The sequence below is a fragment of the Capra hircus genome, chromosome 6 (genome assembly GCF_001704415.2).
Source record: "Capra hircus breed San Clemente chromosome 6, ASM170441v1, whole genome shotgun sequence".
Classification (NCBI taxonomy): Eukaryota; Metazoa; Chordata; class Mammalia; order Artiodactyla; family Bovidae; genus Capra; species Capra hircus.
The window spans coordinates 25,543,802-25,615,890 of NC_030813.1; the positions used below are offsets into that span (position 1 = coordinate 25,543,802).

Below are 72,089 nucleotides of genomic sequence, written 5' to 3' on the forward strand. Positions count from 1 at the left end.
AACAAAATATTAGCAGCCAAATCCAATGACACATAAGTAAGGTCATACACCATGACCAAGTTGAATTAATCCCAGGGTCACAAAAATGGCTCAACATATGCAAATCAATTAATGTGATATACTACATAAATAAAAAAAGGACAAAAACCACATGATCATCTCAATAGATACAGAAAAAAGCATTTGACCAAACTAAACATCCATTCATGATAAAAACCATTATGAAAGTGGGTAGAAGGAACATATCTCAACATAATAAAATTCATTTATGACAAACCCACAGCCAAAACAATACTCAACGGTGAAAAGCTGAAAGCCTTCCTGCTAAAATCTGGAACAAGACAAGGATGCCTACTTTCAACACTTCTCTTCAACATAGTATTGGAAGTCCTAGCCACAGCAATCAGACAAGAAAAAGATCTAAAAGGTATTCAAATTAGTAGAGAAGAGGTAAAATTGTTATCATCAGCAGATGACATGATAATATATGTAGAAAACCCTAAAGACTCCACACAAAACTACTAGAACTGATAAACTCAGAAAGGTAACCGGATACACAATTAACATACAGAAATCAGTTGTATTTTTTATGCTAATGATGAAATATCAGAAAGGAATGTAAGCAGTGTTTTAAAATTGCACCCCCCAAAATAAAATATTTAGGAATAAACCTCACCAAGGGAGATGAAAGAATTATATGCTGAGAACTACAAAATATCAATAAAGGAAATTAAAGATGTCAAAGAAATGGAAAACTATCCTATGCTCTTGGATTCGAAGAATTAATGTTGTTAAAATGGCCATACTTCCCAAAGCAATCTACAAATTAAATGTGATCTCTATTAAATTACTTATGACATTTTTCACAGAAATAGAACAAATAATACTAAAATTTATTTGGACCCATAAAAACAGCCAGAATTACCAAAGCAGTTCTGAGGAAAAAGAGCAAAGCAGAAGGTATAACCCTTCCAGACTTCAGACAATACCACAAGGCTACAGTAATCAAAATAGCATGGTATTGGTACAAAATTAGACATACAGATCAATGGAACAGAACAGAGAGCCCAGAGATAAACCCACACACCTATGGACAATTAATTTTTGACAAAGGAGGCAAGAATATACAGAAAGAAAGAAGGTGTTGGCAAAGCTGGACAGCTGCATGCACTTCTTCACACCATACACAAAATTAAACTCAAAATGGCTCAAAGGACATCTAAATATAAGACAAGATCCCACAAACTCCTAAAATAGAATGTAGGTGAAACATTCTCTGACACAAATCATACCAATGTTTCCTTTCTTCAGCCTCCCAAGACAAAAACCAAAAATAAACAAATGGGACCTAATCAAACTTACAGTCTTTTGGACAGCAAAGGAAACCATAACAAGACAAAAAGACAGCCCACTGACTGGGAGAAAATATGTGCAAATGATACAGCCAAGAAGGGCTTATTCCAAAATATACAAAGAGCTCATACAACTTAAAAAAAAAAACTTACCCAATCCAAAAATGGGCAGACGAGTTTTATAGAAGGATAACTGGACTTCCTAAACAGAGGGTTCAGCATTAAAGAGCAGAATGTAAGCATTTTCAGTCATGTAAGCATTTAATAGTATTGCTAACCTACAAACGTAACACTGGGAAATGTCCAAGGCCAGGTAGTAGTGACTTCCTTGGATATCTCATGGTTAGCACAAGCTTGCTCTAAGGTAACTAAGCACAAGAACTCAATAATTATTTATTAAATATCTATTGCATACATGCTACTAAATGTCATTGAGAACATAAATGAAATTTAAGAAGGTCCCAGACCAGAAATTTCCAGTAGAATAAGTAATTGATCTCTTTATCAAATATAGAAAGCAATAGGAAAAAAAAAAAAAAAAAAGATCCCCTGTATAGCACAGGAGCTCTGCTCTTATGTGGCATCCTGGATAGGAGCAGGGTTTGGGGGAGAATGGATATATGCAAATGCATGGCTGAGTCCCTTAGATGTTCACCTAAAATTATGACAACATTGTTAATTGGCTATGCGTGCTAAGTCACTTAAATCTCTTTGACTGACTCTCTGTGACCCTGTGGATTATAGCCTGCCCGGCCCCACTGTCCATGGGATTCTCCAGGCAAGAATATAGGCACAAGTTGCTATTTCCTTCTCTAGGGGATCTTCCTGAACCGGGGATCGAACCTATGTTTATCAGCTATACCCCAACACAAAATTAAAAGTTCAAAACAAAAAATGTTTCTCATATGACACAAGAGTATTGCTGGTGCTGACAAGATGACTATGAAACAGAGCTAGCAAATTTACATAGAAGGCCCCTTTGACCTCAGTCTCAAGATTTGGGTAGGATTTGAATGGTTTTCATGGTGGCTCAGTTGGTAAAGAATCCACCTGCAATGCAGGAGACCTGGATTCAATCCCTAAGTTGGGAAGATCCTCTAGAGGAGGGCATGGCAACCCATTCCAGTATCCTTGCCTGGAGAATCCCCATGGACAGAGGAGCCTGGGGGGTGGGGGTAAGATATAGTCCATGGGGATGCAAAGAGTTGGACACAACTGAGTGACTTTCACTTTGAATAGACCAAGAGGACAGAAAAGAGAATAAGGAAAATGATGGGTAAGGGTTAAATGAGGAATGGGTTTCTGTTTGGGGTATAATAATAAAAGCTTTATAAAGAACATAGGTGCTGTATTGGAGAGTAGGAAGGGGTAAGGTGGATGAGAAGGTTAGCATCAGATTATGAAGAACCTTGTACACCGAACACAAGATCTGGACTTTCTTCTTTCCTTCAGACCCTTCCAAACTGGAAGCAATTTGAAATTGTACAACCACCCTTGCCTCTCTGGTGCATGAATGTTCCTCGGTTCTCAGTCTTTTCTCAGCAACTACACAATTAAAGCTTATTTACATGGCAAATAACTAGTTATGAAATTATTCCCTTAGTGATTCTAGGGAAATGTGTTCTTTTCATTGATTTATCCACATTGACAGAATGTGCTGTGCTGAGTCGCTCAGCCGTGTCCGAATCTTTGCGATTCCATGGACTGTAGCCCGCCAGGCTCCTCTGTCCATGTGGATTCTCCAGGCAAGAATACTGGAGTGGGATGCCATGCCCTCCTCCAGGGGATCTTCCCAACCCAGGGGTTGAACCCAGGTCTCCTGTATTGCAGACGATTCTTTACTGTCTGAGCCAGCAAGGAAGTTTCCTCAACAATTCTAGGGAAATATGTCCTTTTTGTTGATTTATTCACATTGACAGACAACTTCGAATTAAATAGCTGACTGTATGATGGATTGTATGAGGCTTCCAAACGTGGACAAAAGAAAAATCAAAGTCCTATTCTTTGGAAGCCATACACATACTGCTTACACTGAACAAAGGGCAATAGAAATGACCCAGTGAGCATTCTTCTCTGTTCTCCAAGATTATTTAAAGTCTACCTCAAACATCAGCTCCTCTACCAAGCTTCCTGAGCCCTCCACTCAGAATGCCACCTCTTTTTCTGCTTCCAAAGCACTAGTTTATACCCATGATACAGCACTTCCCAGACAGGCTGATACATACAAGACTTGATTGTCTGCCTGTCTTTCCTCCCATAGATTATAAGCTTGTTTTTATCACTGTGGCTAATGTTTATTGAGGGTTCTCCTATCCGTCAGCCTCCTGGATAAGTGCTTTAAAAGGATTACCTCATTTGTTCACCCCTCTTTTTGTAGATTAAAAACAGACAAAGATAGTTAATACTTCCAAGTTCACATAGATAGTAAGGATAAGATCTTCCCCAATCTATAACTGTGTTATAACTGCTGCCCCATACTGCCTCCTGGCATAGGTAGAGGCCAACTCTTATCCATCATTGTCACTCTGCTGAACCCACCTGAGTGCCTGGAATGAGGAGGTGCTCAGTCGATGCTGATTGGTATTGAGTGGAGGAGAAATGCCAGGGATGGTGGGACCTCCCTGGTGGTTCAATGGTTAAGAATACAACTTGCAATGCAGGGGACATGGGTTCAATTGCTGGTCTAAGATCCCACATGCTCCAGAGCAACTACGAAGCTCAGATACCACAACTAGAGAGTGCACGCTGCAACAAAAGATCTCGCATGACACAGTGAAGATCCCCAGTGCCACAACTAAGACCCGATGCAGCCTAATTAATTAATTAATATTTTAAAAAATGAAAGAGATACTGGGGAAGGTGAGCATCTTTGCTGACTGATTGGTGTCTGACTGCTGTGCTGTGAAGAGGAGGAGAGTGCTGGAACAAGTGCCAGTCTCTCTACAGATATATTTTGACAGATAACAGCTCTACAAGGTGAAATAGAGATTGATATGAAAGAAAGATCGATAATGATTGAATTGAATAGAAATCAACTTAACTTAATACTGATATTCAAGATTAAAAATATCTAAGCAAATTTAATCCCTAAAAATAACCACCATTAAACAGTCGTGGGTAAAGATTCAAATCCAGTTCTCCTAACAGAAGAGGAAGAGGAGGAAGAAAAGGGAAGAAGAAGAAAAGTTTTACTCTACAGTTTTGACTTCTGAATTTCTTGACTCAAATCTAATCCAGAGAGTAGTCTCCACCCATAAAACAGACAACAAAAAAGAGTGTATGTGCTAAATTCCAAATGAATTATACAAACAAAATCCTTGTTAGTGAAAGGTTGTTGTTGAACCACAAAAGACGCCAGGGTTCTTGGCCTCTGGAGGAGAAGAATTCAATCTGGGGCCAAAGACAAGGCTTGATTGCTCAGAGCTTTGTGTAATAAAGTTTTATTAAAGTATAAAAGAGATAAAGCTTCTGACACAGACATCAGAAGGGGGCAGAAAGAATACCTGCCTGCTAGTTTTTAGCTGGATGTTATATAGTTACTAGTAGTCTGTTAATGAAAGAAAGGAATATCTTAAAACTCAGAGAATGGCACCAGGCCCCTCACGCTAAGACATATTTTGGGATAATCTTGGCACCAGATGAGTCATCCTGGGTCCTGAAACAATTGACTTGAATCTTGTAGAAAGGCAGATTACCAAATAGTAATTACAGATTACAAATAGTTTCGTTTATGTAGATTGGGGGAACAATGTCTGAGTATAACATACTGGTTTCTCAAGTCGGTTCTGAGCCATTAGGTAGAACCGACTTGAAGACAGAGCCTGGGGTAAATGCATAGTACATTAACATGGCTTAAGATAAACATTTCCATAAGAAAAATGCATTGGTTAGCTCAAGGTTTGAGATTAGTTAAGTTCAAGTGGAACCAGGTGTCATGGCAACACAGTATTTTAAGAGAAACCTCTTTTTAAATTTGTATAGAGAAGGGGGGGGAAATATATCACCAGTTTGTTACTTCCTGCTGCTTAAGAGAGAAATAAAATATGTCTGACACTTGCAGCCTATTTTCTCCATTTGGAAACTACTGGCCTTCCTGCCTGTTACCCTCTCATTAGTTATGTGGATAGAGAGAGAAACAAGGATGAAGTACAAATGGTGACTTCCCTAGTGGTCCAATAGTTAAGAATCCTCCTGCCAATGCATGGAACACAGGTTCAGTTCCTGGTACTGGAAGATCCCACATGGTGAGGGGCAACTAAGTTTGTGCACCACAAGTACTGAAGCCCACACACTCTAGAGCCCATGCGATGAAATAAGAGAAGCCACCACAATGCAAAGCCTGAGCACTGCAGCCAGACAGCAGCTCCTACTCGCCACAATGAAAGAAATTGCAGAAGAAAGATAACTGTGGATGAAACACAATAAAGCCACTAAAAGTTAAGCTTTGGAAGAATACTTAAAAACATGGGAAGGAGTCATAATGTAATTGTAGATTTTTAAGATGCAGAACACAAATATATATATATATATATATATATTTTTATATATGGGCTTCCCTGATGATTCAGACTGTAATAAATCCACCTGCAATGCGGGAGACCTGGGTTTGATCACTGGGTCAGGAAGATCCCCTGGAGAAAGGAATGGCAACCACTCCACTATTCTTGCCTGGAGAATCTCATGGACAGAGGAGCCTGGAGGGCTACAATATATGGGGTCACTCAGAGTTGGACACGACTGAGTGACTAACACTTTCACTTTCATATATATATATATATATATATATGGAGAGAGAGTCAACTATAGGACTCCCCAGGTTGTGGAAGAGGTAAAAACCTGCCTGCCAATGCAGGAGAGGTAGGAGACTTGGGTTCGATCCCTGGATTGGGAAGATCTCCTGGAGGAGGGTATGGCAACTCACTCAAGTGTTCTTGCCTGGAGAATCTCATGGACAGAGGAGATTGGTGGGCTACAATCCATGGGGTTGCAAAGAGTCAAACATGACTGAAGCAATGTACCACACAGTCAACTATATATATAAGATAGCCAACTTTGAAAAAATAAAATGTATATATGTGTAGAAAAATTTCTAAAATATTTATAGTGATTAATAATTGATGAGATTATAAGAATTATTTTTCTCTTTATGCTTCCTATATTTTATAAATATTCTAAAGTATACATATATCACTTATAATAAGAAAAAGTATTACTTTAATAAAGAAAAATAATAAGCATCTTGTTTAAAAGTTATTTACATACACAAAAGATAATGGTTTAGAAAGAGAAAGTATGAAAAAACAATCCCAAGGGAAACATTTCATATTCAATCTCCTTAAGTTGGAGGGCAGACCATAGCTGAGATTCAGGTCTAAAACTTAGTAACAGAGGTACTGGAGCTCCAGGGAAGGATGAATTCTCAACCTTAGCAAGGCTGCTCTGCCAAGTCAGAAAACTCTATGGTAACACTTAATGGCTAAGAAGAGAAGGATGAAACATTTAAAAAAATCAGAAAAGAGATAGTTAAATATGATAGAAAAAATTCAGGAGAGTGTTGAGGCAAGAATTCAAAGGAAGAGTTTCAAGGAGTGATTGTTAGGACCACGCTGAAGCCAGGACAGGCTCTAAGGGGCAGGCTAGGCCTGAGGTTTAGTCTCTAGGAAAGCTGAGGCACTGGGAACTCCCGCAGGCAGTGTAGCTAGACCAATCAGAAAAAAATCCCCGTAGCCCCCTGCCCGTGCCAGACCTGAGCGAATCCAGATAGGGATGCGAGGTTTTAAAGTCCCACGCACGCATATGGTTTAACCATTCAGCTATGCTGTTACAGGAAGAAAGAACCGTCTGTATAAAAGTAGATGTGATTCAGAGCTCGGGGCTCTCGTCAAGACTCCACTGCGCTGGATGAGACTTGAGCCCTAGCTCGAGCTAGCAATAAACCCCTTTATGCTTTTGCATTGCTGTGGATGTCTTATTCTCTCAGTTTTGGGGACTTGAACACTGGGCATAACATTTGGGGGCTCGTCCGGGATCCCTTCAACTGGGAAGAACAACACTCTCCCGGCAGAAGGGGTTTCCTCACTAGGAGGAGAGATCTCTGAACACCGGTGTTAATTCTGGTAAAGTCCAGCATAAGGCCAAGGCCCAGTATTGTGCTGGGGAGGCTGCTTGCTCTGTTTTCTGGTAAAGTCCAGCGTAAGGCCGAGGTCTGGCATCGTGCCAGGGAGGCGGCTGGCTCTGTGGACGTCCTGCCGGTAAGATACTCTCAGGAGGGAAAGTGTTAAAAAGGGGGGCCCAGGAAGACCTAGTGCTGTGTTCTCGGCCGACATGTATCTGTTATCTGTTTGTCGTGTCTGTGTGAGTGCCGGCATTGTCTCTGCTCTTTGTGTGTTCATTTTGTCTCCTGTGTTCTTCTCTGTAATCATGGGGCAAGCGACTTCTACTCCTTTGTCCCTTATGACTGACCATTTTTCTGATTTCAAATCTAGGGCGCAAATTCTATCATTATTGGTGAAAAAGCCGAGACTGACATTCTGACCACTCGGGGTACTCAGGGGCCAGCTTGCCTGCCAATGGACCAGACCCAGCGGCTGCAACCGGGACCCTTTTGTCCCTGGTCTCCTCCTGATGCAGACAACTGGCCAGAGTGCCCCGACTGGTAAGGAACAAGAGACTTTATTGACCTCTCTCCCCTCCCCTCTCTCTTTCCTCTCCTTAACCCTTCCTATCCTTCCCTGTTTTTCTAGTCCCTCCCCCGGTCCTGGACGCAGAAATCTGGTCGAAGGGCCCTCAGCCTGAGCTGAGGATTGGAGACTGATCACCTCCTCTTGGCAGAGAACTCGAATTCTGGTTCTGATTTCTGGTAGGGCCGAGTTCCAGTCCTCCCTTCTCTGGAGGCCCAGGGAAAAGTCCTGTAACGCCTGGGTATCTGTAGGTGGCAGGAGACGTTTGTAAGGCCACCCCTTTTGTCCCCCTCTCCTGCCTCCTCCCCCTTCTTCTTTCAACCTGGCTTCCTTTCCTCCCTTGAAATCTTTGATGTTAGTACTTAGATCTGAAGTTTTGTGTCTCTATAGGAGGTTTCCTGAGAGACTCTATTTTTGCATTTAAGGGCTTACATGGTGGAGCCGAGGTTAAAGCATCTACCTGCAATATGGGAGACCTGGTTCGATCCCTGGGTCGAGAAGATCCCCTGGAGAAAGAAATTTTGCTTTGTCTGGCCACCATGTGGTTTAGACCTGCCGCCATTTTGTTAAAACTTGATTTTCTTTCCCTGTGCCTTGAGACCAGGGCTCTCAAGAACACTTATCTAGACCATCTCTAACTCCTGACACTGGGAAAAAAAAAAAAAAAAAGGCTTAAAGCTAGATCTTGCACTGTGTCTGTCTAAATATGTCTTGGTAATATTTTTGTGGTTAATATGTATATGAGCTCTATTTATTTGGCTTAAAAAAAGGGGGGGTAAGCTCTTACAAATCAAGTAATTCTAAATTAAACAATAAATTCCAGGTTCATGTGAACTAGGAAATATTCAACGTTAAATACCTGATATTAATGTTTGTTTGTTGATGTATCTAATATAGACATGTCTTAAAATAATTAACTTTAAGTAAAATATTTTCATTGTACCTAGGATTAATATAAGTTAAATATTATATCTGTTACAAGTTTGTCAACAAGGAAATTACTTCAAGTGAAAAAACTTCTAAAAATGTAAATGAGATATGAGATTTTATATCTCTAGCTAACTTTGGGGTGCTTCAGAGGGCCCCTGGAACATCCCAAGGAGAGATATTAAACTGTGTTTATTTGGTTGGTTAAATTGCATGGAAAAGATTATCAAATGAATAATACATCTGCTCATGTCATAATGTATGGTAAATTAACTAATACAGATATCCTAAAAATTATATGGAGTTTTTAACATTCTGATATGCCCTGGTATTTTAATGGAAAACCTGATGACTTCACAAAAGTTAACAAAAGGACTGAATGAACCAGTAAATATGATTATAACTTTTATGGTTTCTATCTAAAAAATTATGGGTTTGAATCTTATGTTTTCAGGGAGTAGGGAAAATCTTCCTCTGAAACTAATTATGACAATACTTTGGTAAAATTAAACATTATAAGCAAAACAATTATATTTTCTGACTCCTCTAAAAATTGGGAGTTCTTAGGTTTCCAGTAAGTTTATCAAATGAGTTAGGAAGGTTATCTCATTGGTACAAAAATCTCAATAAAGTTTTGAGACCTTAAAAGGGAAAAATTCACCTAGATTTGTTAGGCAGAATCTGTGATAAGCCTTTGGTGTGAGTTTCCCAGCCCTGTTTTATTTTAAAAGTTCAGTCTGAGACTCTATAAATGTTTCAGCAAAATAAAAAGCCTATAATCAATTATGGTTATAAAAAATCATCAGACCAAAATCAGAGAGAACAGACCTATTTTGCAAATAAACTAGCCTTAATTTGGTTATATTTAATAAAAATAAGAGTAACTATAAGAAAAAAAAATTCAAAACGCTAAATCCCAGTTTGTTAATGGAGGTCTGCATCTAGTAAGACTCATCTCTTAGATAGTTCTTTGCTGTTATGTGATATTGATGTAAAATTTGATTAAATTCTTAAAAAACACCATAAGTTTGTTTCTGAAGCTTATCTCAGTAATCTGTCTTTGGATGAAGATCAGATGCCTCATGACCTGCAACTAGGATTAAAAAAAGACATAATTTAAGGGACTGTCTCCAACATGGATGGAAGGACTTTTTTATCAGGAGAAACTACACTACACCAGGATGAGAAGATGACAACATCAGAGGTAGACAGCTTCCCCAAGATGCTGGACCTGATTTGTATGATCATTTATGTTTTCTTGACTTCTTAGACCTTTGCATATAAGTCAAATGCTTTTCTATCATAGGCCTGATCCTATACTAGTTTTAAAAATCAATCCAATTGTTGGGTTTGTGGCCAATTACCTGTGTCTAGTTCTGGGTTACCTTGGTAAATTTCTCTACTACCAGACTCTAACTGGTTGGCCCTGATAAAATTTACTTAAAAATTATTGTCATATTCGGTCACTATGGTATTACTAGATAGGATCCCCTCACCGGGCCAATTAATATTGCCTGCTCTGACTCTGCCTATAAATTTGAGCTTTTTTCTACTACCCAAGCTCAGTCAGAACAAAAAAGTTTCCACAAAGGAGGGAAAAAATCTCCCACAATTATGGGATGGATTTATATAAATAATACCAGGCTACAATAATTTAGGTTTAAAGTCTCCTCTGTTAAAAAAATAAATAAATAAGTAAATCATACTAAAGATAATAGGTCTAGTAACACTAAAAAACTGGGCTATGTGCCTTATAGATGGTGCCAATATATAATTTCCCTGGAAGATAAAGATTCTACAGGACAGACTGAGTCAGATGACCTGAAGATATACTGGGCTACATCTAATGGAAGTTCTTAACATAAGTCTTACTTGTGACTTTACTAATACTGCTGGCTATGTTATTTGTATTTCCCCTGTCTTACAAAATTGCTGTTTCTTACACTGTCAAATGTGTGTATGAGGCCTCTAATAGAATAACATATAGTCCCATATAAAATTGATGATGGTAACAGTGTAACTCTAGATATGACAAGAAGCAACAAGAGGGAATATTTTCCTGGACCAAGAAGCTAATAAGACAGGTGGTCCAGAGAATTTTAGATACTGTTTTATGGCCTAATCCAGTAACAGCACATTGAGTGGCCTGTCAACAAAATCTTTGCCAAACCTGAGAATGGACATTCTCAGCACCATGAGATAAAATGGTCATGAAGTGCCCCCCCCCCCCCCATAATCATGGTCAAGTTTATGAGCAAAAAGGGTCTCTGCCAACTGAAGACTGACAATCACCATCTGCATCTACAAAGATTAAATCATGGCTGCTGCAACTGCTGACTTTCAACGCCCCTGAAAAGAGTCCAGGGTAAAAATCAAGAATGAGGCACTCTGTGCTCTGGGAAAAACTGGCAGAACAGGACTTCAGATAGTTAGATCTTTTCAGGAAAAGATTTTATGAGTCCCAATTCTTGCATCTTCTCATATCTAGAGAAACACTGACGTCATTAACGGTGAAATCTGCTTTGGCTATTAAAAAATAGTTTACAATTAAAAGTCAAAATAAAGTAGCTATGGTTCAGATATCCTAGAAAATAACTAGGTGATGCTATGGGTGTACTTCCAGATTAGAGCTTGTATTGCTCCAAGCTGGGGCAGTCCTATGCCCCATTTTGACAGGAAGTTATCATAGTCATTGTTGCCTAGTTCCCTAAAATTAAAACTGAGCGGGACTCTGTGGGGCTCTGGAGTACAGATCTGCTCTGTGTTCTCCATTTCTTATCTGTAGGATATAGACTTTGTTCAGCCTCCTTGGCCTTCCCTGAATTCCAAAGCATAGATTCAAACAATTGCTAATCAGGGAAGGGAGGAGATACAAAAACAGAAACAATTAAAGGTTGGTACATCCTCCAGACAGAGTCCTGGTTCCTACTCAAAAAAATATGCATAACAATGTCTTCGAGCCCCCACCCAGGTGGAAGATGGTAACTTCAGACTGAACACAAGATTCTTGGAGCACTGCTCTGTTGCCTCACCACCAACCAATCAGAAGGGGTCACACCCCCTGTAACCCTCACCCCAAATGTTGCCTTCTGTTTCCAGGGACCAGAGATGACCATCCTGTTAAGTCTCTTGTTTGGCCCTTGTCTATTTCATCTCTGAGAGGGGCCAACTAAATTGCTGCAACTACAAGGGTAGAAGCTGGTTTCAGATGTAGAAAACCCCAACTTAGATCAGGTACAGAGACTTCTGCTCTGCTAGGCAGGCCTACGCCCATGCACAGCAGGAAGAAGTTACAGAAAAAAGAGACCTCCGCCCCAATTCCCAAAAAGTATCTTGAGTATGAAGTCTCTCAGGGGGCCTATGTGCTGTGTTAGGGGAAGAACGTTGTTTTTATGTAAATCATTCAGGGATAATCAGGGAGTCCCTGGCCAAGATAAGAGAAGGGCTAAATCAAAAAGAAAAAAAATGTCTCAAAATTGATTTGAGTCCTGGTTCCAACAGTCCCTGTGGTTAACAACGCTAATTTCCACCCTGGTGAGCCCTCTAATAGTGCTACTATTAATACTTACTTTTGGTCCATGCATAATAACTAAGCTTGTTGCCTTTGTAAAGACTGTGTCAATACCGTCCAACTGATGGTACTGAGGCAACAGTATCAGGCCCTGCCCCAAAATAAAGAGGAAGATTCCTCTATGTAGCTGAAGACAGGGGAAAATGTTAGGACCAAACTGAAGCCAGGACAGACTCTAAGGGGCAGGCTAGGCCTGAGGTTTAGTCTCTAGGAAAGCTGAGGCACTGGGAACTCCCGCAGGCAGTGTAGCTCGATCAATCAGAAAAAATACCCGTAGCCCCGCTCCTGCACCAGACCTGAGCCAATCCGGATAGGGATGCAAGGTTTAAAAGTCCCACGCATGCATACGGTTTAACCATTCAGCTATGCTGTTACAGGAAGAAAGAACCGTCTGTATAAAAGTAGATGTGATTCAGAGCTCTGGGCTCTCGTCAAGACTCCACTGCGCTGGATGAGACTTGAGCCCTAGCTCGAGCTAGCAATAAACCTCTTTATGCTTTTGCATTGCTGTGGATGTCTTATTCTCTCAGTTTTGGGGACTCGGACACTGGGCATAACATGATCAGTCGTACTGAACTGTCAGGATGACTGCTGAAAATGTTCCTTGGCTTTATTAAAATGGACAGCAGTAATAAGATTAAATAATGGCTTTTTCCGGGGAGTGTTAGGGATATAAAACAAAAAAGCATGTTTGAAGGACTGAGAGGAGGTGAGGAAAAAGACACAATGAATGCAAAGGGTCTTTTTCTTAAATTGTGTCTTTTCTTAGACAATATGACCCTGGTATATTGCTGGCTATAAAGTAACTGCCTGACACCACTATAGAAACTCCCCAAAGCTGCAAAGTCCAAATTACAAAGTCAAGTTATACATGGGCATCCTTTTATAAATCAAATTCAAGTTATTCAAATTGAAAAGTCAATCCACTATTTAGTCAGATTGAGAAGTTCCAATTACTTCACTACAATTGTTCTTTCTCATGGCCGGTCAACAGAAGCCCAGATTAGTAGTGTTTGGCATGGAATTCTTCACCCTCGCTTCAGACAGCCACATGCATCTCCATCTTGATTCCCCGTGGCAGCTGGAAAGAGATTCGGGGCAATGAAAGCTTGTTTCTGCCTTCCTTTTCAGTGGTAGAGTGTGTTAAAAAGCTGACAAACCACATCGAGAGAAGACATCGATAACATCACGCTTCACAAGTGGAGACAGGCGATGAGGAAGGAGAACAGGATGAGCGCAGATGCAGACACATGACTAGCAACAGGCCTAAAGGGGGGCCCCTCTGATAACATCCACTCTAAATCATGTAATCAATACTTCTGTATCAGGCACCTTTCCAGATACTTGGAGTAGAGAAAAATAGCAAGAGATTCAAAGCCTTTGTTCTTCTAGGAACTGTAGGGATACAGACATTAAACACTAACAAATTAGGGAAATACATCAGAGACAGAGCTGGCAGAGCTTTTAGTAGATTGGGTATAAAGAGGGAAAGGTTTTTGCCTGAAGCAACTGGGTGACTTTTCAGGATGTGTTGTAAGCTTTCTCACGAGAGGAATGGGGATGGAGGAAAATGGGCAGGGATGGAGGCATGATGGTCAGATGTTTGGTACAAGTATTGCAAGAGGGACAGTTATCTCAGGAAACTGAACAACAAGTTGGTTAGGGAAAACTGGATTGCCACACAAAGCTGACATCTCATTTGTCTTGGTGATCATACTTCACAGTGGAACCAATCTGCCCTGTGATTTTCCCTGTTGATCTTCCCTGTTCACCCTCAGCTGCTCAGGGATGTCAGCCTGGCTGTGATCATAGCTAACAAGTTCTTTTCCAACTACAAATCTGGCCAGTTTTCCTTGGTCCAGGAGTGAACACCCGACCCAAGCTAAGCAAAAAGAACCTTTCTTTCATTTTTGGACTTGAGAGAAATCTGAACTCTCTCATTGCAGCTGTTAGATTTCATAACCATGGGTGGCTTTTTTTGTGGCATATTCCCCAAAAGCAAGGCCATGCTGAGAAAATGAAATAATATCCTGGGAGACACTGTATTATTTTAATGGATAACACTTACAGAAAGGCAGTGCTATGTGCCCACCACAGTTCCAAGCATTTGCCGCATGTTGGCTCTCTTAATGTTTAAAGCAAACCTATGAAGTAGGAACTCTATGATCATTTTCATTTTATTTATGGGGAAACTGAAGGACAGAGAAGTTGGATTTCTTACTGACATAAGGCATGTAGGACATGGAACTAAGATTGGAATGTAAGTCTGTTAGTGTTAGTATCCATGCTTTTTACCACTGCACTGTACTGCCTCATGTAACAGAGAGGGAAAATCCTACTGAGGTGGAATTGATCCGAGTTTCTGCTCCCAGGTGGAGTCCTACCCTTGACCTTGTTTGGCTGTTTGCTTAGGGCTCAGAATATACACCCAATAAAGGTCTAGATTTAGGCAACAGGGTAGGAAACAAATGACTATTGTTTTGGTCTTTAGCAAGATCCTATGGAAGAGAAAAGCCCAAGCTGGACCTTCTGATTGTTCATGCCAGACTTCATTTCAAGTCAGTCAGCCCAAGCCTTGCTGAATAGGAATAATGTATACATTCTAAGAGTAGATGCATTGGTGCAGAAAGCTTAGAGATCAGGGTATTATTCAAAAAGAGAGAAATGAACAAGACTAAGTCCCTTCAATCCCGTTCAGACACCTCCACTCTCATACCTTCTTGCCTATATGAGTGATAACTCCCTAAATAAAGCATAGGCACTTGGAATGCCTCCTAAGAGCATTCTCCTGAGCTTGTAAGCCAGCCCTCTCTGCCGAGCCCAGTTTCTCACTCAAGTCTTGAGATTCGAGCTTCAATAATTACTAGGGAGAACAAGAGAGAAGCAGTATTAGGGCAAGACCCTGAGACAATGAAATAGCAGTTATGAAACCCTTACGAAAGAAAACAAAAAGTAATGAACATGTGATTAGGGGGTTAGGAGAGTTCTTTTGCTAGAAACGCTCCAAGCGTAGAGACATGCAATTATTGAATGTAGTTTCAAACTGTTCTCTCACACCTACTGATACCTAAATTACTCACACCTCATGGCGTCTGGTAACTATAAAAGTTTTCATCAAAGAAGCTGTTTCACTGACTTCCTCGAGGGAAGCTTTGAAGGACAGTGAATCAATCGTGTCTAAGGGATGTGAATCAGGGGCTGCCAGAGTGACCAGCCGAGAACTCACCTTCCTACTCTGCAAGTTAATAAACAGTGCCCTTGGTGTTTTCTGATCTAATATTTGCCTTAGTATCTATCTCTAGCAGAAGCCAACTATCAAGCCAAATATCATCCATATTAACAGGAGCAGAAGCTTCACCATCATCAGCAGCGTTACTCCAAGCCCACATTACACAGTTTCACTTTACCTTGATTGAGCTGAACCCCCTATTAGTGGCTCAGTATGTCCAACTCTGTGCGACCCCACACAGGCTCCTCTGTCCATGGAATTCTCTAGGCAAGAATACTGGAGTGGGGTGCCATGCCCTCCTCCAGGGGATCTTCCCAATCCAGGTATCGAAGTCAGGTCTCCTGCATTGCACGTGGACTCTTTACCATCTGAGCCACCAGGGAAGCCCCAAAGAGCCTGTTGCCTCCCCACCAGGGAACTTCAGTCTCCCAAGTGACAGACAGGGATATTCACCACGATAGAAACAAGGATGGCAAGTCTCATCTGAATCTCATCTCTCATCATTCATAATGACCTCACATTGTCATCTTTTTGTCATCTATTTGTCTTTGTCATGTCCTTGTCATCACTTATCTCTCAGCTTTTAAATAGTATTTTGTAATATTACTTGTGCTTTTCCATCTCTTTGACCCTTGGAGACCCAGTGTTATACTGGTATCACCTGTGTCTAGCAATGCCTGGCATTAATTGATACTCCAGAAATTCTTATGAACTAATTATGAGCTGATCTTTCTCTTAGTTCATTCACTTTTTTAATACTCACTTCATGCCTTTTCATCTATTGCTTCTCTGCAAACTGCTTCTTCCCAATAGAGCTTCCTTGTTGTTGACACACTCCTGAATCATTCTCATATTCCTTGCTGTCCTTCACTTTCACATATTTGCCAACCATTCACCTCTCTGGTTTCCCCATGTTGTTGTGTCATTCAGTTCAGTTCAGTCACTCAGTCGTGTCCGACTCTTTGCGACCCCATGAATCACAGCACGCCAGGACTCCCTCTCCATCACCAACTCCTGAAGTTCACTCAGACTCAAGTCCATCGAGTCAGTGATGCCATCCAGCCATCTCATCCTCTGTCAACCCCTTCTCCCCCTGCCCCCAATCCCTCCCAGCATCGAAGTCTTTTCCAATGAGTCAACTCTTCGCATGAGGTGGTCAAAGTACTGGAGTTTCAGCTTTAGCATCATTCCTTCCAAAGAAATCCTAGGGCTGAACTCCTTCAGAATGGACTGGTTGGATTTCCTTGCAGTCCAAGGGACACTCAAGAGTCTTCTCCAAAACCACAGTTCAAAAACATCAATTCTTCAGTGCTCAACCTTCTTCACAGTCCAACTCTCGCATCCATACATGACCACTGGAAAAACCATAGCCTTGACTAGACAGACCTTTGTTGGCAAAGTAATGACTCTGCTTTTGAATATGCTGTCTAGGTTGGTCATAACTTTCCTTCCAAGGAGTAAGTGTCTTTTAATTTCATGGCTGCGGTCACCATTGGCAGCGATTTTGAAGCCCCCAAAAATAAAGTCTGACACTGTTTCCACTGTTTCCCCATCTATTTCCCATGAAGTGATGGGACCAGATGCCATGATCTTCGTTTTCTGAATGTTGAGCTATAAGCCACCTTTTTCACTCTCCTCTTTCACTTTCATCAAGAGGCCTTTTAGTTCCTCTTCACTTCTGCCATAAGGGGTGTGTCATCTGCATATCTGAGGTTATTGATATTTCTCCCAGCAAACTTGATTCCAGCTTGTGTTTCTTCCAGTCCAGCGTTTCTCATGATGTACTCTGCATAGAAGTTAAATAACAGGGTGACAATATACAGCCTTGACGTACTCCTTTTCCTATTTGGAACCAGTCTGTTGTTCCATGTCCAGTTCTAACTGTTGCTTCCTGACCTGCATACAGATTTCTCAAGAGGCAGGTCAGGTGGTCTGGTATTCCCATCTCTTTCAGAATTTTCCAGTTTATTGTGATCCACACAGTCAAAGGCTTTGGCATAGTCAATAAAGCAGAAATAGATGTTTTTCTGGAACTCTCTAGCTTTTTCCATGATCCAGCGGATGTTGGCAATTTGATCTCTGGTTCCTCTGCCTTTTCGAAAACCAGCTTGAACATCAGGGAGTTCACGGTTCACGTATTGCTGAAGCCTGGCTTGGAGAATTTTGAGCATTACTTTACTAGCATGAGAGATGAGTGCAATTGTGCGGTAGTTTGAGCATTTTTTGGCATTGCCTTTCTTTGGAATTGGAATGAAAACTGACCTTTTCCAGTCCTGTGGCCACTGCTGAGTTTTCCAAATTTGCTGGCATATTGAGTGCAGCACTTTCATAGCATCATCTTTCAGGATTTGAAATAGCTCTACTGGAATGCCATCACCTCCACTAGGTTTGTTCGTAGTGATGCTTTCTAAGGCCCACTTGACTTCACACTCCAGGATGTCTGGCTCAAGGTGAGTGATCACACCATTGTAATTATCCAGGTCATGAAGATCTTTTTTGTACAGTTCTTCTGTGTATTCCTGCCACCTCTTCTTAATATCTTCTGCTTCTGTTAGGTCCATACTATTTCTGTTCTTTGTCAAGCCCATCTTTGCGTGAAATGTTCCTTGGTATCTCTAATTTTCTTGAAGAGATCTCTAGTCTTTCCCCTTCTGTTCTTTTCCTCTATTTCTTTGCACTGATCGCTGAAGAAGGCTTTCTTATCTCTTGTTATTCTTTGGAACTCTGCATTCACATGCTTATATCTTTCTTTTTCTCCTTTGCTTTTTGCTTCTCTTCTTGTCACAGCTATTTGTAAGGCCTCCCCAGACAGCCATTTTGCTTTTTTGCATTTCTTTTCCATGGGGATGGTCTTGATCCCTGTCCCCTGTACAATGTCACAAACCTCATTCCATAGTTCATCAGGCACTCTATCTATCAGATCTAGGCCCTTAAATATATTTCTCACTTCCACTGTATAATCATAAGGGATTTGATTTAGGTTATACCTGAATGGTCTAGTGGTTTTCCCTACTTTCTTCAGTTTCAGTCTGAATTTGGCAATAAGGAGTTCATGATCTGAGCCACAGTCAGGTCCCGGTCTTGTTTTTGTTGACTGTATAGAGCTTCTCCATCTTTGGCTGCAAAGAATATAATCAATCTGGTTTCGGTGTTGATCATCTGGTGATGTCCACGTGTAGAGTCTTCTCTTGTGTTGTTGGAAGAGGATGTTTGCTATGACCAGTGCATTTTCTTGGCAAAACTCTATTAGTCTTTGCCCTGCTTCATTCCACATTCGAAGGCCAAATGTGCCTGTTACTCCAGGTGTTTCTTGACTTCCTACTTTTGCATTCCAGTCCCCTGTAATGAAAAGGACATCTTTTGGGGGTGTTAATTCTAAAAGGTCTTGTAGGTCTTCATAGAACCATTCAACTTCAGCTTCTTCAGCGTTACTGGTTGGGGCATAGACTTGGATTACTGTGATATTGAATGGTTTGCTTTGGAGACGAACAGAGATCATTCTGTCGTTTTTGAGATTGCATCCATGTACTGCATTTCAGACTCTTTTGTTGACCGTGATGGCCACTCCATTTCTTCTGAGAGATTCCTGCCCTCAGTAGTAGATATAATGGTCATCTGAGTTAAATTCACCCATTCCAGTCCATTTTAGTTCACTGATTCCTAGAATGTTGACCTTCACTCTTGACATCTCCTGTTTGACCACTTCCAATTTGCCTTGATTTATGGACCTGACATTCCAGGTTCCTATGCAATATTGCTCTTTACAGCATCGGACCTTGCTTCTATCACCAGTCACATCCACAGCTGGGTATTGTTTTTCCTTTGGCTCCATCCCTTCATTCTTTCTGGAGTTATTTCTCCACTGATCTCCAGTAGCATATTGGGCACCTACTGACCTGAAGAGTTCCTCTTTCAGTATCCTATCATTTTGTCTTTTCATACTGTTCATGGGGTTCTCAAGGCAAGAATACTGAAGTGGTTTGCCATTCCCTTCTCCAGTGGACCACATTTTGTTAGACCTCTCCATCATGACCCGCCCGTCTTGGGTTGCCCTGCGGGCATGGCTTAGTTTCATTGAGTTAGACAAGGCTGTGGTCCTAGTATGATTAGACTGACTAGTTTTCTGTGAGTATGGTTTCAGTGTGTATGCCCTCTGATGCCCTCTTGCAACACCTACCATCTTACTTGGGTTTCTCTTATCCTGGGCGTGGGGTATCTCTTCACGGCTGCTCCAGTATGTCATTATTTTTAATTACTCTTAGCACATAAATAGTCCAGTTTTCCCAGAAGCAAATTTGAAGAAGTGATATTGTTTGGGACATTATAAGACACCGAGGAAAACAGAAGACTCACCATGGACACTATGGGAAAGGTAAGTGCTACTGTTCAAATAGGTCTATATCATCTTTATTAGTTTTCCAAAAAGTGCACTTTGAAACAAAATTAAGACACTTTCTCCAAACAGCTTATCAAAGATTTCTGTATATAACACTCAATGTTTTCCTACTGATGGAAATTCATGCATCACTGTTAGGAAAGTAAACTGATGGAAACTTGCTGGGTGATAGTTTGACACTGTGGTACTAAATGCCTTAAAAATGTGCCTATCATTTAACAAAGAAATTCATTCCAAGGAAATAATTATGCTGTTTTTATTTATTTATTTATTCAGTTTCCTAGTATTAGACGTTATGTTCCTTCCAGTATCATACTCTTAAAAACAATGCTTCATTTTCTCCACATCCTTAACAGTATTTATTGTTTGTTGATTTCTTAATGATGGCCATCCTGACTGGTGTGAGATGGGGTGGGAGATGGAGGGAAGCTCAAGAGGGAAGGGACATATGTATACTTCTGGTTGATACATGTTGATGTTTGACAGAAACCAGCACAATATTGTAAAGCAATTATTCTCCAATAAAAATTTGTTAAAAATGCTTTGGTTAATCTGTTTATAAAAATCTTAAAAATGCTGATTGCTGGGTACTAGATTTGAAGTTTTCCCTCCTTTACCCTTATCTGAGTTTTTCAAATTTTTGCCTTGAGTATGTATCACTTCTGAAGTACGAGAAGTTTTCCATAAAGCATATAATTTTATTTTTTTATTTGAACTTCTCTTGTGGCATTTTCCCCTTTTCTTTGTGTTATAGAACATGTACTATCTCCTTGATTGATTTCTAAGTTTCTTTAAGACATAGTTTACTCCACTCATAATGTCTTACAGTTACTAGTGCAGTAAACTTGCAAATGAAACACCAACAAAATTATGAAGGGCTCTAGTACTACCAGATGTTTAAAAATATCAAAAAGTTATTCACTGAAATGTCAGTGCAAGAATAGACAGTAAGATAAATTTATGTTTACAAAAGGAAACTTGTAAATTGAAGAACTTATATAGTAAAGGTTCTGCTGCTGCTGCTGCTGCTGCTAAGTCACTTTAGTCGTGTCTGACTCTGTGGGACCCCAGAGACAGCAGCCCACCAGGCTCCCCCATCCCTGGGAATCTCCAGGCAAGAACACTGCCTGGGAGTGGGTTGCCATTTCCTTCTCCAATGCATGAAACTGAAAAGTGAAAGTGAAGTCCTTCAGTCATGTCTGACTCCTCACGACCCCATGGACTGCAGCCTACCAGGCTCCATGGGATTTTCCAGGCAAGAGCACTGGAGTGGGGTGCCATTGCCTTCTCCAAGTAAAGGTGCTAATTTAAGTATAAATGAAAGAAAAATTCATCAAGAGCTCATGCTGAGCCAATTCATTTAGATTCTATAAATTTATACTACACAAAATAATTTGAAGTAGATTTAAGAGTTAAGTATTTAAAAATCAAACTATAAAAATCTAGAAAGAGGGTAACAAATATTTATTTGGTCTCTATATGGAGAGAAAGTGAAGGACAGGAATGCCTGGTGCACTGCCGTTCACATGGTCGCAAAGAGCCAGACAAGACTGAGCGACTGAGCAACATCAACAGTGGAGAGCATTTTCAAACCACGGAAATGGAAGAAATTATAAAGGAAAACGTATTTTTACAAATCAAAATTTTAATATGTGTGTTATGCGAGTATATATGCACATATAGATTCACAAAAAATTAAAGGTCAAAAATCAAGAAGGAAAAATCATTTATGACGAGATAGTAGACAACCAGTCACTCATTTCATGCACAAATAGGTTAAATGATAGTAAAAAAATATCAAGATGCCAGTGGATACTTACGTAAAATATAGGACCAAACATTTCACAAAAAGAAGAAAATATGTATGACTCACATAAACATAAAAATTTCAACATTCTTAATATTAAAAAATGCTAATAAAAAGAAATAGCTAGCTTTTTCTGACAGTCACTTTGTTTTTAATGACTACAGTAAATGCTAATGAGAGTGGGAAAAATGATGACAGATACTGTTTTACAGTTCTAGGAGTTGTGCCAAATCATTCAAACTTTCTGTAGAGTTATTTAGAAACCAGTTTCACTCTAACCATGTCTCTATCCTTCCTCTAGTAATTCTTACTTAAGGAAACCAGGCAAGTCAAAATTATATACAATGTAAATTATAATAGTCAAAACAATGGAAATGATTGTTTTGATTAAGATAGTTGCTGAATAAGAATGTTTGGATATACTCAAATGATGAAATATAAAACAGCTATTTAAAGTTATAAAGCATTTTGAAATCATGAGAAAACATTTTAGAACAAGCAAACAGTAGTTCAGTGTATGGTGGCTTTCACTGGCAAAAAAAAAAAAAAAACCCTAAAATGCGAAACTGCTTATATGACATGATCTCTACTGTATAAAAATTATTTTAAGAGACTCAAAAGAAATATGCTAAAGTTTTACCAGCTTATGTCTGAAATTGAATGATCTCTTTTCTTTTTTTGTGTGATTTTCTTATTGCTACAAATTATAGCAAGTGAGTGTCATTTGTATGATCAGAAGTTAAATGTTATCGCTAAATGATGTCATCTTATTGTCCTTGGGTCAACAGACAATCACATGCCTGGCAGCCATTGCCTGGAAAACAAACTCTTCTCTTTCACTTGAGAAAGTGCAGGTTGAGCCACCAAAGGTTGGGGAAGTTCGTATTAAGGTAAATTTAAATCTTTGAACTTGTGCTTGTGAAGGCAAGTGTAGGGAAATCTTATTTCATGTATCAAGTTGTTCCCAGTGTTCCAGCGCTCCCACTACTGATACTGAAACAGCTAGTCCGTATCCCTGCCTGTATGCTTTCTGGCTGAATTCCAGGCAGAGCAGTAATACAGTGGCTATGGTACCGGAAATGTTTCATTTCTATGATCAGTATAAGTGGATTGAGTCTATCCACAGACAAGAAAACTTGGTCTATTAACGGAGAAGTTTTAAAACTTTCAATGCCAATTAAATTTTGCAACAGTTAAACTCAAACACATTTTACATTATTAACTTAATGTTTTCAATATGCTGGTTTAAAATCGATTTTCCCAGAGGACTGGGAAAACATTCCACAAAACTGGGCTTAAAATTTTTGATTTCTCAATGGTGATGCTATGGATACCTGGTCAAAATTCCTTCATTGGATAGAATAGACTCTCATATTGCAAAACTAGTTGATGACACAGAGTGTACAGAGTAGATTTCAAAAAGCCTAGTTTATTTCCGTATCTGATCATCCACCATGAGAGTGCGTGAGTCATTTTAAGTCTTTTAGTCTTCCTTTTCTGCATCTTTAAATTAGGGGTAATTAGACCTGTCCCGTGTTTCTCTGAATATTATTATAGGGATCAAATGAGGTCATTCATGTAAAAAAAAATTATTCATAATAAGTTTCAGACAAAAGAAAAATTCCAAACTAATTTATCCTTGGCCACTTAATTCCTACCCAGATCATATCTACAGGGATCTGTGGTTCTGATGATCATGCTGTAAAAGGAATAATCCCACTGAAGTGTCCCTTCATCCCAGGCCATGAAGGAGCTGGAATTGTGGAGAGTATTGGCGAAGGAGTGAGCTCAGTGAAACCAGGTAGGAAATGGGCCACAAAAACCTCTGCACAAACAACGCACCACTAAAATACATTAGCATATTTACAGGAGAAATAAGTTGGTTTGCCTCTAAATTGTTTTACCTAATCACATATCATGGTAGTAAATATATCCAGTGATTCCAAGGGTCGCACAGTTTCTCTGCTGTCAGTGCTAGCAATCCAGAGAGGCAGTGGCTGAGCCAAGTGACTAGTCACAGCGGAACAAGAGTTGAGATAGGACCAGTGTACTTCTAAACAGATTAAAATCCCCTTAGGAGCAGGGGCTGCTTCTTTTTTTTTCAAATAGATAATAAAACTATATTATAAACATTAAACTTTCTAAGTGACTAGATTTTAATTGTTACTGAAACTAAAAGAAATTATAATTACATGACACAATAGAAGTGTTAGCTAATATGAAAATGGCAGTCATATTGCAATGTAAATGTATCAAATCAATATAAACTTACAATTTTGTTTATCAAATATATGTCAGTGAAAACTTTTTTCTAATGAATTATTTGTCAGCAGAAAGGGAAATTTTATAATCTGGCAAGTTCATTTATTCTGACATAGCTGCAGAAGAATTCACTGTTTCCTTTTTTATTGAAATACAGTTGACACATACACAATACTATGCTACAGGAGTTCCCTAGCAGTCCAGTGGCTAGGACTCCATGCTGTCCTGCCAACAGCCTGGGTTCAATGCCTGACTGGGGAATTAAGATCCTATAAGTCTACACAAATACATATATGTGTGTGTGTATCAGTTCAGTTCAATTCAGTCACTCAGTCGTGTCCAATATTTTGGACTCCATGGACTACAGCACGCCAGGCTTCCCTGTCCATGTCCAACTCCCAGAGCTTTCTCAAATTCATGTCTATTGAATTCATGCCATCCAACCATTTCATCCTCTGTCGTTCAACCATGTCATCTTCTGTTGTCCCCTTCTCCTCCTGCCTTCAATCTTTCCCATCATCAGGGTCTTTTCCAATGAGTTTCTTTGCATCAGGTGACCAAAGTATTGGCCACAGCTTCAGCACCACTTTTCCAATGAATATTCAGGACTGATTTCCTTTAGGATTGACTGGTTTGATCTCCTTGCAGTCCAAGGAACTCTCAAGAGTCTTCTCCAACACCATAGTTCAAAAGCATCAATTCTTTGGCACTCGATTTTCTTTATAGCCCAACTATCACATCCATATGTGACTACTGGAAAAACCACAGCTTTGACCGGATGGACCTCTGTTGACAAAGTAATGTCTCTGCTTTTTAATATGCTGTTGAGGTGGGTCATAGCTTTTCTTCCAAGGAGCAAGCATCTTTTAATTTTATGGCTGCAGTCACCATCTGCAGTGATTTTGGAGCCCAAGGAAATAAAGTCTGTCACTATTTCCATTGTTTCTCCACCTATTTGTCATGAAATGATGGAACCGGATGCCATGTCTGAGTTTTTGAATGCTGAGCTTTAAGTCAGCTTTTTTCACTTTTCTTTTTCTCTGTCATCAAAAGACTCTTTAGTTCCTCTTCACTTTCTGCCATAAGGGCCGTGTCATCTTCATATCTGAGGTTATTGATATTTCTCCCAGCAATCCTGATTTCAGCTTGTGCTTCATGCAACATGGCATTTCATGTGATGTACTCTGCATTTAAATTAAATAAGCAGGGTGACAATATACAGCCTTGACGTACTTCTTTCCCGATTTGGAACCAGTCTGTTATTCCATGTTCATTTCTAACTGTTGCTTCCTGACCTGCATACAGATTTCTCAGGAAGCAGATAAGGTAGTCTGGTTTCCCATCTCTTTAAGACTTTCCCACAGTTTGTTGCGATCTACATAGTCAAAGGTTTTAGCATAATCAATAAAGCAGAAGTAGATGATTTTCTGGAATTCTCTTGCTTTTTCTATGATCCAGTGCATTTTGATCTCTGGTTCCTCAGCCTTTTCTAAATCCAGCTTGAACATCTGGAAGTTCATGGTTCATGCACTGTTGAAGCCTGGCTTGGAGAATTTTGAACATTACTTTGCTAGTGTGTGAGATGAGTGCAACTATACGGTAGTTTAAGCATTCTTTGTGTGTGTGTGTGTGTGTGTGTGTGTGTATACACACACATATAATGCTAGTTTCAGGTGTGTTGCAGAGTGGTTAGATATTTGTAGACATTACGAAATGATTGCCATGATAAGCCTTAACCATCTATCCCCAAAAAAGTTATTTTAATATTATTGATCATATTCCTTTGCTGGTATATTACAACCCTACACCTTATTTATTTCATAACTTGAGATTTGTACTTAATCCTCATCACCTCTTTTGTCCTCTCATTCCCTCCCCTCTGGCAACCTCTCTGCATCTATGGATCTGTTTCATTTCATTTTGTTTTGTGTTTTAGATTGCACATATATGTGAGATGATATGGTATTTGCTTTTCTCTGTCAGACTTCTTTCACTTAGCCTGCATGTGTGTGCTCATTCGCTCAGCAGTGTCTGACTCTTTGTGACCCTGTGGACTGTAGCCTGCCAGACTCCTCTGTCCATGGAGTTTTCCAGGCAAGAATACTGGAGCGGGTTGCCATTTCCTCCTCCAGAGAATCTTCCCGACCCAGGGATCAAACCTGTGTCTCTTCGACCTCTTAAATTAGCAGGCACATTCTTTACCACTGCACCACCTGGGACAACAGCATTTAGCATGCTGCTGCTGCTGCTGCTAAGTTGCTTCAGTCGTGTCTGACTCTGTGCAACCCCATAGACGGCAGCCCACCAGGCTCCCCCCGTCCCTGGGATTCTCCAGGCAAGAACACTGGAGTAGGTTGCCACTTCTTTCTCCAATGCATGAAAGCATAACACTCTCTAAATTTATCCATGTTATTACACAAGACAAGTTTTCATTTTTTATGGCTGAATAATATTCCCCTGGGTGTATGTATATGTGTGTGTATATATACACACACACACACACACACACACACATATGTATAGTATATATACACACCACATCTTTATCCATTTGTCGATCAGTCGTGTCCGACTCTTTGTGACCCCATGGACTGTAGTCTACCAGACTCCTCCCTCCATGGGATTCTCCAGGCAAGAGTCCTGGAGTGGGTTGCCATTTCCTTCTCCAGGGGATCTTCCCAACCCAGGGATCGAACCCGGGTCTCCCGCATTCCAGGCAGACGCTTTAACTTCTGAGCCACCAGAGGCCCCAGGTATATACACACACACACACACACACACACACACACACACATACACATGCATATTATACATACGCACCACATCTTTATCCATTTGTCAATCAGTGGGCACTTAAGTTGCTTCCATACCTTGGTGATTACAAATAATGCTACAATAAGTCTTGGTGTTCGTGTATCTTTTTGAATTAATTGTTTTCTTTGAGTAAATACCCAGAAGTGAAATTGCTGGATCACATAGAAGTTCTATTTTTAATTTTCTGAGGAACGTCCATATTGTTTTCCATAGTTACTGCACCAATTTGCATTCCTACTAACAGTGCATGAGGACTCCCTTTTCTCCACATTCTCATCAACACTTATTTGTTGTCTTTTTGATAGTAGTCATTCTGACAGGTGTGAAGTGATATCTCATTGTGGTTTTAATCGTCTGTCTGTTGGCCATCTGTATATGCCTTCTCTGGGAAAATGTCCGTTCAGGTTCTCTGTCCATTTTTTAAATCAGGTTGCTTGTTTTCCTGATGTTAAGTTCATTGTTGTATAAGCTCATTGTATATATTGCGTGTGTGTGTTATTATGTTGTCATGTCCAACTCTTTTCAACCCCTTTGACGATAGCCCTCCAGGCTCCTCTGTCCATGGAATTCTCCAGGCAAGAATACTGGAGTGGATAGCCATTCTCTTCTTCAGGGGATCTTCTCAACCCAGGGATGGAACTTGTGTCTCCTGCATTGCAAGCAGATTCTTTACCATCTGAGCCATCAGGGAAGCCCAAATGTTGTATACAAGCCCCTTATCAGATAGTGAAGTCACTCAGTCGTGTCTGACTCTTTGTGACCCCATGGACTGTAGCCCACCAGCCTCCTCTGTCCATGAGATTTTCCAGGCAAGAGTACTGGAGGGGTTTGCCACTTCCTTCTCCAGGGGATTGGATATTCCCGACCCAGGTATCGAACCCAGGTCTCCCGCACTGTAGGCAGATGTTTTATTGTCTCAGCCACCAAGGAAGTCCCTTATCAGATATATTGCTTGCAAATATCTTCTCCCATTCAGTAGGCATGCCTTTCATTTTGTTTATATAGCTTCCTTAGCTGTGCCTGAATCTTTTAGTCCAATGTAGTCCCACTGGCTTGTTTTTTGAGGGACAGCTCTCTCTCTCTCACTCTCACTCTCTCTTTCTCTGCTGCTGCTGCTATATATATAGTGTCCCCCACATACTTAGCATAGTGCCTGCTCAGGTTTGGAATGCATTGAATGATTGACGAATGAGTGTTCGACGAATGAATGTTCTTATCAAGTAGAATATATTAGTAGAACTTTGTTGACAGGATAATGATATTTCAAAGAATCAAAAAAAGTAAACACTCTTCCCCAGGCATATCAGAAAGGACCTTGACACAGCCATTCTTAGCACATCTGAAATGGTCAGAATAAATAAGAGCAATCACACATGTGAAGAGTCCATGTGTGAGCTTCATGTGAAGGGCATGTGGACAGGACATTCACAAAGCTATCGTCAGGGTATTCATTTTGCAAACAATGATCGAGGACCTGCCATGCCTCTGACACTAGGCCTAGTGGGAGGGACAAAAGCGAAAAGACACGGCCTTCTCCACAACTCCAAGAAGATAATGCCAATCGTTAGGGAGCTAACTCCTCTTTAACTGAACAAATCTCAGTGAAAGTTTTGTGGAAAATGATGACTATTTGAGAGAAAAGATAAGGCAGCAGAATCTGAGCTTCTCCTGATTTTGAGATCCAGTATCCTTGGAATTTTTTAGGGCCAGTGAAGTTAAGATGTTCCTTATCTAAACTTACAAGAGACTTTTTAAAATAATTATTTATTTGGCTCACCGGGTCTTAGTTGTGGTATGCAGGATCTTTATTGGGATCAAATCTGACCCACGGGATCAGGGGATTCCCTGACCAGGGATCAAATCTGACCACGACTCCCCTCATTGAAAATGTGGAGTCTTAGCCACTGGACCACCAGGGAAGTTTCATAAACTCAAAGAGATTTTTAATGCTATCTGAACTCTGCAAGAGGCCAAAGGAGATTATAAATACATGTAAGAACCGTACACACGTTTAGGGACGAGGTTATAGACCTTTGACAAGGCTTTGTACAGTTTTATAAGTCTGTGATGACTGTGTTCATTAATTCTCTTCACCTTCCCAGCCTGTAACCCTAGGTCCCAGGAGGGTTAATTATTGGACCCATACATAATCAGTATGCACTCTAAAACTGTGCAACCGAAAAACCACCCTCTGTAGTAAGCGCTCCAGAAGCAGCCTCTCTCTGCAGAAAGAAAGCTATTCCTTTTACTCTCAGAACTGAGAATATCTTGAGCCACAGCCCCCTAAAGAAAACATGTCAGAGACCTGCTGTGGGTCCATGTGCCATTGTGGGGCAGGTAGGCTCAATAGAAAGGTCTCTGCTGTTACCCAGCTTCAGGCAGGTAACGACCACTGGGGACTTAAATCTCTCAAAGGAAAGCCAAAAGGTTAGAGTAGATGACATCTCTAAGGGTCATTCCCAGTTTTATTAGTTTATTTCCAGAGTAAAAGCAGACCTACAATTATCTATCCAGCAAGGAATATCCCCATATTTCCATCATTTGCCCAAAATAATAATGGGATTTCTGAAACCAGGTTATGGGATATGTTATACTTGTCATAATCTGTCCGCAGCAAGTTATCAGATCATTCAATAAAGTTTTTATCCCCACACTATTGTGTTTCAATAATATTTTAAACTAATGATTTTTTTTTCCTATATATAGGAGACAAAGTCCTCACACTTGCTATTCCACAGTGTAGAGAATGCAGTGCCTGCTTGAATCCCAAGGGAAACTTCTGTGAGAAGCAAGAGTTAGTAGATTTGCCCATCTTTTGTTTATCTTGTCACTTTTTATTAAATCGTTTTTATTGTGCAAGCACTGACCTGGAGCTAAAGGTGTTCATTTCTCTCTTTACAACTCTATGTGTCTGGGTTGATGCTGTGCCTGTCTGTGTCACTGCTGAACAGCTTTCTACCCCCTTCTGGATTAATGCTGGATGGCACCAGCAGGTTTACCTGCAAAGGAGAAAAGATCTATCATTCTTTCCGCACAAGTACATTCACCGAATATACTGTTGTACCTGAGATTTCAATGGTGAAAATTGATGCTGCTGCTCCCATGGATAAGATTTGTGTCATAAGCTGTGAGGTGGCTACAGGATATGGGGCTGCTGTTCACTCTGCCAAGGTGAGGAAAACAGCTGTGTGTTAGTATGTTATAGGGATCTGCCAAGAAAACATAAAAACAAGACCAAAACAGTCCAAATGTTTCAACTGGGGTCAATGGTTCCAAAAGCCTCAATGGTTGTTTTTGTTTGTTTTCTTAATTATACAAGTGTCCAGATTTGATTCCTAACACAAACATGACTTGCGAATTTGTAGGTCACTCCTGGTTCTACCTGTGTGGTCTTTGGACTTGGAGGAATCGGCTCAGCTGTTGTCATGGGCTGTAAAGCCTCTGGTGCTTCTAGAATCATTGGAGTTGATATCAATGAGGAAAAATTTCCTCGGGCAAGAGCATTAGGGGTCACAGATTGTCTCAACCCTTCGAATCTCAAGAAGCCCGTCCAGGAGGTGGTCAAGGAAATGACAGGCACCGGTGTTGATTTTGCCTTTGAGGCCATCGGACTCGCAGAAACCATGGTGTGTGGGTTTGGGTCACAGTGAGTAGAAGCAGACCAGCACAATTAAGTGAATATTGTAATAAAGTGAGCTAAGTAATTTTTTGGTTTTCCGCCACATATAAAAATTGCATTTATACTATAGTCTATTAGTATGCAATAGCATTTTGTCTAAGAAAAAACAATGTACACATCTTAATTTTAAAATACTTTATTGTTAAAATATGCTAATCATCTGAGCCTTCAGTGAGAGACATTATCTTTTTTTATCTGTTTTATTTATTTATTTATTGTTTTACTTTACAATATATCTTTTTGTAATAGTAACAAAGATCACTGATTACATATCACAATAAGAAATTTAATGATAGTGAAAATGTTTGAGATACTGTGAGAATTACCAAATGTGACACAGACAAAAAGGAAGCAAATGCTGTTGGAAAAAAAAAAATGTGCTGATAGACTTACTCAACACGGGGTTGCCACAAACCTTCAATCCATAAAAAATGCAATATCTGAAAAATGCAAAGCACAGTAAAACGAATTGTGTCTATAGATGCTTGCTTAGTGGGTGGGGACACACTAAGTATAAAACTCCCCTGAACATATGTTTTGGACCTGTGGACCCCAGACCTAAAAATGGAATGTATAGTCACTCTAAAATATCCATCTTAAAAATCAAAGCAATATATACTTTAAAGATATGACACTACAATATATGAAGTTTAAACAAGCATTATTTCCTTTCCTGTAGTCCTAGCTCTTTATCCACGAACATGTTTTTACATTTAAGTATCAACATTATGTAATTCACATATGATATTCATGTGTGTTCTGTGTCAGAACCATTTATTATTTGAAAAATGAGCCTATGCACCAGTATGTTAAGTTCAGGGAGAATAAAGTAGACCCTAGACTCGGAACTGGAGAAGGCAATGGCACCCCACTCCAGTACCTTGCCTGGAAAATCCCACCGACGGAGGAGCCTGGTGGGCTGCAGTCCATGGGGTCGCTAAGAGTCGGACACGACGGAGCGACTTCATTTTCACTTTTCACTTTCATGCATTGGAGAAGGAAATGGCAACCCACTCCAGTGTTCTTGCCTGGAGAATCCCAGGGATGGGGGAACCTGGTGGGCTGCCGTCTGTGGAGTCGCACAGAGTCGGACACGACTGAAGCGACTTAGCAGCAGCAGCAGCAGACTCGGAACTGACAGGGTAGAGGAAAGAATTAGGCATTTGATTCACTTCAGCGTGTATCTAATGTACGTGGTTAAAGGGTGAAGGAAGTAGATGCAGTGATGCAACAGGAAAGAGACATAGGCAAAATGCAGGAAGAGGAGAGATAGAAGGTTAAGAACCAGAAAAGGAAGCAAAATAGATTGACATGAAGTATACTCTACACCCTTAAAAAACTTTTTTTTTTTAATGAAGCTTCACACACACATATGTATATATATTTGTTTTTATTAAATATAAATGAACTGAACAGAGTTATACAAGTGAGAAGGTCAGGCAAAGAATAATAGTATGTGTGGTTTTTGAGGTGGTGGGTAATTTTATTAAATAAACACACAGTACTTACTCTGTGCCAGATAACATTCTAAATGTTTTAATCACTTAAGCCTTGTAACAGATCTATGACATAGGTGATATTACTCTTCCTTTTACAAATAGACATAGGGAGCTTAAGTAACTTGCCTAAAGTCACACCGTGGCAGGGTCTGTGCTCTTTACCACTAAACTCTGCTGCTGCTGCTGCTAAGTCGCTTCAGTCGTGTCCAACTCTGTGCGACCCCATAGACGGCAGCCCACCAGGCTCCGCAGCCCCTGGGATTCTCCAGGCAAGAACACTGGAGCGTGTTGCCATTTCTGGTTCTCTATTGAGATTCCATCACTGGCAATGTTGAAGCTGAGCTCAAAGTAAGTAGCATCTGCCCAGGAAAAGGTCTGAAATCTAGGAACTCCACAATTCCTTCCAACACTACAGATAGTTTTTACTTATGTATGGGCATCTACTTATGGTCATTTTTCTCATTATCAGGTTGCTGCTTGGGACTCCTGCCACCTGAGCCACGGTGTCTGTATAATCATTGGAGTGTCTGCACCAGGTTCAAAGTTTTCCCTTTCTGCTCAATCAGTTTCCACTGGACGGACACTGAAGGGTACATGTTTAGGAGGTAAGTCAGTTGTTTTTGCTTTCACAAAATCTCTTTCAACTTGGTAGAAACATGTAATTCAAAAATGTTCTCTTTGGGGAAACAAAACTATAATGGTATAAGTTTTCAAAGACTTCTCCTCCAATGAATTGGTATATTTTGCAGATTAGTTAATTTAATTAAATAGGTTATTTTTTTTACATTTAAATAAAAATTTTTAAATAGTTTCTGGGTTTTCCTACAAAATAGTTTCTGGGTTTCCCCAGTGTTTGGAATAATCCAGCTAAGTTCAGTTCTGCACTGGTGGACTCAAAGTTTGTTGTGCTATTTTAACAGCAAGGCTTTCTGGATAATTACAGGCACCAACTTGGTATTTGGCACTGATATTTGTCTTCCCATAGGAGCCCTTATTTCTGAGCAGTACTGACCAATAGCTTTACTAAATTAATATTCCCATCTCCATCCATTGCTCTGATCAAAAGTTCCCATGCCATCTCATTGTGTGTGAATAGAGAGATGAGGAAACAGTTGTATAATGTTAAACCCAGGAGGTGGGCTGGAGACTCTACTTTATTTTTAATTAGTTTTTAACCCAATAATGTGTGAATATTGACCCAATTTTTTTCCAAAGATGTTCTAGGTAACAGAACTGTCTACAGCCGCCACACTTAGCAACAAAAGCCAACAGCTTCTGATGTACAAATGAACTCATCAATGGCAAATTTTCAGAATACTTTACCCACAACTTACTTATTTTTCTAATACTCCACAACTTACTTATTTTTCTTTTGGTTAATTTGATATTTCTCAAATCTTATTACAATAGCCTTTTTATTTTGCAGATTATAAAACCAGAGACTGTTTTCCCCAACTAGTGACTGCTTACCTACAAAATAAAATTAATATAGATCCATTAATAACCCATCAGTTGCCTTTTGACCAACTCCACAAAGCTTTCGAGTTGTATCATGCTGGAAAAACGTGAGTGTTTTCTTTGATGAACTTCTGTACCCTGAACTCACAGAAAAAAATGACTTTTCAAACATTCCTAAGTGGTTTTGTGAAAAAAAGATGGCTACTTGAAGACCTTCTTTCGTATACTCTATCCTATTTCCTGTTGTCACAAGGATAAGAAAAGGTTTCATCTGCAAGTTCCTCTTTGGGAAAGACCTGTATTAACCTATCTCAAAGAAATGTTTGAGGAGTCGGTATAACACTAAGCACCAGTCTATTCCACATTGGTCAATTATGCATTATTTTTCTGGTTAGAGAAATGATCTAGAATAAATGAGTTGACATTACCACCATCATAAAATCTTACAAGGATCTTCAAGGCAAAGGTTCAGACTACCCAAGGCACAAAGCCTTTCTATATCATTTCTTGACAAATGTCAGTATGCTCCAGCTAGCATACCTTTAGGGATGAAGTGTTTACTCAGTGTGTTCATTTATATACTCAGTGCATATTGAGTGCTGGTACACTCTTTGCCAGGACTGTCCTGAGTGCTGGAGACAGTGGAGAGCAAGTAACAAGGAGTAAATGAGGAATTACTTCTGTGATGAATTCTTTGACTTTCTGATTCTGGTTCTTAAAAACATCTCTCATTCCTATTCTCTCCCCACTTCTCTACCTATATTGTTTGCTTGTTTTATGATTTCTTTTTATTTTAAGATAGGTATTTAATTAGCCTGCTATATACCTTGTTGGTTTAGACCTAGCATGTCAGCCCATTTAACTCAAGAAAGAAGAGTCAAGAAAACTCATCTAAAATTTTAGAAACAAATAATAGAGGAGGGGAATGGATCTAACAGGTAGCAGACACACTACAAACAGAAAGGAACTAAGGAACTCATTTATTCTTCCCTAATTAGACATGGTATTAGATTCTAGGATTGATGGAAGCTGATCAGAAGCTGTAGCAAAGGGTTTGGATGTCTTTGTGATTATGTAGCCAGAAGGAATGGTGTTCAAAGCTGGGGTCTTCCTATTATAGCTGATTTGGGGTCCTGTTTTCACCCCATCCTATATTTCTTATAGGTCAACTAGATAAAGGTGGAGTGGGGTGGGGATAGGCAACTCAGTTTTTTAATACAGGGTGTAATTTGCTTTGCTGATATCACTGTTTCTCAAGGAATTCAACTGCTTTATTATTACACTTCTGTGTTTCAGGATCCGCTGTGTTCTGCTGTTCTGAGATCCCAAATAATGAAAGGTGCAAGAATATCCTTGGGGAGTTTATTCCTTTCCTGTTTCACTTCCCTGATTGTTTCAGTGCAGTGAAAAGAGCAACAAAAATATGGAAATGCAGTGTGATTATAAAAATGAAAAAAAAAGTGCACCTTGAATTTAATTATAATAAAATAGCCTCTTAGAGAATAGATGTTATATAATTCATTTTGTGACATTAAAAAAAGGGATGGTGGGAAAAAAAAGGGATGGTGGGATTTGATTGATAACATTTGTGATATGTCCATCAACCCAACTAATCTCTGTCATCGGTCCATGAACGTTGTCCCCGAGTTATCCCTTATTCCTATTCTCAATATACAGGTTTCTCTGTATCTTTCACACCACTCCAGGGTTTACATGATGATTTTCCTGTTTCTGCAACGCATGGGGTCTCATAAATTCTTGAAAGGCTCTCTCAGGACACAGTGAGCCATTTTCTATTCTGGGGTCTTCGTACCATCCTAAGCCTACAATGCCCATGACATGCTGAGGCACAGTTCCCATCTGTGCTTTCAAACAGAAAAGCATATCTGGGAAATCTTGCCACCTGCACCCCGAGGAAGCATGTGTAGGACTCTTTAAGAGAAACTCATCTACGACCTCATAACTTCCTTTTCAAGTCTTTTTCTCTTCACTAAACAAATATAATTATTTCCTCACTAAGGCTGGGAGATTGGGAGAAGGATAAAAACAGCTCCTTTTATCTAGTTTTGTCCTTATGCTTTTCATCTGTTCTTGAGTCATTTACATTCTCCTTAAACTTTTGCTCTTGAAACAAAAAAATCACAAGGAAAATTACTTTTATAATCTTGTTTCATTTGTAATATCCCTTCCTGAGATTTGAGCTCAAAATGTCCAGCTGACTTAATGAGGGAAGGTCCAAGAATTTTAAAAAAACACATGAAAATTTTTCTTAAGTGAATACTTTAAATACAATCCTGCCAGGCTATCTCTGTCACCTTAACAAGCCCTTCCCTCTCTGAGTATCAACTGCCACATTGTCAAGTGGGAAAATAAAAGTAATGTTATAAGATGATTTTTAAGACTGGGGCCAAAGAACTAAATAGACATTTCTCCAAAGAAGACATACGGATGGCTAACAAACACATGAAAAGATGCTCAACGTCACTCATTATTAGAGAAATGCAAATCAAAACCACAATGAGGTACCACTTCACACCAGTCAGAATGGCTGCGATCCAAAAATCTGCAAACAATAAATGCTGGAGAGGGTGTGGAGAAAAGGGAACCCTCCTACACTGTTGGTGGGAATGCAAACTAGTACAGCCACTATGGAGAACAGTGTGGAGATTCCTTAAAAAATTGCAAATAGAACTACCTTATGACCCAGCAATCCCACTGCTGGGCATACACACCAGGGACACCAGAATTGAAAGAGACACATGTACCCCAATGTTCATCGCAGAACTGTTTATAATAGCCAGGACATGGAAACAACCTAGATGTCCATCAGCAGATGAATGGATAAGAAAGCTGTGGTACATTTACACAATGGAGTATTACTCAGCCGTTAAAAAGAATTCATTTGAATCAGTTCTGATGAGATGGATGAAACTGGAGCCAATTATACAGAGTGAAGTAAGCCAGAAAGAAAAACACCAATACAGTATACTAACACATATATATGGAATTTAGGAAAATGGCAATGACGACCCTGTATGCAAGACAGGAAAAAAGACACAGATGTGTATAACGGACTTTTGGACTCAGAGGGAGAGGGAGATGGTGGGATGATTTGGGAGAATGGGAATTCTAACATGTATACTATCATGTAAGAATTGAATCGCCAGTCTATGTCTGACACAGGGTGCAGCATGCTTGGGGCTGGTGCATGGGGATGACCCAGAGAGATGTTGTGGGGAGGGAGGTGGGAGGGGGGTTCATGTTTGGGAACGCATGTAAGAATTAAAGATTTTAAAATTTAAAAAATAAAAAACTAAAAAAAAAAAGACTGGAGATCACTTGTATAAATGAAATAAAATGAAAACATAAAATTTTAAATAATAGAATAATTAAGATCTAAGGAAAGGGAAAAGAAAAGGCAAAGAAATTAAGGCATTTTAAACTTAAGAACTTAAGAATAAAAATTATAGAATTCAAACATTCTAAAGAATAGAAAGACAAGGCTAGGAGAAACTGAGTTTCAAAAGAATAAAATAACTATTTTGTTACATAGATAAAAGCTACCAATGTGACCTAAAATCATGAAAAAAAAAATTAGTAACAGAATGTATTCTTAACAAAACACAACTGGAAAAATAAAAGAGCTGATACCAGAGTTCTATTAGAAGCTTGGGGTTAGAAATACCCAGCTACCAAGAACTGTCCCCCAAGCTGGAAGACTTCTACACTTGAACAGAAGCTTGGAAAGAAAAACCAAAACAAAAACCCATGAAACACACAGCAGGGCCAGGAGAAAGATGCACTTAGATGGAAGGCTTTTTCCTGAACCTCACTGTCCCCAGACACTATTAGAGAGACACTAAGTTGATTCTATTGCAGCAAAATTATTGCCTCCTCTTTTTTTTTTTTTTTTTTTTGTTGGGAGCATGGTGCAACATGCAGGATCTTAGTTCCCTAACCAGGGGTGGAACCTTTGTCCTCTGCATTGGAAGCATGGGGGCTTAACCACCTGACCACTAGGGAAGTCCTTGTTGCCTCTTATCTGTCTTTTCCTCTGTGATTGATCTTTGAACAATTCTATAAAAAGAGTCCTAGTTAGGCATATTTCTATAGCTTTCATAATATCTCTTTGCTACCTCATAGCCCTTAGGGTGTTTCCTTCTATTTCTGACACTGTCTTCAAAATGTCACCAGTTATTCATTTGTGAAAACATTATTTCACACACTCACTTCTGCTTTTTTTGTGGCCAGTTGTCTCATGTTCTATCCCCCCAGGACAGTTGAGCAGGTTTTATGTTTTGTTTGTTTTCGAAATAAAATGGACAAAGAAGTATTAATTTCATGGCATCTTTCTCAGATTTCAAGAAGTCAGAGTGCTAGGGGGGTCATTATTTCTCTTGTGAGATCACAATGGCACTATCACACTTTATTAAGAGTATCTCCTGGTTTACTGTTTCAGGCATATCATATCTTTATCCCCTGTATCTGGTACGAAGTAAGCGCTCAATGAATTTTTTTGAGAGAATAAATCACAAAAACTTAATGAAAAGTTAAGAAGTTTTGTTCAATACTTTAGGCTAAAACAATGATTATTTTCAGAAATAAGGAAGGCAGAGAAGCAGGAAAAAAGGAGAATAATTCTCTGAGAACCTCCAATTCAGAAAGCATAAGAATAATGAAGATGTAGGAAGAAGAGATGATAGAACAAAGCTAAAATAGATGAGAATTTGTGTCCACTGTTATGTTTAAAGGTAAAGATTAACAGCTGCCTGTCTGATGATTTCAATTTTTATCCACTATATACAATGGATGCTGGAAGTTCAAAGAGTTATATAAACTTTCTAAATAAGCCACCAGAGTATAATGGAGTACTTAGAAAATACCAGCCACTGTGCTAAGTACTTCACAATCATCATATAATCTTCATCTTAGCCCTATGTGTTCGGAAATATTATCTCCACTTCACAGATGAAATAGCTAAGATACAGAGAGACTGATTAATTCGCTCACTATGAAATAGCTATGTGGCAAAACAAAGACTGAAATATAAGCAATATAAAGGCTGTGCTCTAAATAATTTTTCTTTATTACCATTTAGCTAGGAGTTCATAAATAATAGGGATACTTAATATTTATTATTGTGAAAGTGTTTGTGACTCAGTCATGTCCAACTCTTTGTGACCCCATGGACTGTAGCCCACCAGGTCCTCTGTCCATGGGATTATTCAGGCAAGGATACTGGAGTAGGTTGCCATTCCCTTCTCCAGAAGATCTTCCTGACACAAGGATTGAACCCAGGTGTTCTGCATTGCAAGCAGATTCTTTACCATCTGAGCCTCCAGGGAAGCTCAATCATTTATCATTATTATTATTCCTGTATTTGTGGTATAAATAAATTGCTATGAGAAAAGCGCAATGGATATGATCTTGTGACACAAAAGCTCCAAAAACTGAGTAGAGAGTGAAAAGATAGACTGAATTCATTTCAGATTGTGAAGGAAATGAGACAGTAGGGAATGGAAGGGACAGACAGTCAGGGATTCTTTTCATGCCACGAGTTTAAAAAAAAGAAAGGACTGAGGCTTGATGTTTCAGCAGCTCTGCTTTTAGAATGCAACCGAAGTACATATGGATATGGACATAGATACAGATATGTATATGGATATGGAACTCCTGACTGCCCAGGTGTTCTTCCCAAGCTCACAGGACAGAAAACCATAAGCTAGACCCAGCTAGCTAACTTTCATTTCTTACTTCTCACAATTGAGAGAAGTCGAGATTGAATAGAGGTGGAAGGAAAACAGCATATATGACTTTAATCAGATTTGCCCCCTTTCTCCTTGTCAATATATTCCATGACTGTAATAAACCCGTGAAGTACTGTTAATTCTTGGTGTTTTCAGCTGCACCATAAACTGGCGGTCTAATATCTCTATGTGTGTGCTCAGTCATGTCTGCAACTCCATGGACTGTAGCCCACCAGGTTCCTCTGTCCATGGGATTTCCCAGGTAGTAATCCTGGCATGGGCTGCCATTTTCTTCTCCAGGGATCTTTCCAATACGAGGATCAAACCCATGTCTTCTGAGTTTCCTGCACTGGCAGGCAGATTTTTTACCACTAGCACCTCTTGGGAAGCCCCCAGCTAGCTAATATCTAACAAAGCTAGTTTTCATTCCTCTAATCTGGGTTGCAAGGAGATGAAGATCTTTTACCTTTCACTTTACTTCTAATGTACTAATGTGAATTTTTAGTATAAAGATGCATAATTGAAATATGCAGAAGTGATGTAAAAACAAACACTGAATACATGGATTTTCAAAATATATATGGCCTTGAATTCTAAATCCTAAAAGATGATGCTGTGAAAGTGCTGCACTGACTATGCCAGCAAATTTGGAAAACTCAACAGTGGCCACAGGACTGGAAAAGTCAGTTTTCATTCCAATCCCAAAGAAAGGCAATGCCAAAGAATGCTCACACTACCTCACAATTGCACTCATTTCACATACTAGCAAAGTAAAGCTCAAAATTCTCCAAGCCAGGCTTCAACAGTACATGAACCATGCACTTACAGAGATTCAAGCTGGATTTAGAAAGGGCAGAGGAACCAGAGATCAAATTGCCAACATCCATTGAATCATAGAAAAAGCAAGAGAGTTCCAGAAAAACATCTACTTCTGCTTTATTGACTATGCCAAAGCCTTTGACTGTGTGGATCACAATAAACTGTGGGAAAGTCTTAAAGAGATGGGAATACCAGACCACCTGACCTGTCTCCTGAGAAATCTGTATGCAGGTCAAGCAACAGTTAGAACTGGACATGGAACAACAGACTGGTCCCAAATTGGGAAAGGAGTATATCAAGGCTGTATATTGTCACCCTGTTTATGTAACTTCTATGCAGAGTACATCATTCAAAATGCTGAGCTGAATGAAACACAAGCTGGAATCAAAATTGCTGGGAGAAATATCAATAACCTCAGTTACGCAGATGCACCATCCTTATGGCAGAAAGCAAAGAAGAACTAAAGAGCCTCTTGATGAAAGTGAAAGAGGAGCATGAAAAAGTTGGCTTAAAACTCAACGTTCAGAAAACTAAGATCACGGCATCTGGTTCCTTCACTTCATGGCAAATAGATAGGGAAACAATGGAAATAGTAACAGACTTTGTTTTGAGGGGGATTCAAAATCAATGCAGATGGTGGCTGCAGCCATGAAATTAAAAGATTCTTGCTCCTTGGAAGAATAGCTATGACCAACCTAGACAGCATTTTAAAAAGCAGAGACATTACTTTGCCAACAAATGTCTGTCTAGTCAAAGCTATGGTTTTTCCAGTAGTCATATATGGATGTGAGAGTTGGACTATAAAGAAAGCTGAGCACTGAAGAATTTATGCTTTTGAACTGTGGTGTTGGAGAAGACTCTTGAGAGTCCCTTGGACTGCAAGGAGATTCAGCCAGTCCATCCTAAAGGAAATCAGTCCTGAATATTCATTGGAAGAACTGATGCTGAAGCTGAAATTGCAATACTTTGGCCACATGATGTGAAGGAAAAGACCCTGGTGCTGGGGAAGATTGAAGGGTGAAGGAGAAGGAGACAGCAGAGAATGAGATGGTTGGATGGCATCACTGACTCTATAGGCATGAGTTTGAGTAAACTCCGAGAGTTGGTGATAGACCAGGAAGTCTGGAGTGCTGCAGTCCATGGGGTGGCAAAGAGTCGGACATGACCGAGCAACTGAACTGAACCAGCCTTGACTCGCAACTAAATAATATCTTTAGGGTATGAGACTCTGCTAAATATAACAATGACTTCTGAAAGTTCCAGACATAAAACAAAAGAAAATTAAATAGTCAAATGTGGTTTTGTTAAAAAATAAAAATTGTGAAATCTTCTAAATGGAAGGGACCTGAACATCCATTGATTTCATTAATCTGTGGAGTTCATATACCCCACAAAGCATAGCTTTAAATGATACAAGTAACTAAAGCCAATGTTCAACATGTTATACTAATATTGGCTCAAGTCCCCAGTTTTAAAAACCTGGGGATGTGCCTGTAATGAATAGGAAACTTGCTTATCTTGTTTACCTTTTAAATATGAATGACTATCTCAGAACCTTGCTCACAGTAAGAGGATCCACTGTTATTTACAATAATGAATTAATGAATCCATGGATGTGAGGAGGCCACTTTTTCTGAAGTGGAGGGACAATATCTGAAGTCTGGTCAGAGTTATCTAGAATTCCAATAATGGAATTCCTTAAGATTTCACATGTTAGAAATTTTGATAAAATTTCTGAATTTGGGGTTGAACGTGTACAACATAGATCTATTGCTTCTTAGCTTCTAAAATGTGCCCAAACTAATCATATAGTCATTAGCATTATTAGTCATCCTATAAAAACACATAAATATTCATATCTTAGTGCCTTCCCAAAGTTGAGAAAACGTGAACCCCATTTATTCGTTGGGGCAGAGCCACTAATTATTCTTTGTGTATGTTCTCCCTTTGATAATAAAAATATTGAAATTTAATGCTCTAAATTTTAATAATAAGAACCTTCAAAAATAACATTGAAATTTAGCTTTTTAAAGTAATGATCACTTTCATCAGTCTCACTAACAAATTGGTATGGTAACGTGACCAAATTTTGCTCAATGGGGTTCCAGCAGAAATGATGAATGAAGTACTAGGCAATGCTCCTAAAGGCAACAGCACTTTTCTATTATATCTCCTTCCAGCTAGCTGAGATGGGATCATGATAAAGGCCATCTTAGCCACAAGACAGAAGCTGCGTACTGAAGATGACAGGGCAGCATGGTAGTAAGGAGTCTGGGTCCCTGACAGTGGTGGAGCTGCCGTGACAGCTGTAGACAGCCCCCTGGCCATGCATGACAATGAATAAGCTCCCATCTCAGTTAAGCCACTTTAACTCGGGTATTTATGTTTGAGCAGCCAAATATGATCCTATCTAATCCACTGGCACCCCACTCCAGCACACTTGCCTGGAAAATCCCATAGACGGAGGAGCCTGGTAGGCTACAGTCCATGGGGTCTCAAAGAGTCGGACACGACTGAGCGACTTCACTTCACTTCATTTAATCCACTGGCAGAAGGTCAGTCATACTCTGAACAGATCCAACTATCAAGATATTGAAAATTATTAAAAAGCAAAGCATCCCAGATAAGTGAAATGAGAGAATATAAGACTTTTAGCATAATACCCAGCACACAATAGCTGAACTATTACCATGTTTTCAATTATTAAAACAGAACATAAATTTTCATAGAAAAAAATGGTTTTTAAACACTAAACCAATACTAGTAACTCAGATATTTCTCAAGTCTATCTTTTATTCTGTTTTACTATCTGCCATATGCCTAATAAATATGTATGCTACATTGTTCTTAAACTGGAGACATGGTGATCAACAAGGAAAGTGAGATCCCAAGTTTTATTTTCCAGGTATATGGGGAGTGACATAATGAACAAGTGAATAAATAAATGAACAGATTATGAAGGGAGTTATAAAGAAAATAAAAGAGGGTGATGTACCAGAGATATCTGAGAAAAATATTCTTGATTGAGTGATCAGTGTATGTGTGGGAAGAATGAATATGAAGACATTCAGGATTCTGGGTCTAATAACTGAAAATTTTATACCAAAAAACCACATAGAAGCATAGAATTTTTAGAGCTGGAAGTTAAAGGAGATACTACAGTCCAGTGTCCTCATTTCATAGACAGGAAAACTGAAGTCTGGAAAGTTGAGAACCCTTTCCAACTGGAAAATTGAACTCAAAGTGAGTCTGTACTGCACAGTTCAGGCCTTTTTACTCCCAGTTCAGAAATACATTCTTTTCATTAAAGTTGAAGCATTTATAATGGTTACAAAAGGAGAAAGATTGGGGAGGGATAAATTAGGAGTTTGGAATTAACATACACACACTATTATACAAATAGATAATTAACAAGGACCTAGTGCACAGCACAGAAAACTCTACTCAATATTCTGTAATAACCTATATGGGAAAAGAATCTGAAAAAGAATGGACATATGTATATGTGTAACTGAATCACTTTGCTGTACACCGGAAACTAACACAACATTGTAAATCAACTATACTTCACTGTAAAATAAAAATAAAGTGAAAAGGATAAATAGAATTACACTATAGATGAAAAATAAAATTTTCAAATATTAAAAAAGAAAAAAATCAAATCATTTGTAGAACTGCTTCCTAAAAAGGATTTACTTTCATCAGTTTCCTTTTGGTGGTTTTGAAGTACTTAGCACAAAAACAGGCACAGAAAACGTGAGATGAACCACACTGGATTACCTACAATAAATGACTTGATATAGCTGCTTAACTGTCAATCAGATAGACATGCTATGAATGCAAGGATGGAGAAGGGGTAAGGAGAAAGCAGTTATTTGTAATATATATCCAGGCACACTGGTAAATGGAGTTGTGGCAGGCAGAATTCCAAAACATCTTCCATACTCCACCAAGATTTCCTGTGAATTAGATGACTATTATCTCCATGATTATGTTACATGAATAACTAGGGGCTTCCCTAGTGGCTTAGATGGTAAAGCGTATGCCTGAAATGCAAGAGACCTGGGTTCTATCCCCGGGTCGGGGAGATGCCCTGGAGAAGGAAATGGCAACCCACTCCAGTATTCTTGCCTGGAAAATTCCATGGATGGAGGAACCTCGTGTGCTACACAGTCCATGGGGTTGCAAAGTGTAGGACATGACTGAGCAACTTCACTTTCTTTCTCTCTTTATGTTACTTGGCCAAAGGAGACTGTCTAAATTGGCTTGATCTAATTACAAGAGCACTTAAAAACAGAGGGAAAACTCAGAGATTTGAAACATAAGGATACAATGCACTAATGCTGGCTTGAAGATGGAGGTGCCATGTGAAGGGCTGTAACTAACCTCTAAGCACCAAGAGAGACCCCTGGGTGGCAACCATCAAGGAAATGAAGGCTTTAGTCCTACAATTAACAAGGGGAAGAATTCTGCCAATAAACAGAATGAGCTTAGAAGAAGATTCTTCCCCAGAGTCTCCAGATTAAGAGTCCAGCCCAGCCAATTACCTTGATGCTGGGCTCCTGCGGACCCAGTTGAGCCTGCCTACACTTCTGACCCACATTGCTATCAACTCATAAATGGGTGTTGTTTTAAGCCACTGCATCTGTGAGGTTTTCTCTTTATTTTGTTATACACACTCACATAAAGATGCAGCTGTCAACATAATTGTTCATATTTAAACCACAATAAGGACATAAAGAGGAGGGTGTTACTAGCCTCCTTTTTCAAATGAGAAAAATAAGAAACACAGAGATGTTAGGTGACTTGCCCAAGGTCACACATAGTTTGACTCTTTTTGCAAAGAACACATGTTGTGTTGAGTATGTAGGTACTTAGCCCTCAGAACCACTTGACAGTATTTTAAACTAGAAAACCAGTTATTCTAACTAATTGTTCTAATTCATAGATTGGTAAAAGTTAGACATTTTACAAACTCTATGTGTTTTATTTGGCTCAGTGGTAAAGAATCTGCCTGCCATTTCAGGAGACGTAGATTTCATCCCTGCCTCAGGAAAATTCCCCTGAGGAAAGAAATGGCAACTGACTCCAGTTTTCTTGCCTGGGAAATTACAAGGACAGAGAAGACTGGCAGGCTACAGCCCATGGGGGTCATGAAACAGTCAGACACTACTGAGCAGCTAAACAACAACAAAATGTGTCTCATTTGGATGTCTAGAAGCCTATATTTGTGTTCTTTTTTATCACTTCCTTTTAAGTATTAAATTTAAAGTAAAAAAAAATCCAGTATAATTAAAAGTCAACAGGTTTATGGTAATTAGAAGATAACAAAGTCTGTGACTAACCAGGGTAGTATATTCTAATTTTTAATATTTTGCATTATGTTTATCACATGGATTAAAAAATATATTTTGAAATTAGTTTGACTTGCTTCATTTAAGTATTTAAGCACAAATGGTAACTTTAATACTATGAAGCAAGAAGAGAATGGCATGAAAAAGAATAAAGAAGAGTTCTTGGAAAGTTAAAATGATTTCTGAAAAATTTTTTGAATAAAAATAATGTAAAGCTTTAAGAAGAAAACCTTTCAAAAAAGAGAGAAGACAAAAACACCCCACAGAAATGATAACAAGAAAAAAAGCTAGAAGGAGAAAAACATAATATCAAACATACAACTACTTGAAATTTAAACAAAGAAGAAGCAAAAAGGAAATTATGAAAAAAAATAGAAAATTTTCAAGATCTGAAAATATAGAATACTTCTCTTTGCACACTAAAAACACCCCTCATCAAGTACCAAAAACAATTAATGAAAAAATACTTACAAATGAATTATTATGACATTTCAGAACATCAAAGCAGAAAGATTTTCTTTAAAAAATCTTTCAGAAAAAAGCATATCATGACAATAAATTAATAAGTAAATAAATAAAAACTTAAAATCAGAATGACTTCATACCTCTTATCAGCTTCATTAGTGATATGAAAATATTAACAATGACTTCAAAATTATAATGGAAACTATTCTGAACCTATTTTCTAAATCTAGCTATATCAAGAATGGAGAGATATAGAAGTCTGGGAGAGGTCTAGAGCTCCAGAAAGTGGATTCTGTGCTAAAGAACCTTGGTAAAAGTTAGACATTACTGAGGGTTCAGGCACTACAGATGTCCACAGCACGTACCTAATGTTTAACTTCTGGTTTTTTCTTTTGAAGTTAATATAGAAATTATCAGGGAAGCCTGGCATGCTACAGTCTATGGGGTCACAAAGAGTCAGACATGAGTCACCAACTGAACAGCAACAACCACAGAAATTATCAAATTTTAGTTCAATACTTGTCATATTAGCAGATATTAATTAGAGTACAAGTGTTGCAGATGTTTGAAATTTGAGCCAACCTGGGATATACTTGCCATTCAAACTGGCAAAAGCACCAGTTGGTCTTTATTTTTTAATTAATCTTCTTTGGAGTACAGTTTTTACAATGTTGTGCTAGCTTCTACTATGCGGAAAAGTTAATCAGGTATCAGTTGAGTTCAGTTCAGTCGCTCAGTCGTGTCTGACTTTTTGCGACCCCATGAATCGCAGCACGCCAGGCCTCCCTGTCCATCACCAACTCCCAGAGTGCACTCAGACTCACGTCCATCGAGTCCGTGATGCCATCTAGCCATCTCATCCTCTGTCGTCCCCTTCTCCTCCTGCCCCCAATCCCTCCCAGCATCAGAGTCTTTTCCAATCAGTCAACTCTTCACATGAGGTGGTCAAAGTACTGGAGTTTCAGCTTTAGCATCATTCCTTCCAGAGCAATCCCAGGGCTGATCTCCTTCAGAATGGACTGGTTGGATCTCCTTGCAGTCCTAGGGACTCTCAAGAGTCTTCTCCAACACCACAGTTCAAAAACATCAATCCTTCAGCGCTCAGCCTTCTTCACAGTCCAACTCTCACATCCATACATGACTACTGGAAAAACCATAGCCTTGACTAGACGGACCTTAGTCAGCAAAGTAATGTCTCTGCTTTTGAATATGCTATCTAGGTTGGTCATAACTTTCCTTCCAAGGAGTAATCGTCTTTTAATTTCATTGCTGCAGTCACCATCTACAGTGATTTTGGAGCCCAAAAATACGTACACATATATCCACTCTTTTAGATTGAATCAGATAGACATATATGTATACCTACTGTTTTAGATTCTTTTCCCATATAAGTCATCACTGAGTATTGAGTAGTTCCCTCTGCTACATGGTAGGTTCTTGTTATCTATTTTATATACAGTGAAAGTGAAGTTGCTCAGTCGTATCCAACACTTTGCAACCCCATGGACTGTAGCCTACTAGGCTCCTCAGCCCATGGAATTTTCCAGGCAAGAGTACTGGAGTGGGTTGCCATTTCCTTCTCCAGGGGATCTTCCTGACCCAAGGATTGAACCCGAGTCTCCTGCATTGCAGGCAGATGCTTTACCATCTGAGCCACCAGGGAAGAGTGTATAGAAGTGTGTCAATTTATCCCCCTCTCCCTTTCCCTCCTTGGTAACCATAGTTTGTTTTCTACATCTATGACTCTTTTTCTATTTTGGAAACAAACTCATTTGTGCCATTCTTTTAGATTCTCCATATAAGGGATATCACATGATATTTGTCTTTGTCTGACTCACTTCACTCAGTATGATAATCTCAAGGTCCATCCGTGTCGCTGCAAATGCCATTATTCCATTCTTTTTGTGGCTGGGTAACAATCCATTGTCTGTATGCGCCACATCTGAAGTAACATACCCCTCTCCATATCTGATGAATCGGATGTACATACATGTATACCAACTGTTTTAGATTATTTTCCACTCTTTTAGATTCTTTTTCATGCTAGTCTGATTTCTGGCATGAGCCAGGCTCCTGAGACTCTGTTGTAAGAGTTCCATTGGAGCTCTGAGAGAGAGCTCAGCTATTTCTCCCAGGGTTGCTAAATTGGTAGAACACTTCTGAGCAGCTCCAGGAAGGAAAAACAACTGAGCTAAGAATGAAATGAATACACAGGAAAGGCAATACAAGAGATGCAGAGAGGTTGCATTCTCATCACATTGCTTTTACTCACCATTCTACATACTGGGCCTGGCACATGCCTGGTACAGCAAGCTACAGGAAAGGTCTGACTGAATTACTGACAATTAAATCTATTTACACTTACTATGATTACTGATATACCTGATTTTATTTCTTCCTTATTTTTGTGCTTTCTTTCTATGTTATGTTCTCTATGCTATTCCTTTTCTTCTTTTCGAGTACTTCACACCATTTCCTTTTATCTACTAATTTAGAAGTTATACTAAACATTTTAATAGAAGTACTTATCAACTATCTTTACTATTGTCTGAACAAGAGAGGGAACTTATAATAGTAACTCGAATCATCTTACTTCTCCATCTCCAATCCATATGATTAGGAAGTCTTTTCTTTTACAAAAAAATATAATAAATTTCTAAGTCCCTAGAAGCATGTCTTATCTACAGAAGAGCTTCATTCAATATTTATAGTAGCTTCCATGTATTTGATGCTTTGAGGTTTCAGACAGTATGCTAAGTGCTTTATAGGCCCCTCCAGTTATCCTGACAAAAACCTTATGATATAAGTTTTCCTTATTCTATATGTGAACAAACAGAAGCTCTGGAAAATTAAACACTGTTCAAGGTCAGCAATTAGTTAACAGCAGAAATGGGTTAAAAACACAGGTCTTTCCACTTCCCAAGTCTGTGCTTCTAGCACTAAACTAGATTACCAATAGAAAACATCACTACAGCATACATTCATTTATTCAGCATATGAATTTAGCACCTTTTATGTGCTAAGTACCCTCTCCAGTATTCTTGTCTGGAAAACCCCATGGACAGAGAAGCCTGGTGTGCGACAGTCCATAGGGTCACAAAGAGATGGGCACAACTGAGAAACTGAGCATGCATGCACATGCGCTCACATAGGTGTTATGTGTGTGTGTGTGTGTGTGTGTGTGTGTGTGTACACACACTCAAATAGATATAGAGGATACAGCAAACAAAAGAGAATTGGTGCCTATCCCATGCCTTGGATATTGGTGTCACTCTTGGGTATAGTTTTCCATGATCTTCAAGAAGAAAATTTACATAAAGATCAACTTTTTAATAATTACAAATTTTATTTCTACTGAAATCTATTTGCCAAGACTAACTTTAAAATAGCAGAGATGGCTGTGTGATCATGTGCCACTATAATCTTAAAAGCTAATGGTTGGGTTCACTATACGGAATTGTGGTATTTAAATAATTTTATTAATCTTATGAATCAATTCAAACTTATGATCACCTTTCATTTCCTCTTCTTGCTCAACTAACAATATTCTCATGTTTCCTCTTTTATGGTACAGAGAGTATACCTTCTTTTTAGGTATGTTACTGTATGCTTACATGTTATTGCAGAAAAATAAATTTCCTTTTGGTGGATGGATTGGATGGAAGTAGTTGATTCATTTTCAGAGGAAGATTCTTAACATTTTTGTGGCACAAGAATGTTCACAGTATGTATTACTTGACAGGAAAATACAGGTATAAAAATGGTGAATTGTCCACACACTACAGAGCTATTGTTGATCATGCCTGAGTATTTCAGAGACATTCTCTATACAATGAACTAACAATACCAGATCAGTCAAAGTGGTGGTGGTTTTGCTGATGATACAGGTTCATCCAGCAAAACAGTTTGAACAATGTAACTTCTGAGTGCTCGGATCACATGTTCCACGTGTACACCAGTGAACATGGGGGAATATGCCCAGCCAACATCTTCAAGTTCAGAGCACCTGTGCTTCCACTGGGCTCATCAGCACCTGAGATCAATGAGGAGAAAGTTTCCCAGGAGGAGGATTGGCTCAAGCCTCTGAACTTCAAAATGCTCATCCATCAGAGGCTGGTGGAAATGATTGGTTTGGGCACTGGTTTTGCATTTCAGGCAACCAAACTATTCAATGTTACTGATTACTGGTTTTAGAAACAGAGAAAGGGTACCAATATCAAGTGTGACTACACATTGAATTAATCTTATGTAGCTATATACTTTTAAATTATGAATGCTCTTTTTGAGCACTACTTATAAGAACTTTATCAAGTGCTTCTTATAATGTCTCCTCTGTAACCATCTAAACAGCAAAAATTGAGGTTTATACATTAAAACTAGTATTTTTAAATCACTAACACATTTTCCATAACATCTCAGATATTACCTATGTAAAAGTATCTTATTAGACACCAAGGCAAAATCTGAAGACCATTCTACCTAATTACATATTACCTACATCATAAAACTGAAAATAAACCCTGGGATTACCAATGAAAAACTAATCCCAGAGATAAGACCAGCAAGATGGCTGAAGAGGAAGTCCTAGTCCTCCTTTCCCTGCAGAAACACCAATTTAGTAATGATATAACCCAGCAGCTGAGATGGTAAAGAATCTGCTTGCAATGCAGGAGACCTGGGTTCAATTCCTGGGTCAGGAAGATACCTTGAAGAAGGAAATGGCAACCCGCTCCAGTATTCTTGCCTGGAGAATTCCATGGACAGCCTGTTGGGCTGTAGTCCATGGGGTCAGACACGACTTACACTTGCACTTTCACGTGAACCCAAACATCTTTATGTTAATCCAAGATTCCACTTAAGAAGCTGCAATACTGCAAGCAAACACAAAACCTAGAACAGCTGCACTGAAAAGGGTAAGAAAAGCAGCATCACTTTACCCATATCAGCTCCACCCCCAAGCTAACGTAGCTCAGTGTCAAGGGAGAAAGGCCCCAACCTGCAACTTCTGTTTTGGTAGAAAACAGAGTGAACCCTTCTTTTCAGACTCAACACCACATTTTCAGAGCCTGGTTTCTGTCTTGCCCCACTTTTCACTGTTGGCAGAACCACCGTAGGTTGGAGGCCCAGAGGCAGCTGAGCACAGCATAAAACTGGAAGGCCTAGTTGGCGCAGCTTTGCCTATCTGGGATAAACAGCTTGCCCTGAGACTTCTCTGGGAGGGAGGGAAAGAGATGAGAGGAACATGCCGCCTACATTTTTGATTTTCTGAGAGCTGCCTGAAGGACTAATTTCTGTCTCTCCTCACCCCTTAATAAGGGGGCTGATGAACCAGCACAATGTGTCGATGAAAAAGTGGCAGGCAGCTGAAAACGCCAGCACAACTTTGCTCAGGCTTCCCTGGTGGCTTAGATGGTCAAGAATCTGCCTGCAATGCAGGAGACCCAGCTTCAGTCCCTGGGTTGGGAAGATCCCCTGGAGAAGAGAATGGCAATCCACTCCAGCATTCTTGCCTGGAGAATTCAATGGACAGAAGAGCCTGGCAGGCTACAGTCCATGGGGTCACAAAGAGTCAGACACATTGAGTGACTAACACTTTGACTTCACAACTTTGCTCGATGGAGAGAAGGGGCACAACCAGAAACTTCTCCCTCAGGAGGAAGGGAAAGGAGTGGAGTGTGCCACCATCATACCAACTTTTCTGAGAGTAGCCTGCCAGATGGACCAATTTTTGTCTCATCTCACTCAGAGTGAGAGAGAAGGTGAGGAACAGAGTGTGCATCCAGGAGTAGGCATTTCAGAGGAGGGTCCATGTCTGCAATCTCTCTGGCCTGATTCAGGGCCCTGATAGGGGAGCTGGCTGGTGGACCAGGAAGAACAGAATGGCTTGCAACTGCAGAATCAGAGAACCTGCTGAGCTACACAGACAACAGAGGAAACAAGATACAACAAGCTCCTGAAAAGAGAAACTGGCAAATCCCTCTAATTAGCACCGTATGAACACAAGTTTGAAGAAAACACATCCACAGAAAAGACTTAAAGGAAAATAAAAACTTTCTCAGATAAACAAAAAACAGATGGAATTTATTGCCAGGACACCTGCCTTGCAAGACATGCTAAAAGAAGTTCTTTTGAAATAAGGAAAATTATATAGGTCCAGCTCAGATCTGTATAAAGAAAACAGCATCAGAGAATGAAGAAGTAAAGGAAAAGTAAAATCTTTCATTTTACTTTTTCTAAAATGAAATAGCAGATAATAGTTTGTTCAAAACAATAGCAGCAAAAATGTATTCAATTATGTGTGTTTGTATATATACATTATATGCTTATGTATAAGAGAAATAAATGACAGCAATGATACAAGGGAAACAAGGGAATAATTAGGATCATTTGGTTATTACAAGGTACTCACTACCCATGAATCAGTATGTTATTTTAAAATGGACTTGTATTAGCTGTAAATGTATATTGCAAACCCTAGGACAACTACTAAAAAAAATAAGTAGGACTGTTAAGCTCAGAAAAGAGATTTGTCTGGGAGTGGCATCAGTTAGATGGCAGAATAGAACATTTTAACCATCATCCTCCCACAGAACACTGATTTTGGCAGTCACTCAGGGTTGAGCCTAGCTTTGTGGGAGTCTGAGTCCAGCAAAGAAATTCCAACACATTTTTGGAGCAAAAAATCCTAAGAACAGACACACTGAAGAGGGAAATAGAACATTTCACTTTGTCTGCATTACTCTTCCCTTGAGGCAGCAAGGTTTGGTGCTAGGAGAGACCCTGTGACAGACAATTTCTCCCAAAAGGGGAAAGTGAGGGCATGGGAGTGAGTGTCCAGTTTCCCCAACATGGGAGACAGTTTCCAAGAGGCCCAGTTCTTTCTCACCTAACCCAGATTACTGATGTAGTCTGCAGAGTGAAAGGACTGGGAGAGGCTGGAACATAGCAGCCAGGGCTGAGGTCATCAAAGAAACTCTACTAAACACCTCACTGTTCTTTCTACTAACCATTTCATGGACTCTGTCAGGAATTCTATTGATGAGCCACTGGGGTGCCTCATCTATGAACCCCAGCTGACCCACTGTCATCCCTAACAGTCCAAATTCCTCACTGACACCCTTTACCCTCTCTGTCCATCCATGGCCAGAAAGAGCAAGCCTCTGCAGACAGCTAATGAGCAAGTGCAGAAAGCTGTCCTAACTCTGCAAGATGGACTGAAGACTCACAAACACGAGCAGTTTGGGGCATTGTCCTTGGGAAACAAATGAGGGGCCCTCCACACCTGGTCTGGTTTTGCAGGATTGAGAGAAGGGATACAATCTTAAGAATGCCCCTCTCCCAAGAGGGAACAAGAAGTGCAAAGCAGGTGCATTAATAGCCTGAGAATCCCTAGTTGGACTAACAGGTGAATCCAAAGCCTGCTGGTAAAGAGTGGAGGAGGTTACTGCTTCTTTGAATGTGAAAACAACAGTATAAGACTTTGAAGAACATGAAAAACCAAGAAAACATGACATTACCAAAGGAACACAATAATTTTTCAGTAGAGAACCTCAAAGAAATGGAGATATGCAAATTGCCTGACAAAAAACTTATTATTTGAAGGAAGCTCAGCAAGCTATAAGGGAACACAGATAGAGATAAGTCAATCCAACTCAAAAGAGTGAAGAAAGCTTATGTGAATTATGGGACAACATCAGGCAAAATAGTATTTCATTATGATATTATCATAAAGAGAACAGAGAGAAAAAGAGGAAGAAAGTATAATTAAAGAAATAATGACTAAAAAATTTCCAAATCTGAAGAGAGATATGGACATACATATACCTGAAGGTCCCCAAACAAATTCAATCAAAAGAGGATTTCATCTGGACTTCACTGGAGGTCCAGTGGTTAAGACTCTGTGCTTCCAATGCAGGGAGCATGGGTTCAATCCTTGGTCAGGGAAAGATCCCACATGTTTTGCAGTGTGGCCAAAATATATCAACAAAATTTTTTAATTAAAAAATAATTTGTAAAAAGAGGATTTCATTGAGACACACTATAATAAAATGTAAAAAATCAAAGAATTTTGAAATTCAAAAAAAGCAAGAGAAAAAAATTCATCTCATATGTGAAATCCTTATAAAACTATCAATAGAAACCTTGCAGGTCAAAAGAGAATAGAATGGTATATTCATAGTGCTCAAATTAAAAAAAATTGGCCAACCAAGAATACTTTGCCTAGAAAAACTGTCCTTCTGAAATGAAGAAGAGATAAAGACATAAATGATCTGAGGGAGTTTAATCATCACTAGACCAGGTTTACAAGAAAAACTAAAGTTCTTCAAGCTGAAATGAAATGACGCTAATTAATAACATTAAAAACTTTTCAAAATACAAAATAAATTCATAAAGGTAAGCATATAGTCAAATTCAGAATACTTTAATACCATAAAAGTGGTGTGTAAATCACTTTAATATAAAGATTAAAAGAAAAAGTACTAAAAATGAATCTAGCTATAATAATTTATTAATGAATGTGCAATATAAAAAGAGACATTGAAACAAAATGTGGCAAAAGGGGAAAAAAAGAGGTAGAAATAATTGTCTTTTATTAAAAACAAAATGTATTTTATGTAAGATTCATGGTAACCACAAAGCAAAAACCTATAATAAGTGCACAAGAGAAAACATAATCAAAGCACATAACTGCAGAAAATTGTCAAATCTGAAAGGAAGACAAGAGAGGAAGGAACTAGGAATTACAAAACAGACAGAAAACAATAAGATGACTATAGTAAATCCTCACCCATCAATAATTAAATATAAATGGATTATATTCTCCAACCAAAAGATATAGACTTGACAATGGATTTAAAAAAAACAGGATAAGACCCAACTATACACTTTCTACAAGAGACTCACATTAGCTCCAAGGATACACAGAGGCTGAAAGTACAGGTGTGGGAAAAGATATTTCATGAAAATAGAAAGCGAAAGAGAAGAAAAGTAGCTATATTTACTTATATTAGACAAAATAGACTATAAGTCAAAAATCTGACAGAAAAAAAAGAAGATCATTAAATAATTATGAAGGGGTCAATTCATCAAGAGGATATGAGTTCAGTTCAGTTCAGTCGCTCAGTCGTGTCCAACATTTGTGATCCCATGAATTGCAGCACGCCAGGCCCCCTTGTCCATCACCAACTCCCAGAGTTCACCCAAACTCACGTCCATCGAGTTGGTGATGCCATCCAGCCATCTCTCCTCCGTCGTCCCCTTTTCCTCCTGCCTTCAATCCCTCCCAGCATCAGAGTCTTTTTCAATCAGTCAATTGTTTGCATGAGGTGGCCAAAGTACTGGAGTTTCAGCTTTAGCATCATTCCTTCCAAAGAAATCCCAGGGCTGATCTCCTTCAGAATGGACTGGTTGGATCTCCTTGCAGTCCAAGGGACTCTCAAGTCTCCTCCAACACCACAGTTCAAAAGCGTCAATTCTTTGGCGCTCAGCTCTGTTCACAGTCCAACTCTCACATCCATACATGACCACTAGAAAAACCATAGCCTTGACTAGACAGATCTTTGTTGGGAAAGTAATGTCTTTGTTTTTCAATATGCTATCTAGGTTGGTCACACCTTTCCTTCCAAGGAGTATGCGTCTTTTAATTTCATGGCAGCAATCACCATCTGCAGTGATTTTGGAGCCCCAAAAAATAAAGTCTTCCACTGTTTCCACTGTTTACCCACCTGTTTCCCATGAAGTGATGGGACCAGATGCCATGATCTTCATTTTCTGAATGTTGAGCTTTAGGCCAACTTTTTCACTCTCCTCTTTTACTTTCATCAAGAGGCTTTTTAGTTCCTCTTCACTTTCTGCCATAAGAGGTGTGTCATCTGCATATCTGAAGTTATTGCTATTTCTCCCGGCAATCTTGATTCCAGCTTGTGCTTCATCCAGCCCAGCAATTCTCATGATGTACTCTGCATAGAAGTTAAATAAGCAGGGTGACAGTATACAGCCTTGACGTACTCCTTTTCCTATTTGGAACCAGTCTGTTGTTCCATGTCCAGTTCAAAGTGTTGCTTCCTGACCTGCATACAGATTTCTCAAGAGGCAGGTCAGGTGGTCTGGTATTCCCATCTCTTTCAGAATTTTCCACAGTTTATTGTGATCCACACAGTCAAAGGCTTTGGCATAGTGAATAAAGCAGAAATAGATGTTTTTCTGGAACTCTCTTGCTTTTTTGATGATCCAGCGGATGTTGGCAATTTGATCTCTGGTTCCTCTGCCTTTTCTAAAACCAACTAGAACATCTGGAAGTTCATGGTTCACGTATTGCTGAAGCCTGGCTTGGAGAATTTTGAGCATTACTTTACTAGCGTGTGAGATGAGTGCAATTGTGCAGTAGTTTGAGCATTCTTTGGCATTGCCTTTCTTTGGGATTGGAATGAAAACTGACTTTTCCAGTCCTGTGGCCACTGCTGAGTTTTCCAAATTTGCTGGCATATTGAATGCAGCACTTTCACAGCATCATCTTTCAGGATTTGAAACAGCTCAACTGGAATTTCATCACCTCCACTAGCTTTGTCCATAGTGATGCTTTCTACATCCCACTTGACTTCACATTCCGTGATTTCTGGCTCTAGGTGAGTGATCACACCATCGTGATTATCTTGGTCATGAAGATCTTTTTTGTACAGTTCTTCTGTGTATTCTTGCCACCTCCTCCTAATATCTTCTGTGGCTGCGACAGCACACAAGCGTGGCCCAGAGGAGCTACTCCACATCTGAGGTCAGGGCAGAAGCTGAGAGAACCCCATGCCCAAGGGGCAGCAGCCAAGAGGAGCTACCCCACGTCCGAGGTCAGGGGCAGTGGCCTGGAAGAGCTACCCCATGTCTGAGGTCAGGGGTGGTGGCCGAGAGTGCCAGGCTATGACAGTGCCCCACATCTAAGGTCAGGGGCGGCTTCTTAGATGAGCTACCCCACGTCCGAGTTCAGGGGCGGTGGCTGGGAAGAGCAACACCACATCCAAGGAGCGGTGGCTGCACAGGCTCAGGAGGGCCTAGAGGAGCTACTCCACATTCCAGGTCAGGAGGGGTGGCTATGAGGAGATACCCCTCGTTCATGGTAAAGAGCAGCGGCTGCGCTTTGCTGGAGCAGCTGTGAAGAGATACCCCACGCCCAAGGTAAGAGAAACCCAAGTAAGACAGTAGGTGTTCCAAAAGGGCATCAGAGGGCAGACACACTGAAACCATAACCACAGAAAACTAATCAATGTAACCACACTAGGACCACAGCCTTGTCTAACTCAATGAAACTAAGCCATGCCCGTGGGGCAACCCAAGACAGGCAGGTCATGGTGGAGAGGTCTGACAGAATGTGGTCCACTGGAGAAGGGAATGGCAAACCACTTCAGTATTCTTGCATTGAGAACCCCGTGAACAGTATGATAGGATACTGAAAGAGGAACTCCCCAGTCGATAGGTGCCCAATATGCTACTGGAGATCAGTGGAGAAATAACTCCAGAAAGAATGAAGGGATGGAGCCAAAGCAAAAACAATACCCAGCTGTGGATGTCACTGGTAATAGAAGCAAGGTCCGATGCTGTAAAGAGCAATATTGCATAGGAACCTGGAATGTCAGGTCCATGAATCAAGGCAAATTGGAAGTGGTCAAACAGATGGCAAGAGTGAACGTTGACATTCTAGGAATCAGTGAACTAAAATGGACTGGAATGGGTGAATTTAACTCAGATGAACATCATATCTACTACTGCGGGCAGGAATCCCTTAGAAGAAATGGAGTAGCCATCATGGTCAACAAAAGAGTCCGAAATGCAGTACTTGGATGCAATCTCAAAAACAACAGAATGATCTCTGTTCATTTCCAAGGCAAACCATTCAATATCACGGTAATCCAAGTCTATGCCCCAACCAGTAACATTGAAGAAGCTGAAGCTGACAGTTCTAGGAAGACCTATAAGACCTTTTAGAACTAACACCCCCAAAAGATGTCCTTTTCATTATAGGGGACTGGAATGCAAAAGTAGGAAGTCAAGAATCACCTGGAGTAACAGGCAGATTTGGCCTTGGAATGCGGAATGAAGCAGGGCAAAGGCTAATAGAGTTTTGCCAAGAGAATGCACTGGTCATAGAAAATACCCTCTTCCAACAACACAAGAGAAGACTCTACACATGGACATCACCAGATGGTCAACACCAGAATCAGACTGATTATATTCTTTGCAGCCACAGATGGAGAAACTCTATACAGTCAGCAAAAACAAGATCGGGACCTGACTGTGGCTCAGATCATGAGCTCCGTATTGCCAAATTCAGACTTAAATTGAAGAAAGTAAGGAAAACCTCTAGACCATTCAGATATGGCCTAAATCAAATCCCTTATGATTATACAGTGGAAGTGAGAAATAGATTTAAGGGCCTAGATCTGATAGATAGAGTGCCTGATGAACTATGGAATGAGGTTCATGACACTGTACAGGAGACAGAGAGCAAGACCATCCCCATGGAAAAGAAATGCAAAAGCAAAATGGCTGTCTGGGGAGGCCTTTCAAATAGCTGTGAAAAGAAGAGAAGCGAAAAGCAAAGGAGAAAAGGAAAGATATAAGTATCTGAATGCAGAGTTCCAAAGAATAGCAAGAAGAGATAAGAAAGCCTTCTTCAGAGATCAATGCAAAGAAATAGAGGAAAAGAACAGAAGGAGAAAGACTAGAGATCTCTTCAAGAAAATTAGAGATACCAAGCGAACATGTCTTGCAAGAGGATATAACAATTGTAAATATATATGATCCTAACATCAGAGGATGCTAAATATATTAAGCAAATTTTAACAGAGCTCAGCAGAAATAGGCAACAATGAACCATGGATAGACCAACCATATAGAAAATCAATATGGAAATAATGGTCTTGAACAACAACTTAGATCAAGTAGACAAACACAGAATTTTCCATCAAACAACAGCAGAATATACACTTCTCTCAAGTCAAGTGAAGTTCTCCAGGAGATATCATATTCTAGGTCACAAAACAAATATTAACAAATTTTAAAAGATTTCTGAAATCATATATAGTATCTTTTGTAATCAAAACAGTATGAAACTAGAAATCAATAACACAAGGAAAGCTGGAAAAATCACAAATCTAAGGAAATTAGGAACATACTCCTTAACAACCAATGGGTTTTTTAATGCAAAAATTTTATTTCTCCTTTATTACATTTTCCCCTCTACTATACAAGATCTGAATTTTTACTTAAGTGCAGCATTTTTCTTTTTACCATCAGTAATCCGTCATATGGGGCTTCCCTGGTGGCTCAGTGGTAAAGAATCTGCCTGCCAATACGGATATGCAGGTTCGATCTCTGGATCAGGAAGATCTCCTGCATTAGGAAATGACAACCCACTCCAGTATTCTGGTCCATAGACAGAGGATCCTGGTAGGCTACAGTCCATGGGTTTGCAGAACAGCCAGATATGACTTAGCAGGTAAACAACAACAAAATCAGTCATATAAAATGTAAGGGCAGAAAACACTAATCCCCTCCCCATTGTTACACTAGAATGTTTGAAATAAAGAAATCCGGCATATGCATTCAACGGAATACTAAGAAACCTCATAAAGGAAGGAAATATTGTCATGTGTGATAACTTGGGTAAACCTGAAGGACATTATTCTAAGTTGAAATAAGTCCGTCACAGACAACTGCATGATTCCCCTTTTATGAGGCATCTAAGGTAGTCAGACTCAAGAAGAAAAAAATGGAATAGCTGTTGCCAGGGACTATGGGAAGGGGAAACAGGGAGTTGGTGCTCAATGTGTATAAAGTTTCAGTTACAAAAGAAGAAAAGGGTCTAGAAGTCTGTACAATATTGTGCCTACAGTTAACAACAATGTGTGACACACTTCAACAATTACTAAGAGGACAGATCTTATTTCATTTTTTTCCATATATTAAAAAAATAATCATTTGGAAAAAGTATGAATTAATCCCAGACTTTCACTTCTGGTCAAAAATCAGTAACTGAGATGAGATTTACCCTCCCATCTGAAAAAAGAACTGAAAAAAAAATGCATGTATGATATTCGTGTATAAAATATAAATGTGTACAGTATATACATATACATGTATTATATAGATATAATGTATATATCTTTCACATCTGTATATGACAATGGTGTTAAGACAGAACATTAGGCAATGAAAGAGTATTTGGAGTGAAAGGAAGCAGAAGAATTGAGCCCTACAATTAATAGCCCTAGTTTATTATCTATGATTCATACATTTGTGATGAATTGATATTTGATAAGGGTGCTAGGACCCTCAGTTGGCAAAGAATTTGTTTTCAACAAATAATGCTGACATGATAATACTCACATGCAAAAAAATAAAATTGTATCCCTATCTCACCCCATATGATCCATTTTGAATAAAAATGTCTCAAGGACCTAAATGTAAGAGCTGTAACTATAAAAACTCTTTGCAGAAAATAATAATTCATTTCAATAATATTGGTATAGGGTCCTCAATGGGGATTCTCTAATGGCTCAGATGGTAAGGAACCTGCCTGCAGTGCAGGAAACCCAGGTCTGATCCCTGGGTCAGGGACCCCATTCTAGTATTCTTGCCTGGAGAATTCCATGGAAAGAGGAGCCTGGCAGGCTACAGTCCACGGGGTTCCAAAGAGTTAGACAAGACTGAGTGACTAATACCTTCATTTTCAGGGTCCTTAACAGTATGCCCACAACATTAAAGCTGTGGTGGCCCACCATAAGGAGCCAATCATTCTTCCCAGATTTAAGAACAGGCCAAATAGGGCTGTTAAATGGAGAGAGAGTGGAGATAACCATCCCTTCTTTAATTAGGTCTTGAATAATGGGTTTCAATCCTTAAAATCCTATTTTAATTTATATTGTGCTGTATCAACTATTTTAACTGGGGTGAGGGGTTGTTTTTGAAAGCCAATTTTAAGTGCTAGAGATTTATTTTATTACTTGTTGGGCCAGAGTATGCATAACCACTAGGAGATATTTTGGGACAAGAATGCTATATGACCATAGGAAATTTAATCAAGGCAATAGATAAGGCATTAAGATAAGGAATACCTAATTTTCCTCTGTTCTATATTTAGTCACTCCCTTAAGAGTTTAGAGAGCCATTTACTTAAATTTAGTCAAATCTCTTGGTTTAAATGTAGTAGGATCCCCAATTATAACTATACCCTGAGCCCTAATATTAAGTTCATGAAAGTTTGTCAATTGTTGTATCTCAGCAGATATTAATTTAGAACCTATATTATAGAAACACAAAAACTTCTTTTGTTTGTTTTTCTATTTTATAAAGTTTTAGTAGTTTTGTATTTACATCTGGGTCAAATAGTTGTATTTTTAGGGTAATTACCAGCCACACTTGGAGGAAATCCTCTCTACTCTATTTATATCTAGTTTCTTCTTCCAGAGAGTCTCATATCAGCATTGCCAGGGTTTAGGGCCTCCTCGACAGCAATGCTGGCTCTACAGTGCTAACCCCTGGCTTAATGTGCCATAGGTATTTTTCCCTAAACCTGAGAACCAGGATCTTTGTTGGTGACAGAGCCATAGGCAGCATCAGGAGCAAAGTATTTCTGACAAGTCTTAAAAGTCCTAGTGAACAATCTGTTTTTAGGAATGTGGATCTCTCGCTTAAAATCTGTCCAGATGTGCACTGATGATGTCAAAGATGTCACTGATCACGTCACATGTCATCACTGAGGCCAAGAGGATATGAAAAGGCTTATTACTGACATCATGAGGCTTTCTGAAGAAAGCAGGCATGCTTTCAAGCAGGTTCATAATGGCTTGAGGAATCATAGCATTCCTGAGCTATGGTTGCTGCATGTGTCTTTTCACAGTTATAGCTGGACAATGGAATATTGGGAGAGACTCAAGTGGATCATAGGAATGCCACACATACTCCTCCCTACCTGCATGGTATACAATTAGCCTACATAATCACATAGAAGAAACTGGCAAGATCTAGGTTGAGATAAGGAAAAGGCGCTCACACAAATACCAGACCAGAGCCTCAGGCCTAACTGTATTGAATATCCACAGAGATTTCATGTAAAGATTTCAAGCCAGTTTGCTCTTTCTAGATTGTCTGAAAAGCAGTTTCACCAGGGCCTGTACCACCCTCAGTGACCTTGAGCAAAGCAAAATCAAGAAAAAGAGAGAAAACAAAAATACACACATACAGGATTAGGAGTAAGAAAGAAAACTAACCAAAGATAGACATTTTCTTTTCATTACAAGAAAACGCAATGTAAATTTTTTATGCAAACATGTTTGGAACACTTGCTGATTAATGATTTACTGAGAAAACATAATTTATAAGCATACTTTAGAGATAGTGTAGGTCTGGTTCCTGAGAATACTAATAAAGTAAATCGCAGAAATTTTTTGGTTTCCCAGTACATATAAAAGTTATATTTACATTATATTTTAATCTATTAAGTATATAATAGCATATATGGAAATCAACACCTGAGCCTTCAGCAAGTCTTAATATTTTGCAGTAATAACATCAAAGATCGTTGATCACAGATTATCATAACAATTATAATAATAATGAAAAACTTTGGCATATTGCAAGAATTACCAAAATGTGACAGAGATATAAAGTAAGCAAATGTTGGAAAAGTGTCACTGATAATCTAGCTTAGCTACAAGATTGCCACAAACCTTCAATTTGTGAAAAATGCGGTATCTGCAAAGCTCAGTAAAGCAAAGTGCAGTGAAACAAGGTATGTTGTTCCTGTTGTTCAGTCAATAAGTTGTGTCTGACTTTTTGCAACCCCATGGACTGCAGCACGCCAGACTTCCCTGTCCTTCACTGTCTGCCAGAGTTTGCTCAAACTCATGTCCATTTAGTCGGTGATATTATCTAACCATCTCATCCTCTGCTGCCCTCTTCTCCTTTTGCCTTCAATTTTTCCCAGCACCAGGGTCTTTTCCAATGAGTTGGCTCTTCACATCAGGTGGCCAAAATATAGGCACTTCAGCTTCAGCATCAGAAGTTCCAAAGAATATTCAGGGTTGGTTTCCTTTAGGATTGACTGGTTTGATCTCCTTGAAGCTGAAGGGACTCTCGGAGTCTTCTCCAGTACCACAGTTTGAAAGCATCAATTCTCCAGCCCTCAGTCTTCTTTATGGTCCAACTCCCCCGTCCATCCATGACTACTGGAAAGATCACAGCTTTGACTGTACGAACCTTTGTCGGCAAAGTGATGTCTCTGCTTTTAAAAACATTGTCTGGATTTGTCATAACCTCAGTTCATTTCTTAATCCAACTAACAGATATATGACGGTTCAGTTCATTGCATTAGTCTTTATGGATACCATTGGGGATATACTGGATATTGCATCTTTTTAAACAGTAAGCGAAAAAACAGACTGAATAAACAAATGCATTCAATGGGAATCACTTGAAGGACTTCTCCCTTTTTGTGTCAGAATGTTGTTGGAAGCAGAGCTTAGAAGGCTCATGGTGGAAGGATATAAGTGAATGTATGTCTTGAGAAAATTAAACTGGCAACAAAGAGAAAGATGATCGGAATGAGAAGTGGCCAATAACACAAGACACATTGTTAATCTATTATAGTAGTCTGAGGGAGAAATAATTAAACAGAGTACATATACAGGAGTGGAGACAAGAGGATGGAAGCAGAAATCATTGAAAAAATAGAACAAGCATCCTGGAAACAAATGAAATTACATGAAAAGCAGCAGAAAGGGAGGAGTTTGAAATGACACTAAGGTAGTGAGCCTGCCTGACTAAAAATGAGGAAAAACAAAAAAGAAAAGAAATAGAAAACGAATAGGTTAATAAGTGAAAGGCTATATGACAGTATAAACAAATGTCTTCTGTCTTACTGAAAAAAATAAAACACATATGTAGAGTGGTTTTGTTCTGGTCCCATCTTCTTAATTCCCCAAATAGCTTCAGTTTGTTAAAACGTGCTTTTTACTTCCAATGTTAATTAATTTTCTAATTATCTCTCCTGAAGTTTCCAATGTTAAAATTAAAGCTGACAAGGAAAGCCATGGGAAAAAAATCTTCACTTCTCAGCTGTGCAAGTCAGTTGTGAGACTATTCTATTAATGTGGTAAAGTCAATTTGGGGAATCAATTGGGAATTTTCATAAAATAAAATTTCACTATTAATTCCATGACTAAATAATTTCCCTTGCTGCTAGTTAATACACTCTTGCTTTGATAGAAAGCAAGATCCTACTCTTCAAGGATCTAATATTATTGAAAGCTGACTCAAGCAGCTTTAAACAGATTAAAAAATAAACCTAGAGTAAAAGGCATTACTATTAACAACTCTAGGGATAGAAACTCTCTGTTCAGGCCTAGAGAATTTTTCTTTAAAGTGTGGCATGCCTATTAAATGCCTGTGGTCAGTGAATAGAGATGTAATTCTCTCCCCTGTGATCTCATTTTTCTCAACACTTTTTGTAATATTATTAAAACCTCTAGAGAATAAAATTTGGTCAGATTTGACTGTGGACTGCTAATGATAAACAAATAATTTATAATATTTTTTTAGACCATTCCTTTCTGTGTCTAAGTCCCTGATCCTATGATTTCAACTATCTTAATTATCTAAGACTAGCTCAGATGCCTGCAGTGCAGGAGACCCAGCTTCAAAACCTGGGTCAAGAAGATCTCCTGGAGAAGTAAATGGGAATCCATGCCAGTATCCTTACCTGGAAAATTCCATGGACAGAGGAACCTGGCAGGCTACAGTCCATGGGACTGTAAAGAGTCAGACACAACTGTGTGCTTTTTCTTTCTTTCTTTTCCTTCCTTCCTTCTTTCTTTCTTTCCATGAAACATAATTCACAAGTTATATGTTGTGATCCACACAGTCAAAGGCTTTAGAGTAGTCAATGAAACAGAAGTAGATGTTTTTCTGGAATTCCCTTGCTTCTTTTATGATCCAGCAGATATTGGTAATCTGATCTTTGGTTCTTCTGCCTTTCCTAAATCCATCTTGTACATCTGGAAGTTCTCAGTTCATATACTGTTGAAGCCTAGTTTGAAGGATTTTGAGCATTATCTTCCTAGCATGTGCAATGAGTGCAATTGTGTGGTAGTTTGAACATTCTTTGGCATTGCCCATCTTTGGGACTGGAATGAAAACTGACCTTTTCCAGTCCTGTGGCCACTGCTGAGTTTTTCAAATTTGCTGGCATATTGAGTGCAGCACTTTCACAGCATCATCTTTTAGGATTTGGAATAGTTCAGCTTGAATTCCATCACCTCCACTAGCCTTGTTTGTAGGGATCCTTCCTAAGTCTCACTGAATTTCACACTCCAGGAAATGTGACTCTAGATGAGTGACCACACTATCGTGGTTATCCTGATTATTAAGACTTTTTTGTATAGTTCTTGTATTCCTGCCACCTCTTCCTAAGATCTTCTGCTTCTATTAGGTCCATTCCATTTCTGTCCTTTATTGTGCCCATCTTTGCATGAAATGTTCCCTTGGTATCTCTAATTTTCTTGAAGAGATCTCTAGTCTTTTCCATTCTATTGTTTTCCTCTATTTCTTTGCATTGATCACTGAGGAAGTCTTTCTTAACTCTCCTTGCTATTCTTTGGAACTCTGCATTCAGATGGGTATAACTTTCCTTTTCTCCTTTGCCTTTCACTTCTCTTTTCTTCTCTGCTATTTGTAAGGCCTCCTCAGACAACCATTTTGTCTTTATTTCTCTTGGGTATGGTTTTAGTCACCACCTCCTGTACCAAGTTTTGAACCTCCTTCCATAGTTCTTCTGGCACTCTATCAGAACTAATCCCTTCAATCTATTTGTCAATTTTACTGTATAATCATAAGGGATTTGATTTAGGTCATACCTGAATGGTCTAGGAGTTTTCCCTGCTTTTTTCAATTCAAGTCTGAATTTTGCAATAAGAGGTTCATCTGAGCCACAGTCAGCTCCTGGTCTTGTTTTTGCTGACTGTATAGAGCTTCTCCATCTTTGGCTGCAAACAATATAATCAATCTGATTTCAGTATTGACCATCTGGGATGTCCATGTGTAGAGTTGTCTCTTGTATTGTTGGAAGAGACTGCTTTGCTATGACCAGTGTTCTCTTGGCAAAACTCTGTTACCTTTGCTCTGCTTCGTTTTGTACTCCAAGGCCAAACTTGCCTGTTACTCCAGGTATGTCTTGACTTTCTACTTTTTCATTCCAGTCTTCTATGATGAAAAGGACATTTTTTTTTTTTTTTTTTGGTATGAGTTCTAGAGAGTTTTGTAGGTCTTCATAGAACTTTTCAGCTTCTTCGGCATTAGTGGTTGGGGCACAGACTTGGATTACTGTGCTTTGGAAATGAACCAAGATCATTTTGTAATTTTTGGTTTGCTTTGGAAATGAACCAAGATCATTTTGTCATTTTTGAGATTGCACTCAAGTAGTGGCTTCCCTGGTGGCTCAGAGGTTAAAGTGTCTGCCTCCAATGCGGGAGACCTGGGTTCGATCCCTGGGTCAGGAAGATCCCCTGGAGAAGGAAATGGCAACCCACTCCAGTATTCTTGCCTGGAGAATCCCATGGACGGAGGAGCCTGGTAGGCTACAGTCCATGGGATCGCAAAGAGTCGGACATGACTGAGCGACTTCACCTTATCTTACCTTACCTTACCTTACCTTAGTGTGATAGAAGTAATAAATCTAAACTGTACTGTCCTTGTTGGTAGGATTTCACACTTCCATATCTCAAGACAGGATTGTGCTAAGTGCCCAAAGCAAGGAAACGAGCAGCAAGGCAGAAACCACTCCTGACCCTTTTGGTCCCTTCTTCTTGTACCTGATCTACTATTACTTCCCCAGTCTTTTCTATCATGTCTTTTCATTTTTCATTTCTATTATTGCTTTTTCTTGAAAAATATTATATCCTATCTTAGAATATGAATTTTAATATGAGAGAACTAAATACTAATTATCTTACTTCCATCATTTCAATTTAAAATTATAAATGTAGCCAATAGAACTACAAATAATAATAAGTTTTAAGGAAGAAAAAGAAAGACTTGGCTGTTACTTATGCAATGTATTAATATATTTCGTTTAAAATTGATAAATAAAGCACAGGCATATGACTTCATTCTATGGAGTAACTACCAAAAGATCTAAAAACAGGAAATTTTAAGTGTGTATACCTCTGTTAAATGAAGTTGGGAACAAAAAATTGCTTTCTCATTATAGGTCCTTATATTTCATTTTTTGTTATACATTTACATTACTTAATCAAAAATGGAAAATAAGGTAAAAATGGGAAGTCAAACTGTCTAAAACCCCAGACAGGGGGGTTGTATTCATTAGCTCAGAGGCAGATCCCAGTAACTCTGGGTGGTTTGATGCTGGTGATCTTGCCAAACTACATTTTGAGAAATACTGATTTAAGTATAATCTCATTTGCATAAGGCTATATACCTTTTTTATAAATAATGTGTAGACAGATTCCACAGACAGATAATGGAATGGAATGGAAAAGAATAGAAAAGAAAGTGTTCTGAAAGGATGTTTACGCAAAAGTTAATAGTGTCTATGCTGCCATTGTGAAGTTTCAGCTAATTCTTACCTTCATAACTATACTATTATGTAATGTTTTTAAGCAATAATTATGCATAATTTTCCAAAAACCAATGATGTAATATTTAATTGTTTAAAATACTTCCTTGAAAAGAGTAAACTTAAACAAAAAGAACAGATTGAAAATTTTAAATGAAAGTATGGCGGCAGAAAGATAAAATGGTAAATTAAAAAACAAGATAAATGAGTTTTTAAGTAAAGGCAGGTCTCCACCAGAGATGGAGAGACACTGTCTTATTTAAAACATTTTTACTCATCATTGTTTCCATCAACACAGAAAGTACTTGAGAAACAGCAGGCAACCAGTAAATACCTATTACAGACTGACTGGCAAGATTGAGAAAGCTTGCTCTAGATACTTCTGTTTCTAAAACCAGATGACATGTATTATTTAGCTGCCTGAGCCACTGAGTACCCATTTTGCAGTTTGACTTAGGTTTCTGTCCTAACACAATTCTTGTCTAAATTTCTGGTCCTTCTTTTATGTTCTTTCCAGCTACCTTTCACCAATCTTTACTATTCTTTCTAAACTTTTCTCTTGTCTCAGCATTTCTTACATTATTATTCATTATGTGAACCAGATTATGACATCTGGTCCCATCACTCCATGGCAAAGAGATGTAGAAACGATGAAAACAGTGAGAGACTTTATTTTCTTGGCCTCCAAGATCAATGCAGATGGTGACTAGAGCCATGAAATTAAAAGTCGCTTGCTCCTTGGATGAAAAGCTACGATCAAACTATTCAACATACTAAAAAGCAGAGACATTACTTTGCCAACAAAGGTCCATTTAGTCAAAGCTACATTTTTTCCAGTAGTCACATATGGATGTGAGAGTTGGAGTATAAAGAAAGCTGAGCGCTGTATAATTGATGCTTTTGAACTGTGGTGTTGGAGAAGACTCTTGAGAATTCCTGGACTGCTGGGAGATCAAACGAGTCAATCCGAAAGGAAATCAGTCCTGAATATTCATTGGAAGACTGATGTTGAAACCAAAACTCCCAATACTTTGGCCACATGATGCAAAACAGTGACTCATTGGAAAAGACCCTGATGCTGGAAAGTTTGAAGGCAGGAGGAGAAGGGGATGACAGAGAATGTTATGGTTGGATGGCATCACCAATTCAATGGACATGAGTTTGAGCAAGCTCTGGGATTTGGTGATTGACAGGGAAGCCTGGGGTGCTGCAATCCATGGGGTCCCAAAGAGTTGGACACAACTGAGCGACTGAACTGAACTGATACACACACACACACATAGATGTATTTTTATAGGCCACACTATGCAGCTTGTAAGATCTTAGTTCCCCAGTCAGGCTTTGAACCCAGGCTGTTGGCAGGACAGCATGGAGTCCTAGCCACTGGACTGCTAGGGAATTCCTGTAGCATACTATTGTGTGTGTGTCAGCTGTATTTCAATAAAAAAGGAAACAGTGAATTCTTCTGCAGCTATGTCAGAATAAATGAACTTGCCAGATTATAAAATTTCCCTTTCTGCTGACAAATAATTCATTAGAAAAAAGTTTTTACTGACATATATTTGATAAACAAAATTGTAAGTTTATATTGATTTGATATATTTACATTGCAATATGACTGCCATTTTCATATTAGCTAACACTTCTATTGTGTCATGTAATTATAATTTCTTTTAGTTTCAGTAACAATTAAAATCTAGTCACTTAGAAAGTTTAATGTTTATAATATGGTTTTATTATCTGTTTGGAAAGAAAAGAAGCAGCCCCTGTTCCTAAGGAGATTTTAATCTGTTTAGAAGTACACTGGTCCTATCTCAACTCTTGTTCCGCTGTGACTAGTCACTTGGCTCAGCCACTGCCTCTCTGGATTGCTAGCACTGACAGCAGAGAAACTGTGTGACCCTTGGAATCACTGGATATATTTACTACCATGATATGTGATTAGGTAAAACAATTTAGAGGCAAACCAACTTATTTCTCCTGTAAATATGCTAATGCATTTTGGTGGTGGGCTGTTTGTGCAGAGATTTTTGTGGTCCATTTCCACCTGGTTTCACTGAGCTCACTCTGTCACCGATACTCTTCACAATTCCAGCTCCTTCAGGGCCTGGGGTGAAGGGACACTTCAGTGGGATTACTCCTTTTTTAGCATGATCTTAAGAACCCCAGATCCCTGTAGATGTCATCTGGGTAGGAATTAAGTGGCCAGGGATAAATTAGTTTGGAAATTTTCTTTTGTCTGAGATTTATTATGAATAATTTTTTTACATGAATGGCCTCATTTGATCCCTATAATAATATTCAGAGAAACACAGGGCACGTCTGCTGCTGGTGGTGCTGCTGCTGCTAAGTTGCTTCAGTCGAGTCTGACTCTGTGCGACGCCATAGATGGCAGCCCACCAGGCTCCCCCGCTCCCCCGTCCCTGGGATTCTCCAGGCAAGAACACTCGAGTGGGTTGCCATTTCCTTCTCCAATGCAAGAAAGTGAAAAGTGAAAGTGAAGTCGCTCCGACTCTTCGTGACCCCATGGACTGCAGCCTACCAGGCTCCTTCATCCATGGGATTTTCCAGGCAAGAGTACTGGAGTGGGGTGCCATTGCCTTCTCCAACAGGGCACGTCTAATTACCCTTAATTTAAAGATGTGGAAAGGGAGACTCAAAGACTTAAAATGACTCACCCACTCTCATGGTGGATGATCAGATACGGAAATAAACTAGGCTTTTTGAAATCTACTCTGTACACCCTGTGTCATCAACTAGTTTTGCAATATGAGAGTCTATTTTATCCAGTGAAGGAATTTTGACCACGTATCCACAGCACGACCGTTGAGAAACCAAAAATTTTAAGCCCAGTTTTGTGGATTGTTTTCCCAGTCCTCTGGGAAAATCGATTTTAAACCAGCATATTGAAAACATTAAGTTAATAATGTAAAATGTGTTTAACTGTTGCAAAATTTAATTGGCATTGAAAGTTTTAAAACTTCTCCGTTAATAGCCCAAGTTTTCTTGTCTGTGGATAGACTCAATCCACTGGTACTGATCATAGAAATGAAACGTTTCCGGTACCATAGCCACTGTATTACTGCTCTGCCTGGAATTCAGCCAGAAAGCATACAGGCAGGGATAGGGACTAGCTGTTTCAGTATCAGTAGTGGGAGTGCTGGAACACTGGGAACAACTTGATACATGAAATAAGATTTCCCTACACTTGCCTTCACAAGTACAAGTTCAAAGATTTAAATTTACCTTAATACGAACTTCCCCAGCCTTTGGTGGCTCAACCTGCACTTTCTCAAGTGAAAGAGAAGAGTTTGTTTTCCAGGCAATGGCTGCCAGGCATGTGATTGTTGACCCAAGGACAATAAGATGACATCATTTAGCGATAACACTTAACTTTTGATCATGCAAATGACACTTATTTGCTATAATTTGTGGCAATAAGAAAATCACACAAAAAAAGAAAAGAGATCATTGCAATTTCAGACATAAGCTGGTAAAACTTTAGCATATTTCTTTTGAGTCTCTTAAAATAATTTTTATACAGTAGAGATCATGTCAAATAAGCAGTTTCGCATTTTAGGGTTTTTGTTTTTTTCTCCAGTGAAAGCCACCGTATATTGAACATTTACTGTTTGCTTGTTCTAAAATGTTTTCTCATGATTTCAAAATGCTTTATAATTTTAAATAGCTGTTTTATATTTCATCATTTGAATATGTCCAAATATCTTTAATCAGCAACTACTTTAATCAAAACAATTGTTTCCATTGTTTTGAATATTATTATGTATATTGTATATAAATTTGACTTGCCTGGTTTCCTTAAGTAAGAATTACTTGGGAAAGAATAGAGACATGGTTAGAGTGAAACTGATTTCTAAATAACTCTACAGAAAGTTTGAATGATTTGGCATACCTCCTAGAACTGTAAAACAGTATCTGTCATCATGTTTCCCACTCTCATTAGCATTTACTGTAGTCATTAAAAACAAAGTGACTGTCAGAAAAAGCTAACTATTTCTTTTTATTAGTATTTTTTAATATTAAGAATGTGGAAATTTTTTATGTTTGTGTTAGTCATACATATTTTCTTTCTTGTGGAATGTTTGGTCCTATATTTTGCATAAGTATCCACTTGCATCTTGGTATTTTTTTTATTAATCATTTGATCTATTTACACATAAAAGGATTGACTGGTAGTCTACTAACTTGTCATATGTGATTTTTCCTTCTTGATTTTCGACCTTTATTTTTTATGAACCTATATGTTCATATATACATGCATAATATACACATTTTAAAATTTTGATTCATAAAAATGTTTTCCTTTATTATTTAGTCCATTTCTGTGCTTTGAGAATTCTGTCCAATGTTGTCCTTCAGTCACTCAGTCGTGTCCGGCTCTTTGCGACCC

General features: G+C 39.1%; 1 protein-coding gene across 1 annotated transcript; it reads left to right on the top strand.

The window, feature by feature from the left end:
- Positions 20,048–35,177, top strand: LOC102181374 (alcohol dehydrogenase 1). The gene is made up of 9 exons (XM_005681386.3): positions 20,048–20,131; positions 22,751–22,852; positions 23,625–23,763; positions 29,745–29,832; positions 29,990–30,209; positions 30,404–30,664; positions 32,686–32,821; positions 33,643–33,781; positions 34,971–35,177. The coding sequence occupies exons 1-9, from the start codon at positions 20,114–20,116 to the stop codon at positions 34,993–34,995; spliced, it is 1,128 nt and encodes a 375-aa protein (XP_005681443.2). The 5' UTR covers positions 20,048–20,113; the 3' UTR covers positions 34,996–35,177.

Coding starts and splice junctions, on each gene's coding strand:
- LOC102181374 (XM_005681386.3), top strand. Junction 30,665..32,685: donor TCGGACTCGCAGAAACCATG/GTGTGTGGGTTT, acceptor TCTCATTATCAG/GTTGCTGCTTGGGACTCCTG. Junction 32,822..33,642: donor GAAGGGTACATGTTTAGGAG/GTAAGTCAGTTG, acceptor TTTATTTTGCAG/ATTATAAAACCAGAGACTGT.